This window comes from Eucyclogobius newberryi, unplaced genomic scaffold (genome assembly GCF_026437365.1).
Source record: "Eucyclogobius newberryi isolate DKJ021-1_F unplaced genomic scaffold, fEucNew1.0.hap1 SCAF_4, whole genome shotgun sequence".
Classification (NCBI taxonomy): domain Eukaryota; kingdom Metazoa; phylum Chordata; class Actinopteri; order Gobiiformes; family Gobiidae; genus Eucyclogobius; species Eucyclogobius newberryi.
The window spans coordinates 39047003-39118857 of record NW_027316056.1 but is presented as its reverse complement, the minus strand read 5'-3'; the positions used below and the strand labels follow the sequence as shown (position 1 = coordinate 39118857).

At 44.7% G+C, this 71855-nt stretch overlaps 4 protein-coding genes across 4 annotated transcripts in view; all 4 read left to right on the top strand.

Moving 5' to 3' along the window:
- The first annotated feature begins 15923 nt into the window (after nucleotides 1-15923).
- Nucleotides 15924-29174, top strand: LOC140378041 (butyrophilin subfamily 3 member A3-like). The gene is made up of 8 exons (XM_072463671.1): nucleotides 15924-15938; nucleotides 16780-17103; nucleotides 17163-17402; nucleotides 19061-19400; nucleotides 26745-26856; nucleotides 26978-27006; nucleotides 28115-28140; nucleotides 28215-29174. The coding sequence occupies exons 2-8, from the start codon at nucleotides 16803-16805 to the stop codon at nucleotides 28850-28852; spliced, it is 1686 nt and encodes a 561-aa protein (XP_072319772.1). The 5' UTR covers nucleotides 15924-15938; nucleotides 16780-16802; the 3' UTR covers nucleotides 28853-29174.
- An 18309-nt stretch (nucleotides 29175-47483) lies between these two features.
- LOC140378040 (tapasin-related protein-like) lies at nucleotides 47484-55384 on the top strand. Its single transcript, XM_072463670.1, has 6 exons — nucleotides 47484-47498; nucleotides 47972-48295; nucleotides 48355-48594; nucleotides 50245-50517; nucleotides 55144-55268; nucleotides 55358-55384. Exons 2-6 carry the CDS (start codon nucleotides 47995-47997, stop codon nucleotides 55382-55384), a joined length of 966 nt encoding a protein of 321 aa, XP_072319771.1. The 5' UTR covers nucleotides 47484-47498; nucleotides 47972-47994.
- A 108-nt stretch (nucleotides 55385-55492) lies between these two features.
- Nucleotides 55493-57163, top strand: LOC140377763 (uncharacterized). Its single transcript, XM_072463314.1, has 3 exons — nucleotides 55493-55512; nucleotides 55587-56168; nucleotides 56234-57163. The coding sequence occupies exons 1-3, from the start codon at nucleotides 55509-55511 to the stop codon at nucleotides 56869-56871; spliced, it is 1224 nt and encodes a 407-aa protein (XP_072319415.1). The 5' UTR covers nucleotides 55493-55508; the 3' UTR covers nucleotides 56872-57163.
- Nucleotides 57164-59654: 2491 nt separating this feature from the next.
- LOC140378039 (collagen alpha-1(V) chain-like) overlaps nucleotides 59655-71855 on the top strand; it is a 30901-nt gene continuing 18700 nt past the window's right edge. Inside the window, exon 1 of the mRNA XM_072463669.1 lies at nucleotides 59655-59733. Within this exon, the coding sequence (XP_072319770.1) occupies nucleotides 59655-59733 (79 nt within the window). The remainder of the gene's footprint in view (nucleotides 59734-71855) is intronic.

Below are 71855 nucleotides of genomic sequence, written 5' to 3'. Positions count from 1 at the left end.
TTTAGTTTGATGTGACAGATCAGCACACATGTACAACCAGAACAAAACAAATGTACACACTTATTTTAGACTTTGATGTGTTTGTTATTTGTATATGTAATGTGCTATTTCAGATAGAATATTATGGAGCAATAACTAAACCATGTGATGAGTGGGCGGGGTTGAACAGTGTGATGTCATTCTGTAGGACTCTGGACTGAGCAAGTTTCAGAGAGCACGGAGAGGACGCAGTACCTCCCACCACCAGCAGGGGACAAGTGACAAGTGAACGCTCTTTTGGACGAGACAGTGACTTTAAAAAGAAACATGATCCACAGTAAGTAAGACACAACAATCTGATCTGATTGGTCCTTGTTTACATGCACAAAATACATCTGAAAACTAAAAAACATTACATGTACGTGTCATGTTCGTTGCATTGATTGTTTTAATGTTATAGACACACTGAACACCTGAGTGGATGCGTGTTGACCAAAGCAGCACGAGTGAGGCGTAAGAGTTAGAGTTATCAGTTTGTCTTCGTGCCATATTTGCCTCCTTAAGTCATGCGCAGGTGCAAAAATCAGAAAGAAATCAAATTAGTCACTTCACATTTCAGTAATAGAAGTAACGGAAACTGAAGGATTTTGAAAGTTATTGATTTAACAAACATTCCTTCACATTGTCACTGTCAGGCCTATATCTGGGACAAAGTCTGGACATGTTCAAGAAAAAAAAAATATTTTAATGATCAAAAAGGTGATAACAATATAATACATTTAGACTCAAACTTAAAACATGAAATAAAGTTGTGTTTCATGGCTCAAGTCGTCCTGTGGGGAAAAAAGACCTTTGTCATAATGACCCATGTGTTTTGCTGAAGTGTGTTTTCTTCTGTGTCTCAGGATCAAGCATCATTGGTCTGAGCCTGGTCCCAGCTGTGAGTCCCTCAGGAGTGACTGGTCTATGGGAAAACCAATAAAGTTCAGGAGAAAGCTGTGAGAGATCTGTATATAATGGGATAGTGTCATTACATTGTAGAAGTTGAACCACTGCATGATCTTACAAGGATCTGAAAGTGAGCAGAACTTACCACATATTGACCTCCAAGCAACAAAACCATCTTTAGTAAATGTGAGGTAAATACAATTCTTTAGAACATGAGGAGAATTTCACTTGGTCTCTAGAGTAAATCATCTTTAACAATTTGCAAATTGTCAAGTTTAGAGAGAGAGATTTTTGAAAGTGTCCTTCAGGACCTGTCAATGGGAGATACACTTTATTTTGAAACAGAGCTGTGAGTTTCCATAAGTGTTGAATACAAGTTTAAGTGGAGTGAGTGGAGCAGAGGTCCAGAGGTCTCCAGTGGTCAGCACCATCAGACACAGCTGGACTCCAGAATTAAGGCCTGTCATTCAATAAAGTTTGGAAATGTTCAGATGAATAAGAACTTGTTTCACTCATATCTGACTCTGACTAGATTTGTGTTGTTTATAATGTGTATAATGTACAGAATGCATAGAGCCTCTGAAGGATGAGGATGAAGAGCAGAGGAGCAGCAGTGAGGCTGTTCTGAAGGTCACACTGAACTTGAACTTGAACTGAAGCTGGCTGAGCGTCTGTGGAGCAGCAGGACCATTTTACACATTTAACACGGTGCTCACAGTCATTTTGTATTCTCTGAGACTCAGGGCTGTGTCTGTTGTCCTCATTCAGGGACTTATTTTGGAGTTTATGGGCGTAAACTGAAGTGTAACCTGCAGCAGAAGTGTGAGTGTGTGTTTGAGGGCATCGCTAAAGCAGGAAACCCCACCCTTCTGAAGCAGATCTACACAGAGCTCTACATCACAGAGGGAGGGTCTTCAGAGGTCAACCAGGATCAAGAGGTCAGACACATGGAAACAGCCTCCAGGAAACCAGGCCCAGCAGAAACAGTCATCACATGTGAAGACATCTTTAAAGGCCCAGCTGACACATATAGACCAATCAGAACAGTGCTGACAAAGGGCGTGGCTGGCATCGGGAAAACAGTGCTCAGTCAGAAATTTAGTCTTGACTAGTGTAGGAGACAGTTTATGGGCACTGTGTGAATGTGTGTGTGTGTAGCTGCTCCTCCGGGGAGGGGCGGGGTGTCACGTGGTCATGGGTGTGTGTGAGTGGAAATGTTTAATTGAATTCTCCAGCGGCGCAGGGCAGGGAGAGTTTGGTTCTGGGTAGCCGTAAATTTTGTTGACCGCTTCCGCTTCGCCTTTTGATTTTGGTTTCCTTTTTCATCATCTCACTTCATCAATGCAATATTCATGCCTCTGTATTCACACCCGCTTATGTTCTGCTGTTTCCTTTGCACCATTAAATCACCTCAAACATAATACGGATCCAGCATTTATTCATTACTCTTAAGAGCATCACGCAACATTACAGGACCCGACCAGCTTCGCCCCTCAGCGGCTTTACAGGACCAGGTAGCAGCTACAGCTAGGCTGAAGGCAAAGCCTATCAGGACATAAAGCTGCTGTTCCCATTCACTTTCAGAGCACTCAATGTGCTGAAGGAGAGAAGCTTCAGCTTGGTGACACTTGTTCATCACTTCTTTAGTCAAACACAAGCAGAACACTCCAGCATTGAAGACCTCCAGGTGCTCTTCATCTTTGATTGTATGGATGAGTGCAGTCTTCCTCTGGACTTCACCAAAACCAAGGCCATGACTGACCCCACAGAGTCCATCTCAGTGGACGTGCTGCTGGCAAATCTCCTCAGGGGGAGCCTGCTTCCCTCCGCTCACCTCTGGATAACCACACGACCCGCGTCTGCCAATCAGATCCCTGCTGAGTGCGTTTCCACCAACCCACAAAAGGAGCTGTACTTCAAGAAGAGGTTCAGAGTCCAGAACGACACAATCATCTCCGACATCAAGACGTCCGGAAGTCTCCACATCATGTGCCACATGCCAGTCTTCTGCTGGATCGAGAGACTTGTGCACAACCAGAGCTGCTTTAAAGTATATTCTCTGAGCCTGAAGCCAGTGCAGAGACCTGATAACAGGACTAATGTGATGGTACATTCTGGTTCTAGTCAGGACCCGAGCAGCAGCGTTCTGGATGTACTGCAGCTGTTTTACAGCTCGTTTGGAGAGACCAGTGAACAGGCCGTTACAGTCTAATCTACTGGAGACAAATACATGTCCTTCAAATGAAGGAGGAGGATGTGTTGAAGTTCCTGGCTGCAGGGACCCATTTGGGAGGAACAAACCTTGACATCCAAATGGACCAATACGTCTACAAAAGAAAAAGTGACGGTGTATACATCATTAACCTGGAGAAAACCTGGGAGAAGCTTCTGCTTGCCGCCAGAGCCATTGTTGTCTCTGAAGTCTCTGAAGTCTGATTAATACACTATACTTTGTATGTATATTTGTAGCTTTAAGAGCGAGAGACTGGTAGTGACTGCAAACACTTTCTCTTATTTTCTGTTGGAATATCATTTTAACACTGAAGACTGTATTTGTGATCTTGTGAAACTCTTTAGACACAACAAATCACGATTATAAGTTTATTGCTCATAATGCTGCTGGATTTGATAACTACTTACTGTCGGAATATCTCGCCACACAGACTTTAATCCCCTGCTTACAGTTAAAGGTAGTCGGGTTGTACAAACAAAAAAATTCAAACAAAGTTGGTCAGATTCCTTCAGCTTTCTTCCCATGTATCAGTCAAAGACACCTTGTGCCCTTAGCTAGGACTTTTCCCACAATTATACTTTAGCACTGACTTACGACAGGTGTTATATTAGACACAATAAATGTTTCTTGGATGAGTCAATGAAGTGATTGAGGCAAATATGTAGCATATTCTGAAAACCGTGTCATCCAACATGCACTCTGGGGCAGCAAGCATCAACTTGGAAAATAGCTTTGATTCATCATAAAACACTTGTTATGATTTTATTACGCTCCGTAATGATCCACAAAAAACAATATCCAAGTGTATTTTTCATGAAGTAATCCCATTTGAAGAAATAGTCCAGTAAACAGTGTTTTCTTCTGTGAAAAAAAAAATCACAAATAAAGCTTGTCTGGCGCATTATTCTGTCCATAACCAAACACCTGCTCTGGACGCAAAATGGTGCTGGGTATTTTTTATTTTCCTCACACTTTCAGCTCCAGAATTAGACCATCCACAAGTTTTTTTCCGTTCGTCGGGTTTGTCTGGCACAGCCCTTTGAATATAACTTGCACCTCCATTTCGTCCTTTTCCCTTCTCTTTTTTGTAATTATCATAGAGGAGCTAAAATTGTAATAAAACAATTTGGCACAGTTGCCACTTATTTGGATAACTTGTTCCGAATATACTTTTTGATACTGTTAGGTTCTAATATGCTGAGAATAACAAGACAAGATTTGGTCTTTGAAATCAAATAATTTATTCCCTACGATTACAAAACTAACAGATTAAAAATGCATGTCCTGTCCCTCACAAGTTCCCATCAGACGTCTGCTCCTCATCTGGAGGCTTCTCACACACAGGACAAAGAATACGAATAGTCATAAGAAGGTGGATCTTCTCTGGCACCAGGCGTACCAGGCTGTAGCTTCCAGGACATCCTAATATGGTCGTGAGATGCGACCCTTGACCCAGACAGAGAAGTTGGTAGGAGGAGCAGAGACAGACACAAGCAGGTAGAGCAAGAATGTGCAGTATGCGCGTGTGTCCAGTATGCAATAACAATGAAAGGTATATTAATGCATTAAAATATTAAATGCTTATTAATTACTACAATACAAAAGGTCAACAGCACCAAAAGGCCTATGTCTAGAAATCTGAAACTTTACACAGTTGTTTTCAACAAGATAAACAGCATGTTCAGTATTGCCACCTTAGGGGTTATTTCACCCTGTCCTACCTACAGGTTTATGGTCTCAGAGACAGAGTAACAGACCAAATTAACTCTACGCGGTGGAGGCACGAGGTGTTTCACCATCACCATAACGAGTCATCTGTTTTTCAAATGTTGACCTGTGGTCAGTACAGCTGATAGTAATCATGCACATATTGTTTTCTACTAAAAAGTAGCTGACAAGGTTTAGCTGGGAAGGACTTACCGTTAATGTACTGAGCAATGAATTCTGTGTCAAATTGTTGAAAATAAAAAGGAATCTGTGTAAAGCTTTCTGTGTAACCGTTGATGTCAATGAATCCTTATTACAAATGTAGGAATTTTCCCAATGTAGAGGTTATCCTGATTACAAACTTGTGTTCCTGCTGGAAATGTTTACCTGTTACCATCCACCTGTGCGCCGGCGCGCAGTTTCCAAATAACAAAAGTTCTCTTACATCATCACTTTTATTTCCGTGGTCAATACCAGCAAGTTATACATAATTTTAAAGGTTATTTTCTCAACAAAACAAATATGTCATTGATTTACATTGAATAATATGCCCCAATAAGCAATTGCCAATAGTTTGTGAGAAAGTCTCAACTTTTACAAACGCATGTCCTACCTGAGTGCACCGACCGGGGACTCGGTTGTTCTACTGGGGGACTTCAACGCCCACGTGGGCAATGACAGTGACACCTGGGGAGGGGTGATCGGGAAGAACGGCTTCCCCGATCTGAACCCGAGTGGTGTTCAGTTATTGGACTTCTGTGCTAGCCACGGTTTGTCCATAACGAACACCATGTTCAAGCACAAGGGTGTCCATCAGTGCACGTGGCACCAGGACACCCTAGGCCGGAGGTCAATGATCGACTTTGTTGTCGTGTCATCTGACCTCCGGCCGCGTGTCTTGGACACTCGGGTGAAGAGAGGGGCAGAGTTGTCAACCGATCACCACCTGGTGGTGAGTTGGATCCACTGGCGGAGGAGGAAGCCGGACAGACTTGGCAGACCCAAGCGCATTGTGAGGGTCTGTTGGGAACGTCTTGTGGAGCCCTCTGTCAGTAGGGTATTCAACTCGCACCTCCGGGAGAGCTTCTCCCATGTCCCGGGGGAGGCTGGGGACATTGAGTCCGAGTGGACCATGTTCTCCGCCTCCATTGTTGATGCGGCTGCTCGGAGCTGTGGTCGCAAGATCTCCGGTGCCTGTCGTAGCGGCAACCCCCGAACCCGGTGGTGGACACCGGAAGTAAGGGATGCCGTCAGACTGAAGAAGGAGGCCTATCAGGCCACTCTGGCTTGTGGGTCTCCGGAGGTCATCGACAGGTATCGGCAGGCCAGGCGAGCCGCGGCTCGTCCTGTCGCAGAGGCAAAAACCCGGGCCTGGGAGGAGTTCGGGGAGGCCATGGAGGAGGACTATCGGTCGGCACCAAAGAAATTCTGGCAAACCGCCCGGCGCCTCAGGAAGGGGAAGCAGTGCCTCACCAACACCGTTTACGGTGCGGGTGGAGGCCTGCTGACCTCGACTGGGGATGTCGTCGGACGGTGGAAGGAATACTTTGAGGATCTCCTTAATCCCTCAGTCACGTCTTCCGAAGAGGAAGTAGAGACCGGGGACTCAGAGGCTGGCTCATCCATCACCCAAGCTGAAGTCACTGAGGTTGTTCGCAAACTCCTTGGTGGCAGGGCTCCGGGGGTGGATGAGATCCGCCCTGAGTACCTAAAGTATCTGGATGTTGTAGGACTGCCTTGGTTGACACGTCTCTGCAACATCGCATCGGGGACCGTGCCTCTGGACTGGCAGACCGGGGTGGTTCTTCCTCTGTTGAAGAAGGGGGACCGGAGGGTGTGTTCCAACTACAGAGGGATCACACTCCTCAGCCTCCCGGGTAAGGTCTATTCCAAGGTACTGGAGAGGAGAATCCGACCGATAGTCGAACCTCGGATTCAGGAGGAGCAGAGTGGTTTTCGTCCTGGTCGTGGAACACTGGACCAGCTCTATACCCTCCATCGGGTGCTCGAGGGTTCATGGGAGTTTGCCCAACCAGTCCACATGTGCTTTGTGGATCTGGAGAAGGCTTTCGACCGTGTTCCTCGGGTGTCCTTTGGGCGGTGCTCCGGTAGTACGGGGTCCGGGGCCCTTTGCTCAGGGCTGTCCGCTCCCTGTATGACCGGAGCAGGAGCTGTGTTCATTGCCGGCAGTAAGTCAGACCGTTTCCCAGTGAATGTTGGACTACGCCAGGGCTGCCCTTAGTCACCGGTTCTGTTCATATTATGGACAGAATTTATAGGCGCAGTCAGGGGTCGGAGGGTGTCCGGTTTGGGGACCACAGGATTCCATTTCTGCTGTTTGCAGACGATGTTGTCCTGATGGCTCCATCAAACCCGGACCTGCAACATGCACTTGGACGGTTTGCAGCCGAGTGTGAAGCGGCTAGGATGAGAATCAGCACCTCCAAATCCGAGGCCATGGTTCTCGACCGGAAAAAGGTGGCTTGCCCTCTTCAGGTGGGTGGGGAGTCCTTGCCTTCAAGTATCTCAGGGTCCCCACGAGTGAGGGAAGGATGGAGTGTGAGATCGACAGGCGGATCGGTGCAGCGGCTGCAGTGATGCAGTCGCTGCATCGGACCGTTGTGGTAAAGAAGGAGCTGAGCCGAAAGGCAAAGCTCTCTATTTACCGGTCGGTCTACGTTCCTACCCTCACCTATGGTCATGAGCTTTGGGTAGTGACCGAAAGAACAAGATCGCGGATACAAGCGGTCAAAATGAGTTTCCTCCGCCGTGTGGCTGGGCGCTCCCTTAGAGATAAGGTGAGGAGCTCGGCCACACGGGGGGAGCTCGGAGTAGAGCCGCTGCTCCTTCACGTCAAGAGGAGCCAGCTGAGGTGGCCATCTGTTCCGGATGTTTCCTGGGCGCCTCCCTCGGGAGGTGTTTCAGACATGTCCCACCGGGAAGAGGCCCCAGGGAAGACCCAGGACACGCTAGAGAGACTATGTCTCCCGGCTGGCCTGGGAACGCCTCGGGATCCCCCTGGAGAAGTTGGAGGAAGTGTCTGGGGAGAAGGAAGTCTGGGAGTCCCTGCTCAGACTGCTGCCCCCGCGACCCGGCCCCGGATAAAGCGGCAGAAAATGGATGGATGGATGGATGTCCTACCTGTTTGCTGTTTATGACGGACGAATCTGCGTTTATTCTGTACATTCTTTTACTCAGTCGGTCCATAAGAAACCATAGAAAAACAATATCCACTTCCTGAAGTTGTCCGATTTCGAGATATTGTCAAGTAAACAAAGTTTTCTTCAGTGAAAATATTCACACAAGGCGCATTTCTCCGTCCATAACAAATTACTTGTTTGACTTATAAGATGTGTTTGGCATCAATCTTTTCTTCAGACTGTTAGCTACAGAATGTGACCATCCACGTTTCTGTCCACGGGTTTGTTTTTTACAGCCTCCGCAAAAAAAAATGGCACAGTTGGCACATATTTGGATCACTTCCGAATATACTTTTTGATACAAAAAGGTCAACAGCACAAAAATGCCTATTCCTAGAGATCTGAAACTTTACGTAGTTGTTGTCAACAAGATAAACAGCATGTACAGTGAACAGCATATGCAAACAATGAAGTATGTCTTGCTTAGGACCTTTACAAATTTACAATATTCAGGCGAGACTAAAAAAAATGATGTTTTGTTTATGTTTGGGCTTCTGTAGTGTAAGTTAGGGTTAGGGTTAAGCTGAAGCCCTGACAGTGTTCATATGCACATCTGCAGAAACTAGAAGGCCTAAGCTTTTTAATGATGTATCACACTTGCATGTGGAACATAAGATCATATTTTAATAAGCAATGCCATTTGGGTATGTCCAACCATTGTGCACAGGGCGAAATAGGCGGATGGTGACAGGTTAATGCCATCCTATCAATTGCACATTTGGCATTTGTTTATTATAATGCTTTACAGTAATCAAGCGTCACTGTGGGGGCAACTGTGACTTTGAAAAAAAATCTTTTCATGGAAGGCAGCGTTATTAACAGCCGTCATGAATGCAAATTTATCTTTTAACCATATACATTTTAGCGACAAACCATTAAGCAGAAGCTTCTCTTCGGAAAATCAGACCAGAACAATGCTGCGCTAAATTGAGTATTCAGTGTATCCAGGCTGTGATTGATGATTGAGTAATGAGTTAATCCCCTGAGTCAGGGGATTAACTCATTTCATCATTTATATATGATATTATATTATATATATATATTATGTCAGGGCCCCTGACATAATATGAACTTGGGAAAATAGAGAATATGTGGGAGAATTCATGAACCCCACATCAGTAGCTACAGCAATATTTCTACCATCAGCATTTGTAGTCTTCACACGTAAAAGGAGGATCAAATCATTTAGATCTGAATCATCTTCAGCACTGCCTGTGATGTGACAATACGTCTGGAGGAATCCAGTCCTGTCTTTACATATTATTTTGTTTGATTCTGCAAAAGAGCCATGTTAAAAAATGTCTTGAGGAACAAAACGTGTCCTTTGTCTTGCATCTGCCTGTGAAGCTCTTTCTAATTCACCCTCTTTTAGCTCTTTCTATGCTTTTGCTTTTTAGAATAAAAATCAGAATCAGAATCATTTTTATTGCCATTTTTGGTGAACAATACACAATTTTATTTTTTTTTTTTCGACATCAAGGTGCAACATAGAACATATGAAAATAATAATCCGTGTAAAAAGAATACTGTGCTAAATGTGCTAAAATAAAATGAGAGTATGCAAAATAAAATGTGTAGAATATGAGTAATTTACAAAGAAAATAACAACAGGATCAGAACAATAGTGCCACATTGGCCGTGCAAAACAGATGAGAGGTATTTACATAAGGAACTATGACATTTTCATGAATCCAATGGCAGCGGGAAAGAAACTGTTCTTGTGGTGAGAGGTTCTGGTCCGGATGGACCGTAGCCTGAGGGGAATGGCTCACTAGTCCATGTCCAGGTTGAGAAGGGTCAGGTGAGTCCTGGAGACGTACATGTCCATCAGAGATGGAAGTCTGCAGACCTGTTGGCTCTGTAAGTGAACTAGGTGATAGAGCGAACAGGAAGTGGTCTTTTTACACCCCAGAAGACTGCTAAACTGTTACCCTGGTTTTTAGCTATTTGTAATTTGGTAAATGCAGTTCTTATAACGTTTGTTGTTGTCTCACTTGCTAATCCAACAGTAACACTAGAAAGGTTCACATTGTTGATCAAGCAGAGATAACTTTAGCCATTATGTCCTCTAAAATGTGAGCTTTGGGCTAATTTAGGAGAAGTACAGACTAATTTTGTTCCAAAAATGTGTAATCAACGGCACTTTGTACATTTGTGGAGGAGAAAGAGACTGTGCTTTTCTGAATTTAACACAACACTCTGGATTTAACACAATTCAATTTTTTCTGCTACTGCTGCTTTTTTAACATCGCAGCGGCTTTCAGCAAGAGACTTTTCAGATTGATTCATGTGAAGAACTCAGAGACACAGATCTGGAGTGAGACGGGGTCAATTTCAGGTACAAACTAAATGTTTCTTGAGTTGTTTTGGTCTGTTATCAGACGTTGTCATATTTCAGATTTATTTTGAATAATGGCCCCACTTTCTGAGGCGAAAATGAATTTAACTTTTATTTATTTATGCTGACAGAAGTTGGACGCTGTGCCAGTTTTTGTTTCATGTGGATAGATCCAGTAATTCCACGTATGCACCATAAACCTGGTCAACAAGTTTGACAGTTCAACATTAATCCTGATCCTTCCACAGAACTCTGACTCGTCTCAGCTCGTGACGTCACGTGAACGCAAAGCTCCAGGTTTAACTTTGAATGTGAAGTCAGAAGTTCACATTCTTTGCAGTAAAACTAGGTTTTAAGACACAACGTCGTTCTCACTTTGCCTCAAACATGACACAGAATCTATACATGGAGTTTGTTGTTCTTCCAGAGACAAAACACTTGGATCAGGTCCAACCTGCCACACCTTCTCCTCTGCTCTAACCCACAGGCCAAAGTGAAAGTATTCAGACAGAAAGAGAAGAGGAAGACACAGCCTCAACGGATCCGTGCGAATATTCACCTATAACACCTTTTCTACAAACTACAGCGTCTGGGGACTTTCAGTGGTAAGTGAAGTGTGAATGTGAAGTGTGAATGTGAAGTGTAATGTTAATTATGAAGTGAAGTGTGATGGGCTCGACAAACGACAGCAACAATCATCACAGCAGGTTTAAAATGGGTCACAGCGATGACCTGCAGTGACAGCTTCACATGCTCTGCTGCAGATCGTGAATCAGGGGGAAATGTGAGGTTTTAAGAGTCATATTTCAATGCATTTCAAGTATGAAAAGTGGCGTGGATGAATTGTCACAAGGGGTTTTGTCTTCATAGAAAAAAAAAAGCTGATCAGGGGCAGAAGGCAGTCACTTTCTTTCAGATTCAGATTCCAATATTTTTGTGAAATACAAACTATGAAAATTGGACAAATGTGAGTATTTTTCCGTCTGTTTTTGCCTGGTCCTGTAGCTCATTGCTGTGTCAAAGAAATTCTCTGATTGGCTGCTGTGTGGGCGGCAAGGATCACGTCACATGCACATCAACATGCACGTCAACATGCACTTGAACATGCACATCAACATGCACGTCAACATGCACTTGAACATGCACGTCAACATGCACGCCAACATGCACGAGCGCAAGGTTTTCTCGTGCACAACTTCCACTTGTCGCTGACCTGAGGGAGACTGGCGAGTTTTGCATTGTCTCACAGGTTCTGTCGCGTGTCGAGCCCGTGGACCTATTATATGATCTGGATAAGGCACGCGCACTCTGCCCGCGAGCTGAATTGAGTAGTGGCCACTGCGTGGTACTGCAGCCTCACGGCCGGACCATTAAAGAGTTTGGCCTGTAAATTTAGCAAAAGTGCTTAATTATTTTTCGTCAAAAAATAAAATAGAAGGAATATCACTCTTTAACCGTTTCTAAAACCCTTTTAAAAATCCTTAAAAATAATTTCTTTGACATCACGGTGAAGGGTGTACGCTCACTGACCGCGCACGCAACCCTCGTGAACGAGCCTCAGAAGAGCATGTGTCGGAAAACAGAAATGTAAACATATTTTAAAAAGGCGTTCCTTTGGCACGTTCTTCAACTGTTAGGGAAACATGCCACTGGAAGTACCAGTTTTCCCATCACAGGCTCATCACACCTTCATGAAGCAGTTGTTCCACCTTCATCTTCTGTCTCTCCCACTTTATATGCACCATCTTCAACTTCTAGTGTCAGTCCTTCTTTTTCCCTCGTTCAGCTCTACAAGATGCTTCCACTTGATCTTTCCTGTTGAGGTCTTCAGTGTTCCTCTTTCAGCAAGTATATTTTAGAACAGCTTAATCATGTGGCAGACATCTAACCCTACATGGAAAAAAGAGTTATTGTCAGGATGAGGAGAGGTCTGCTCCAGAGCCGTGAGCCTGGAGAAACGCCATAAAGAGCCATCGCCCTGATACTGTGCAGGCGATGAAGGCGTTCCTCACCTGTTAGTGACTCTATAAAGAAATATGCCACTGGAAGTACCAGTTTTACCATCACAGGCTCGTCACACCTTCATAAAGCAGTTGTTTTATGTACTGTATCATTCTGTTGTAGGATATGCAGATGTCCTACCCCTGTTGCCATGGTGACAGGAATGCAGGCTAGGTGTTATCTACTGCCCGTGTGGAGTTTTACGCCCCTCAGAAGGAAGAGGATGTAATAGTGACAACAGAGACGCTCTGAACTTTGAAAATAACTTTTCATCAAATGACTCCTTTTGGATCACAGAGAGTAACAATCTCTCCAAGACAAACGCTAAAACGCTGAAAGACTATGCGGTTTTAGTGGTTTTAATAGACAATCATCAGATTGCAAAAATGTGTCCACCAGATTACTTTACATGTACATATTGTGATATCGTGTTTATCATGTCATTTTAACTGTTTCATAACTTGTTTTGTGGACAATTTTACCTTTTGTGTAACTCTTGTGGCCTAAAGCCAGATCTCGTCTCCTTATCAGCGCTGACCCCAGCGTGCATGCTGATTGGCTGAAGCCACGGCGCCAAAACCCCCGCGGGGAAAGACAAAAGGAAAGAGCAGAGAGTTACAGACCAGTACCATCCGAGCTCCAGAGCGAGTTCCATCCGAGTTTCTTTCGAAGCTCGACCCTCCATCCAGGGTCCCACCAGCAAGGTCCATGAGGCCTTGGGAGCAGGCCTCGGGCCTAGTTAGCGTGAGCGATGCTACGCTACGGGACAAAGACTTTTCCAAGAGAAGCTAATGTTCCCTCCCGGAACTAAGAAACCTGTGCCCGTTTTTTAAAACGTGATTGATGCTGCATCAAGCAAAATCAAGCAAGGACCTTTTGCAACTTTTTCAAGTCCACAGCCATCTGTGGAGCACCCGACGGCCTTTTCATTCGGGAACGCCTCAGAGCCAAGGAGAACGCCTCAGAGCCAAGGAGAACGCCTCAGAGCCAAGGAGAACGCCTCAGAGCCAAGGAGAACGCAGATCGCAGAACCGATCCAGTCCTTCTTTGGCCAGACAACGTCAGAGCCGAACTCCAGAGCAGGCCCTTGGACCCCACGCAGGCCCTTGGACCCCACGCAGGCCCTTGGACCCCAAGCAGGCCCTTGGACTCCACGCAGGCCCGTCTCCTCAGGATCACAGCTTCTGGTTCCGTTCGTATGAATGCACCTCACAGGCTGGCTGAATTTCATCTTAGACTTAACTCTTGCACACACCTAGATAGATCTAGAACCATCATGTCTAGTGTTTTCCATCTGTTATCGACTCATTTGCATATTCCCGATTCATATTTATCTGTTTAATTCTTTGGTCATTAAATCTTCATAACCCACATTTGGTTAAGTATTCCTTCATTTCCAGAAAAGGGGTCAATGTCACGGTTACGTTCTCAAACCTTTAGATCAACGAGCAAATTAATTTCTAATTAATTAATTAATTTAGATATCTGATTATAGAGTTGTTAAATTGCCGATTATCCGGCTGGTGCCCCATTCTACTCTTAAAAATACGATTCAAACTTACCCACATTTAGGCAGTGTGTCATGTTTGAATTCTTGAACAATTCTTTAATCAATATCAAACCTGAATGCCCCGCCCCCTTTACAAGTGGGTGGACATTCATAACCTTACAGTACTTGTACTAGTATAATACCCTACACTGTTATACTTGATCCCAATCATCGTCTCTGTTTCTCCCTGTTTAGCATAAAATAATAAAGTCATTATTTACAACAGGTGGAGTATAAAATTGCCAGGTAGGTGTGGTCCTCCATGAAGACCAATCAACAATTTTGAAGACAATTATACCCCTCTCTTTGCTATTATAAAAAAGATATTGAAAAATGTACTCTTATTTTATACTTAAGTCTAAGTCAAAGGATTGAAACTATATAAATGAATGTTTTGCCCTAATTTCTCCATCTGTTCCAGGCTCTGCCGATTTCCCTCCCAAACTGACTGTTTGATGAGTGGAATAAAACAATTTCAAGATTTATGGCAAGAAAAAACACCTCAAATCCCATTCAAAACCCCAGAATTATCAAAACAAACTGGAAATGTTCAATGTATTTCGACTGTTTTTGACACTGCCATCACACTCAAATTTAGAACCATGTATTTGGGCCTCAAAACTCCTGCCATGGACGCAATACATTGATACTTTTGGAACATACTATTGGTGGTTGGAATGAAAGAAAGAAAAAAAAAAAAAAACATCATCAAACAAATGACTTTCGGACTTAATTTAGAAATGGACAAAATTGACTCTGGACTATTATTTTAATATAAATATGGCATGATTTTGTTTCTTTGATGTTTACGTAAATGTTTAATTGTATTTTATATTCACTCTTCAGAGACAGATCGGGGGTTGAGTTTGTGGAGGTTCTAAGTCTGTTTTTTCCCCAGAGTAACTTGAGAGCCTTGTTCTAGTTTCATGTTTGAGTGAATCGTCCCAATCACTGTTCATGACGTTTGAATGAAGCTTCTGAAGTGAAACACATGAACAAGTTTGTTCTGTTCCATGTTTCAGATGAAGCTGTGGATGTTTCTGCTGCTGCTGTGGAGCTCTGCAGGAGGTCAAGACCAGACCACAGGTGAGTCTAAGACCAGACCACAGGTGAGTCTAAGACCAGACCACAGGTGAGTCTAAGACCAGACCACAGGTGAGTCTAAGACCAGACCACAGGTGAGGCCAAGACCAGACCACAGGTGAGTCTAAGACCAGACCACAGGTGAGTCTAAGACCAGACCACAGGTGAGTCTAAGACCAGACCACAGGTGAGTCTAAGACCAGACCACAGGTGAGTCTAAGACCAGACCACAGGTGAGTCTAAGACCAGACCACAGGTGAGACTAAGACCAGACCACAGGTGAGGCCACGACCAGACCACAGGTGAGTCTAAAACCAGACCACAGGTGAGTCTAAGACCAGACCACAGGTGAGTCTAAGACCAGACCACAGGTGAGGCCACGACCAGACCACAGGTGAGTCTAAGACCAGACCACAGGTGAGGCCAAGACCAGACCACAGGTGAGTCTAAGACCAGACCACAGGTGAGGCCAAGACCAAACCACAGATGAGTCTAAGACCAGACCACAGGTGAGGCCAAGACCAGACCACAGGTGAGTCTAAGACCAGACCACAGGTGAGGCCAAGACCAGACCACAGGTGAGTCTAAGACCAGACCACAGGTGAGGCCAAGACCAGACCACAGGGGGGTCTAAGACCAGACCACAGGTGAGTCTAAGACCAGACCACAGGTGATTCTAAGACCATACCACAGGTGAGTCTAAGACCAGACCACAGGTGAGGCCAAGACCAGACCACAGGTGAGTCTAAGGCCAGACCACAGGTGAGTCTAAGACCAGACCACAGGTGAGGCCAAGACCAGACTACAGGTGAGTCTAAGGCCAGACCACAGGTGAGGCCAAGACCAGACCACAGGTGAGGCCAAGACCATACCACAGGTGAGGCCAAGACCAGACCACAGGTGAGTCTAAGACCAGACCACAGGTGAGTCTAAGACCAAACCACAGGTGAGTCTAAGACCAGACCACAGGTGAGTCTAAGACCAGACCACAGGTGGGTCTAAGACCAGACCACAGGTGAGTCTAAGACCAAACCACAGGTGAGTCTAAGACCAGACCACAGGTGAGCCTAAGACCAAACCACAGGTGAGTCTAAGACCAGACCACAGGTGAGTCTAAGTCCAGACCACAGGTGAGTCTAAGTCCAGACCACAGGTGAGTCTAAGTCCAGACCAAAGGTGAGTCTAAGACCAGACCACAGGTGAGTCTAAGACCAAACCACAGGTGAGTCTAAGACCAGACCACAGGTGAGTCTAAGACCAGACCACAGGTGAGTCTAAGACCAGACCACAGGTGAGCCTAAGACCAAACCACAGGTGAGTCTATGACCAGACCACAGGTGAGTCTAAGACCAAACCACAGGTGAGTCTAAGACCAGACCACAGGTGAGTCTAAGTCCAGACCACAGGTGAGTCTAAGTCCAGACCACAGGTGAGTCTAAGTCCAGACCACAGGTGAGTCTAAGTCCAGACCAAAGGTGAGTCTAAGTCCAGACCACAGGTGAGTCTAAGACCAGACCACAGGTGAGTCTAAAACCAGACCACAGGTGAGGCTAAGACCAGACCACAGATGTATACTATAAAAATAAAGTGTTCTGATTGGCCGATAGGGCCTAAGTCCCTTCAGTCATAAACACAGCTAAATGTGAACATGTCAGAGAAGAGGTCTCTGTGAATATGAAAGTGTTTCACCTGCAATCTATTATTTATTTCCACTTTGAACTGTATTATTGTCTCTCCTCAGTGGTTCCTGTGACCTGTGTCGTCATGGAGACCTGTGTCCTGCCCTGCAGCTTTACACCTGGTGATGACTTAATAATCCAGTGGCTCAAAACCAGAGAATTAGGGTTAGAAGAAGTAGATTATTTGGTTCATTGTTACCCACCTGGTTTAGTCCAGCAGGACGCAGCCTTTAGGGGGCGCACAGCTCTGTCTCCTGAGGAGATGTCCAGAGGAAATGCCTCTCTGAGTCTGACTGAGGTGAGAGTCCAGGACCAGGGGAAGTATCTGTGTCAAGCCATCACAACGGACCATAGGTCGAGGCAGTGGATTGAGCTGAGAGTGAAAGGTAAGAAAACGTCTGTGAACATAAATGTAGAGGTCACTGAGGTGCTCCTGTGTCTGCAGCTCCTGTGACGGCCCTGACCATGGAGCAGAGAGAAGGCCTTCTGGTCTGTCGCTCTGAGGACATCTACCCTCAGCCCAATGTGAGCTGGACTCCTGATGCCAGGCCCCAAACGCTGGTGCAGGAAACACAGAACCAGCTCTACTCCGTCAGCAGCTCGCTCACCTTTGACCCTCTGCAGCAGTACACCTGTAACATCAGCACACGCCACAGCTGGAAGAGCGCCACCTACAGTCTGCACTGTGAGGGTCCTGTTCTCTCTGCCATTTCTTTTTAGCCCAGTATCACAATAACAGTTTCCTCTGTATTTTTTTGACCAACTGTTTAACCAAACAAACCGATGAAAAACTATCCATGACAAAAGGTCAAGGTCAAGGTTAAGATACACTTTCTCAGCGCACATTGGACCATGAGGCAAGTCTTCGGACCTGCCTCTTGGTCCAGTGTGCAGCTCTTTATGCTTTAGCACAACTCTTGTGTGTTTGACCTTCAGATGACTCAAATGAGACACAGTGTGAGGAGAGGAAAGGCGTTGGTTTGAGCAGGTTATTTATTCGTGAGTTTGTGAGAAACAAGAGTTTCCCTAAAGAAGCAGAAGAGGAGACAGAACGTTCTCTTCCTCTGCGCTCGTTTTCTCCTCAAACTTTACAGCTTGTGTCTGTGAGTAAAGACACACTCTTACACTAAACCTGACGCGTTACGAGCGATTGTGATGACGTCACGTCTGGCTGCAACAGAAAACACAATGCAATGCACCAGTGGAGCTAATAAACAGTCAAATCTCCAGATCTGAGGTCACCATCTTCTGTTTTGTCAATTGTGGTTGTGGGCAAAGACATCGGGGGTAAAAGTTTTAACACTCAGATTCACTTCAGTGTCAGTGGAACAAGAGACACAGCCTCACATCAGCCTCTATCGGACTGGACAGTCAACAAGCCCCTAAAACTGAACTATTAAAGCTCACTAAGCACAAACATAACAGCGTTACACAGTGGAAATCACTCGTGATAAAAGTTTGAAACTCACTGAAGTCTAATGTCGGTGGCAGCAGTCTCTGCTCCACTTCACATTAAACTAACAGGTTATGTCAATATCAGCATCGCTCGTAAGACATATTATTTCTTCTGCTGACAATCCCTTTGCGTTACTGAACACAGTAACAGAATCATCAAAATATCAAATTAACAAGCAAAGTGAATGCAACTGAGCTTTATTTCTCTTTAAGTTGAGAGATTAGCACAATACAATGTCATACAATAAACACGTGAACAACATGAGCAGCGACGCACAACAACAAAAGCACTTGTTTTAGCACAAAATTGTGGTTATAACGAAGGAGAAGGAGTTAAAAAAACGTCCTTCTGAAAGTGTATTTCTCCTGAGGTCAAAACTCCCAGTCACTAGCTGCAGTTCACATGCTCAACACGAGCTCTGGGATTGTGCTGACGAGATGAGACGTGACCAAACCTAACGCTAAAGTCACTTGAGGAGTACTAGTACTAGTACGCTCCTTGTTACTCCTTTAACTCCTTGTTAAAAGTAATTTGAGTTCTCTAATGCGTTAGCCCCAACTCTGCCCTGAAGACAGCTTTTCTGCTGCGTGAAAAAATCCGTCCCATCTTTATAAAATATTATAAGCCAATAAATGCTATGATGTAATCTGAAACTATACAAAGAGAGCTTTACGCTCATGGACGTCAGGCTGATGTGTCCAGGACTGTCATGGTCGTCTGCACATGGTGATCGAGTAGATTCTATTTGACACATCATTGTGTGATGCACAAGACGGATCATTTGATCTGGAATCAAAGACAGAAATCTTTCCACTGACCCTCAAAACTCTGCTGACTGAGGCCATATCTTATTGTGATAAATCCTACAGCTGTATTTGTGTTTTCAGCTCCAATCGAGATGTCTAGACACGTCACAATCCCCTGCACGACCTCCGTGTCTCCAGTGAAGAGGCTGGTGTGGACATTCAACTACATTCAGCCCATTGTGACTCAGAGCGGTGCAGATGTGGTCTATGCTGCCCCCTGGAGGAAGTTTGTGAAAGGTGTCTCAGTGTGGGGTGGTCTGAGTCTGCAGGAGCTGGGCCCAGAGCAGGAGGGTGTGTATCTGTGTGAGCTGCACACTGACTCACACACACACTTCTCCAGGACAGAGCTCAGAGGTGAGTCCAGCACAACTGCAACTAATGATTCTTTTCGTGAGATCCAGGGCCGCACCAGTCCTCTGGGGTTTGTGAAGTCACATTAGAATGAACAAATATTAAAGGATTACACACACTCAAAACGAAAACTCAAACTGTTTTTTCTGAGTAGCCACCAGCAGAAACAGCTTGAACTTTATTTGTGAGGTAATCTGTCAATCCAAGACAATACAATGATCTACAGCGGGGGTGTCAACGTTTTACGTTTGAATCCGGACCACAAAACATTTCTAATTTATCGTTATTAATTTCTGATAGATATAGCTTTTTAATTGCTAGAACTATTGAGTCCCACAGTCCTTTGCGGCAGCAGCCCCTCCCCTGCACTACTGTGCTGCTGGAGCGTGTCCTCAGTGCTCCACACACTGATCTGTTGGATGCAGTGACAGAGTGAATCCACTGGTCCATATTCACCTGCCGACAGTGAAACATAGATCTGACTCGTCTGCATCATTGTGATAGGACACATTTTCACTGCGTATCAGCTGACCTAATGGCAGCATGTAGAGGTTGAACAGAAGGGGTCCCAGTACTGACCCTTGGACTGAAACAGCAGTCTCAGTGTGATGAGGTCTAAAACCTGACTGAAAAACATCAAATGAGTTGTTTATTAAGAGGAAATCCATGAGCTGTTGTAAACAACCTTTTCAAGGACTTTGCCCCAAAATGTCAGATTAGAGATGGGCCGGTCATGACTCAGTACTGCGGCATCAAGACTGCTCTTCTTTAGGAGAGACTTTATGACCGCAGTTTTCAAAGACATTGGGAATGTTCCAGATTGAAGCAACATGTTAACTATGTGAGTGAGTGGTGCTAACAAACTTTTCAGCACAGACTTTAGAAATCTGGTGGGTAACACATGGAGGCAGCATGTAGATGAACTCAGACTGTTGATGATCTCATGGATAGTTTTGTCAGTTACGGGTGCAAAGTGAGTTAGCTCTAAAGGGTCGTACAGACCGCGGCAGCCGAATTGCGCCCGACGCAGAAATTGGGCGCGTGTACATTTGAAAGACAAACGCCCCGGACGCGCATTCTCGACGCCCCGGACTCATGTCCGTAAAATACACTCAGCAGCAGACGTGCGTCCGAGTGACGCACATGCTCAGTGGAGGAGTTGTGCTGTGATGCTTTTCTCGTGGTGTAAATGGAGTTTAAAAAGGACCAGGGCTTTGGTTAATTAACTTTACAAAGTCCAAAAGCGGAGGCGATGGGCTCCGGGGCCCCTCTGGGACCCACATATACTGAGAGCTGAGCAGAGTTTAGTCAATATCATTATTTGCTCAAAGAGCTGCGTTTTAAGGATTTTCTTTTAGGCTGTGGCCGCAGAGCCGCGGCGCGGAACCCGAACCCTAAACCTGACCCGCGCCGCGGCTTTGTAGACACCTTTTTTTTTTATCTTGCGGGGTTTGTTTTGGGTCTTTTTCCGGGTCGTGCTTAGCACGTCATCTCTGATTGGTTGCTGCGACGCATTTGCTGCAGAAAGATAAACAAAGCAGAACATGTCGCGCCAGCCGCTTTGGACGCCTCGGGCGCCTCATACGCGCGCTCAAAGCACCGAGAGCGTACGAAAACGCACCAATCGCGCCGCAAAAACGAGAAAATCGGGCCTTGGAAAACGCAGGATGTGCTCGACGTGCGTTTACATAGACTTTGAATGTAAACTGGACGCTTCGGCCGCCACGGTCTTTACGGGCCTTCAGTGTCTACGTGGTTTTAGGTTTATTTTTTGCACTGTGGGATTTTTAGCATTTTTAATGCCCTGAACTTTGTCATTAAAGAATAATGCAAACTCATTACACTTGGATGTGGAAATGAGTTCTAACGGCAGCTGAGCTGGAGGGTTTGTTCATCTGTTACTGTGGCAACAGGACACGCCAGTTGTTACTGCAGCTTCCAATTATTTCAGAGAAATACCTTTTCCTAGTTCTACATAAACTGGCGCTATTCCCTCCATAAAAGAAGACGATGGAGAACCGAGAGCTGTAAGTACACTAAAGCTACATGTGCGACTCACGCAAATTTCCAGAACATGTATAATGATTTTATTTACATGACGAGTGACGTATCATGACCTAATGTGTTACACATCGAGTACACAATGTATACTTTATGTTATGTGCGTTATTTCTACACTGTGGAGAGGGGTCGTATAGTCAGGGGTGGGCGGGGGACACACGCTCTCGCTGAGACTACGTCACGGGTTGGGCGGGGGAGCCAGATCGTTCTTCGCAAGGGTGGGGGCGAATATCAAACCAAGCCGTCTGCATTTCCGGGTTGGTGAGGGGGTCCAAGGTATGGGTGATATTTCTTAACTATTATGTTAAGGGTGTTGCACAACCCTTATTATTATCAATTATACACTTAGGATAGACTACGAAACGTGAAAAAAAGCATGTTATGGCACCTTTAAGCCATTTCCGTTCGGCCCTGCGGCACTCCCTTTTCTGTGCCCTGACCCAATCATCATTTCTCCACGGTGCCTTCTGCTTATTTTTAACCATTTTAGCCTTCTTAGGGACAATGGTGTCCAGAACATTCAAAACACTAGATGTAACAGAGACAAATCATTTACATTAGAACAAGAGACATTTTCAAAGTTTATCATTTCCATAAGGGAGTGTCTACAGAGCCGCGGCGCACGGCCGAAACTGCCATGTTATTTTTGTGCCGGCTGCGCTATTTGACCGCGTTTTAGCGCCGTTTTAGACCGCGCCGGGTTAAGGTTAGGGTTAGCGTTAGGGTTAGGGTTAGCCATGAGGCTATAACGGGCTATAAGGGAAATGCAGCGGTCCCTGAAATTGCGCGGCCATTTGACCGCGCCGCGGCTCTCCAGCCACGGCCTTTCCATAAACAGTGCATCTCTGCCACTGAAGGTTTCAAGGACAGCATCAAGCTCTTTAGCGTTTCTGTCACAAATATTATCGACATGCACATTGAAATCACCTGTAATGACTAAACCATCAAAGTCTGTGCATACGACTGAAACATCTCAGTAAAATCATCAATAAAACTTTGGCAGTGCTGGAGAGGCTTGTATAAAACAATGAAGAGAATGGATGGAGACTGTTTTAGCTCCATTTTAAAGGATACATACTCAAATGATGAAAACACCCCAAAAGACAACCTGCGGGTAATAATTTCATCTCTAAAGATGGCACAGACTCCACCCCCTTTTTTGTTTTCACTTCTTTCAGATTCAAAACTTAAAATTGGGTGGAGCAGATTCTATTAGAACTACATTTCCTGTGTTTTTGTTGGCATTCTGCATGGTGTTTTGAGCTGTAACTCTGAAATCATTTTGCTGCATTAGCTCCGTGTGCTGTTCACTTTAGCCTCCGTGTTTTCGCCCCGTCATAGCTGACTTTCTGTTTCATACTATCGATCCTCTGTGCTCATTCACACAACAAACTCTGCTTCCCAGTCACACTCGCAAGTTTAAACTATGCCGCTCTCTCTGTTGTGCTTTGAACTAGCCAATACATCCATGGAAACAGCACGGAATGCTGTACGGAATGCTGCAAAATGACAAAATGCAGCGTTACCCCTCAAAACAGCAGGATCACTGGTCTCAACATAAAGTTTTACAAACAAGTTTCTTATTTTAAGTTATGTGGCATAAACACAAATTAATTCATTCTGACAAGTTAATTAGTCCTTTATATATATTCTTTATATACAAACAGAACAGTTTGGACTGAAGTGAAATGTTGCCATTTTGGGGACAAATTTACGTGAAATTAATAATAAAATGTGTAATTTGTTATTTGTTTATTACTATGAACTATAGCATGTATTTTTAAAAAATAATGCAAAAAATTAACTGATTACTTGTTTAATAGAAGAAAGAATCTATAGATTACTCAATTACTAAAATAATCGATAGCTGCAGCCCAACTTGATTAGTCTAAAGTGCCACTTTGACACTGATGATTTGATCTTCGATCAACTTTAATTTGTACTCCTTATTTATGCTCTTTCGCAGAGAGAATAAATATGCCCCAGTTTCACCTTTATCATTGTTTGTTAGTGTTCTGTTATGCTGCTACCACAGCATGGAAGACTTTTCAAACTGAACTGAAACTTTGAGCTGATTTCTTTGTGGGGATTTTTACTCTAATAAAAAAACAAGAAAAGATCCTGTAGTCCTACGATGCTTTAACTGTAGTCCTGCTTAAGTCCTACAGTGTATTTGACATGTAACGGCCGCTCACTGGCCTCTCCAAACAAGCTGTAAAACAGCTGCAGTGCACCCAGAACGGTGCTGCTAGGGTCCTGACTAGAACCAGGAAGTACCATCACATTAGTCCTGTTCTCAGGTCTCTGCACTGGCCCCTGTGGCTCAGAGAAGAGACTTTAAAGCAGCTCTGCTTGTGCACAAGTCTCTCCATGGCCAAGCACCAAAGTACATCTCGAACAGGTTAGTGCCGGTCAGGGACCGGCCTCCTGCTGGTGCCAGAGTCAGGACTAAACATGGACCGGCCTCCTGCTGGTGCCAGAGTCAGGACTAAACATGGACCGGCCTCCTGCTGGTGCCAGAGTCAGGACTAAACATGGACCAGCCTCCTGCTGGTGCCAGAGTTAGTACTAAACATGGACCAGCCTCCTGCTGGTGCCAGAGTTAGTACTAAACATGGACCAGCCTCCTGCTGGTGCCAGAGTTAGGACTAAACATGGACCAGCCTCCTGCTGGTGCCAGAGTTAGGACTAAACATGGACCGGCCTCCTGCTGGTGCCAGAGTCAGGACTAAACATGGACCGGCCTCCTGCTGGTGCCAGAGTCAGGACTAAACATGGACCGGCCTCCTGCTGGTGCCAGAGTCAGGACTAAACATGGACCGGCCTCCTGCTGGTGCCAGAGTCAGGACTAAACATGGACCTGCCTCCTGCTGGTGCCAGAGTTAGTACTAAACATGGACCAGCCTCCTGCTGGTGCCAGAGTCAGGACTAAACATGGACCGGCCTCCTGCTGGTGCCAGAGTTAGGACTAAACATGGACCGGCCTCCTGCTGGTGCCAGAGTCAGGACTAAACATGGACCGGCCTCCTGCTGGTGCCAGAGTCAGGACTAAACATGGACCGGCCTCCTGCTGGTGCCAGAGTCAGGACTAAACATGGACCGGCCTCCTGCTGGTGCCAGAGTCAGGACTAAACATGGACCGGCCTCCTGCTGGTGCCAGAGTCAGGACTAAACATGGACCGGTCTCCTGCTGGTGCCAGAGTCAGGACTAAACATGGACCGGCCTCCTGCTGGTGCCAGAGTCAGGACTAAACATGGACCGGTCTCCTGCTGGTGCCAGAGTCAGGACTAAACATGGACCGGCCTCCTGCTGGTGCCAGAGTCAGGACTAAACATGGACCGGCCTCCTGCTGGTGCCAGAGTCAGGACTAAACATGGACCGGCCTCCTGCTGGTGCCAGAGTCAGGACTAAACATGGACCGGCCTCCTGCTGGTGCCAGAGTCAGGACTAAACATGGACCGGCCTCCTGCTGGTGCCAGAGTCAGGACTAAACATGGACCGGCCTCCTGCTGGTGCCAGAGTCAGGACTAAACATGGACCGGCCTCCTGCTGGTGCCAGAGTCAGGACTAAACATGGACCGGCCTCCTGCTGATGCCAGAGTCAGGACTAAACATGGACCGTCCTCCTGCTGGTGCCAGAGTCAGGACTAAACATGGACCGACCTCCTGCTGGTGCCAGAGTCAAGACTAAACATGGACCGGCCTCCTGCTGGTGCCAGAGTCAGGACTAAACATGGACCGGCCTCCTGCTGGTGCCAGAGTCAGGACTAAACATGGACCGGCCTCCTGCTGGTGCCAGAGTCAGGACTAAACATGGACCGGCCTCCTGCTGGTGCCAGAGTCAGGACTAAACATGGACCGGCCTCCTGCTGGTGCCAGAGTCAGGACTAAACATGGACCGGCCTCCTGCTGGTGCCAGAGTCAGGACTAAACATGGACCGGCCTCCTGCTGGTGCCAGAGTCAGGACTAAACATGGACCGGCCTCCTGCTGGTGCCAGAGTCAGGACTAAACATGGACCGGCCTCCTGCTGATGCCAGAGTCAGGACTAAACATGGACCGGCCTCCTGCTGGTGCCAGAGTCAGGACTAAACATGGACCGACCTCCTGCTGGTGCCAGAGTCAAGACTAAACATGGACCGGCCTCCTGCTGGTGCCAGAGTCAGGACTAAACATGGACCGGCCTCCTGCTGGTGCCAGAGTCAGGACTAAACATGGACCGGCCTCCTGCTGATGCCAGAGTCAGGACTAAACATGGACCGGCCTCCTGCTGGTGCCCAGAGTCAGGACAAAACATGGACCGGCCTCCTGCTGGTGCCAGAGTCAGGACTAAACATGGACCGGCCTCCTGCTGGTGCCAGAGTCAGGACTAAACATGGACCGACCTCCTGCTGGTGCCAGAGTCAAGACTAAACATGGACCGGCCTCCTGCTGGTGCCAGAGTCAGGACTAAACATGGACCGGCCTCCTGCTGGTGCCAGAGTCAGGACTAAACATGGACCGACCTCCTGCTGGTGCCAGAGTCAAGACTAAACATGGACCGGCCTCCTGCTGGTGCCAGAGTCAGGACTAAACATGGACCGGCCTCCTGCTGGTGCCAGAGTCAGGACTAAACATGGACCGGCCTCCTGCTGATGCCAGAGTCAGGACTAAACATGGACCGGCCTCCTGCTGGTGCCCAGAGTCAGGACAAAACATGGACCGGCCTCCTGCTGGTGCCCAGAGTCAGGACAAAACACTGACCGGCCTCCTGCTGGTGCCAGAGTCAGGACTAAACATGGACCGGCCTCCTGCTGGTGCCAGAGTCAGGACTAAACATGGACCGGCCTCCTGCTGGTGCCAGAGTCAGGACTAAACATGGACCGGCCTCCTGCTGGTGCCAGAGTCAGGACTAAACATGGACCGGCCTCCTGCTGGTGCCAGAGTCAGGACTAAACATGGACCGGCCTCCTGCTGGTGCCAGAGTCAGGACTAAACATGGGGAATTTGCGTTTCAGTTTTATGCAGATCTTGCTTGACGAAGGCCCAGTTGCCGAAACGTTGCCTCTTTACTAATACATTTTCATTTGCAACTAAGACAGTGCGCGGGATTTTTTTCCCTATTACAGTTTTATGCAGCTAAAATCTTCCTGAAGATGTGAGACAGCTTTTACTCTGACAAAACCTACAACCTAAAGGTGTATTCACGCGTCAGGTCTGTGCAGCGTCTGCAGTGTGAAGAGAAAGCGTTGGATTGAAGTGAACGACACAGAATCAGCTTCACGTTTCCACATGTGAAGACTGTGACCAGTCGCTGTCGTCTGCCACGGAAACTAGAACAACCAGTCTGACTTATTTTCTCATTTGTCTTTTCAAATGCAGGTCCAAATATACCTGTGATTGTTGGCTCTGTGGTGGGGGTCGTCCTCCTCTGTCTCATCTCCATCACTATTTTTATGGTGTGGAAAAACATAAAGGGTAAAAAGGTAAAAAAAACTCTTCATGTCAATACAAGGAAAACGTCAATGATTATTTAAATTTGACTGAGTGACCTGGATGTTCTAGAGTCCATTAAAAACATTTACAGATGAAATCTTTGTTTTTCAGTCTGATTCACTTGAAGCTGAAGCTGAACCGTAAGTGACCAAAGTTTTACATCAAACTTCTTAGTCTAACTTCACTATGGAAAACTGAGGTGTCACAAAATGGCAGGCCAGAACCCAATAGCACGACACAGGAAACAGTTCAGGTGTAGAAATAGGCTTTAATTACCAGCAGAAGTCAAACAAAGTAGTAACTCGCGTAGCAAACAAAGCCAGTAGGAACAGGCAAAAGAGAAGGTTCAGAAGGGCAGAAGGGCAGAAGGGCACACAAACAGGCGGCCGAAGCATCCAGTTTACATTCAAAGTCTACATAAACGCACATCGAGCACGTCGTGCGTTTCCCGCGGCGCAATTTCTTCATTTTTGTGGCGCGTTTTCATACGCTCGACGTTTTGGGCGCACGTTAGAGGCGCCCGAGGCGTCCAAAGCAGCCGGCGCGATATGTTCAGCTTTCTGCAGCAGATGTGCCACAGCAGACAATCAGAGATGACGTGCTGCACGACCCGGAAAAAGACCCAACTCTGCTCAGCTCTGAAGTACATGCGGGTCCCAGAGGGGCCCCGGGGCCCATCGCCTCCGTTTGGACTTTGTAAAGTTAATAAACCAAAGCCATGGTCCAACATTAAACTCCATTTACACCACGAGAAAAGCCACACAGCACAACTCCTCCACTGAGCATGTGCAGGACGACTCGGACGCACGTCTGCTGCTGAGTGTATTCTACGGACATGAGTCCAGGGCGTCGAGAATGCGCGTCCGTGGCGTTTGTCTTTCAAATGTAAACACGCTCAAATTCTGCGTCGGGCGCGATTCGGCCGCCGCGGTCTGTACGAGGCTTTACAGGTGCTGGAAGTTAGAAAAACACACTAGACAGTCGGGCAAAGAACTGAGGGAAATGGACCGGTACATATACTGAGATGGGGCAGGCCGGGTGAATGAAATCAGCAATTAGTGCAGAGCAGGAGAGAGTGGCAGAGTCTGCCCTCTGATTGGCTGGCTGATGCTGAACACTCCAAGCTTTCTGATTGGTTGTAGTGGCACTGAAGGGGATTGACCAATGAAAAAATAACAAAAGCCTGGCTGAAGTTGTGACAGAAAACTCATATATGTTTGCATTTGTTTTACGTCTTGTGTGTTTCAGGCTGGTTCCTTTTCATCCCAGAATGTGTGAGTTTTACTTGATAGATTCACATTGTAGATTAATGTACTTCTCACATCAAGATGTTTTGTCTGTGTTTCAGATTCTCGTGAGTTTTCTCTAGATCCAAACACGACTCACAGAAAACTCAAACTGTCTGAGGACAATCGGACAGTGACCCACGTGAAGGAGAAGCAGGAGTATGAAGATCATGAGGACAGATTCACAGACTGGACTCAGGTCCTGAGCTCCACTGGCCTGAGGGGGCGCTGTTACTGGGAGGTGCAGTGGAAAGGGAAGTGGGTTTGTATAACAGTGAGTTACAAAGGAATCAGACGAAAAGGAGAAGGAGAGGAGAGTGTGTTTGGACAGAACGATCAGTCCTGGAGTCTGTGGACCGATGGAGAACTGTACTTTGCTCTTCACAACAACTTTAAAAAAAAAGTGGATGAGGTCCCTGGGGATGTGGGCGTGTCCTCCGGCAGAGTGGGCGTGTACCTGGACACAGTAGCCAGGACTTTGACCTTCTATAAGATCGGCTCTAAAGGAAAACCATTACGCCTCTACACCTTCGACTCCTCCGTCTTCACTGAGCCTCTGTTTCCAGGGTTTAGACTTCCACCTGGTTCTTCTGTGACTGTGGTGGACAGTCAAACTGAGCCAAGCCCTGTTGTGATGGACGACATAGAGGAGGAGGAGGACGTAGATGAGAGGGAGGAAGAGGAGATGATGTTATATTAGTTTGGAAAAATAAGTTTCTATCTAGAAATCCTGCTTAAACTTGCCCGTTTGTTCTGGTGCTGTTAAACTTCCCTGAATCAAACTGCTCTTTTAGAGGTTGGTCTGAAACAAGAAGAAAACGTGTCTTTTGTAACAGAACAAAGATGGAACAAAGCAGTTAACTGAATGCTGCGTTCTGATTGGCTCAGGCAGAATAACACCAAGACAATCTTTAAAACCGAAAATGTTTTTGCTCATGAAATCTCATATGAAGCTGGATATAGTGTGACCAGGAAAAACAACATATGAATAACTCACTTCTTACCAAAACAGTAAAGTACTGTACTGTATATAATGTTTGTACTGTGTATAATGTTTGTACTGTGTATAATGTTTGTACTGTATGTAATGTTTGTACTGTGTATAATGTTTGTACTGTGTATAATCTTTGTACTGTATATAATGTAAATGTAAGTTTTGTTTATTACTGGCATTTTACACTTTTCTTGCGACGACAGTTGGAAACGAGCTAAACTACAGCTAATACTAATACGTTTACAGAAATGTTGATTAATGTGCACTGCCCCTGTTCACATAAAGTCATAATGATAATAATAGTAATTAATAATAATAATAATAAAATGCAGAAGACTTTATGGTTTGCATAAGGCCATAAGTATTTTTCACATAATGTATTGTAAAGCTGCGTTGATGAGAAGTGATTTTATGAATGATTTACACTGTAGCATCTATCTTATCCTTCTATATGTTTATTACTATCTTTTTGTGTGAAGTGAAGGATCTTATTGTCAAAAGTACATTCAGCAAACAGAAGTGATCAGCCAAGAAAGTAATACATGTCATTCTGATTCTTCCCACATTTATCCATCCATTTTCAGGTTTCATTCACATATTTACAGTGGTGTAAGAAGTACTCAACTGTGTTACTGAAGTAAAAGTACAAGTACAGCAGCAAAACATGCTTAAAGGGCCGATGACAGGTTCACGTGTTTCTAACTAGGACTTAGTTTGGTGAAATTGAACCTTTTTGAAATGACAGGAAGTGGAGCTGAGAATCCGTTTGTGATGTCATCAATAAGCGACCTTCCAATCCAAATGCAGACGATTCACAAGCATTTGACACAATCTTCTGACCGTTTAAACAATCATTTATCAGGCGTTATCATTGGTGAAGTCATAACTGTTGTGTAGTTTATATGGATTTTGGCTCTTGTTTACACTTTGGTTGCTAGGTAACAGTTGTGTCACATCTTGTGCTCGTGTCCAACCAGGAAGTGACATTATAAACACCACAATTTTCAAACTGGAGGGAAATAGGCAACATTTTGAGTAAAATCTTAAATATAATCATGTTTACTACGCTTTAGTGAAATGTGTGGTTTAACCTGTCGTATCAACTTTAAGTATAAGTAAAGTAAAAGTAGTGGGTTTTAACTGAAAATGTATATTTTCACCATTTTGGAGGTTTAGTGCTGCCAGACGTGCAGCACTAAACCTCCGCATTGCACAAATGAAGTTCAATAATACAAAAAAAAATCCCTTGACAGCATTGTGACTTGTGCAGTGACTATAGTGTGACAAGATCCACTTACAATTCAAGGAAAAACATAAACTCATAAAGATAAGGATGAGTTGTATTTGTTGTAACGTCTACTTTAAAAATATTGTAGATTGCAGTGGGATTTGAACCCAAGCCGGCCAAAGGAGATTCCAGTGTTCTACCAAAGGTTTAAGCACACAAGGGTTTTTGCTGCATAAAACCCAAATGAACTTTGATGGCATTTTTTTAAATAAGGCTTTGTTTTTGTTGTTTTTCTTTTTCTTCCCTGATTTTTTTTTACCTATGAATTCTAAAATAATTTAGACAACGAAGTTTTTTTCGCTTGCCTCTCAGGGCTTCTGTACTTGTGTCTGTAGGGGGCAGTGTAGGACTTTGCTGCTGTCACTTCCTTTAAACCCAAATAAATGCAGCTCAAATAAATGTTCCTGTTTTGGCCCTTTTGGTTCCCACTGAATTTGTGACTGGTTTTAGTTCAGTTTGAATCTCATATATTACAGTTTGATGTGAATGTGTTTTCTTGAGGCTCCATGAGATGAAACACTTGACTAAAGTGCAGACTGCACAGAACAGGCTCATGGCTCATGTAGTCTGTGTTTATTTCAATATGAGGACAAGTAAACAACCTGTTCATTTGTTTGTCCTTTAGTTTGATGTGACAGATCAGCACACATGTACAACCAGAACAAAACAAATGTACACACTTATTTTAGACTTTGATGTGTTTGTTATTTGTATATGTAATGTGCTATTTCAGATAGAATATTATGGAGCAATAACTAAACCATGTGATGAGTGGGCGGGGTTGAACAGTGTGATGTCATTCTGTAGGACTCTGGACTGAGCAAGTTTCAGAGAGCACGGAGAGGACGCAGTACCTCCCACCACCAGCAGGGGACAAGTGACAAGTGAACGCTCTTTTGGACGAGACAGTGACTTTAAAAAGAAACATGATCGACAGTAAGTAAGACACAACAATCTGATCTGATTGGTCCTTGTTTACATGCACAAAATACATCTGAAAACTAAAAAACATTACATGTACGTGTCATGTTCGTTGCATTGATTGTTTTAATGTTATAGACACACTGAACACCTGAGTGGATGCGTGTTGACCAAAGCAGCACGAGTGAGGCGTAAGAGTTAGAGTTATCAGTTTGTCTTCGTGCCATATTTGCCTCCTTAAGTCATGCGCAGGTGCAAAAATCAGAAAGAAATCAAATTAGTCACTTCACATTTCAGTAATAGAAGTAACGGAAACTGAAGGATTTTGAAAGTTATTGATTTAACAAACATTCCTTCACATTGTCACTGTCAGGCCTATATCTGGGACAAAGTCTGGACATGTTCAAGAAAAAAAAAATATTTTAATGATCAAAAAGGTGATAACAATATAATACATTTAGACTCAAACTTAAAACATGAAATAAAGTTGTGTTTCATGGCTCAAGTCGTCCTGTGGGGAAAAAAGACCTTTGTCATAATGACCCATGTGTTTTGCTGAAGTGTGTTTTCTTCTGTGTCTCAGGATCAAGCATCATTGGTCTGAGCCTGGTCCCAGCTGTGAGTCCCTCAGGAGTGACTGGTCTATGGGAAAACCAATAAAGTTCAGGAGAAAGCTGTGAGAGATCTGTATATAATGGGATAGTGTCATTACATTGTAGAAGTTGAACCACTGCATGATCTTACAAGGATCTGAAAGTGAGCAGAACTTACCACATATTGACCTCCAAGCAACAAAACCATCTTTAGTAAATGTGAGGTAAATACAATTCTTTAGAACATGAGGAGAATTTCACTTGGTCTCTAGAGTAAATCATCTTTAACAATTTGCATATTGTCAAGTTTAGAGAAAGAGATTTTTGAAAGTGTCCTTCAGGACCTGTCAATGGGAGATACACTTTATTTTGAAACAGAGCTGTGACTTTCCATAAGTGTTGAATAAAAGTTTAAGTGGAGTGAGTGGAGCAGAGGTCCAGAGGTCTCCAGTGGTCAGCACCATCAGACACAGCTGGACTCCATAATTAAGGCCTGTCATTCACTAAAGTTTGGAAATGTTCAGATGAATGAGAACTTGATTCACACAGATCTGACTCTGACTAGATTTGTGTTGTTTATAATGTGTATAATGTACAGAATGCATAGAGCCTCTGAAGTATGAGGATGAAGAGCAGAGGAGCAGCAGTGAGGCTGTTCTGAAGGTCACACTGAACTTGAACTTGAACTGAAGCTGGCTGAGCGTCTGTGGAGCAGCAGGACCATTTTACACATTTAACACGGTGCTCACAGTCATTTTGTATTCTCTGAGACTCAGGGCTGTGTCTGTTGTCCTCATTCAGGGACTTATTCTGGAGTTTATGGGCGTAAACTGAAGTGTAACCTGCAGCAGAAGTGTGAGTGTGTGTTTGAGGGCATCGCTAAAGCAGGAAACCCCACCCTTCTGAAGCAGATCTACACAGAGCTCTACATCACAGAGGGAGGGTCTTCAGAGGTCAACCAGGATCAAGAGGTCAGACACATGGAAACAGCCTCCAGGAAACCAGGCCCAGCAGAAACAGTCATCACATGTGAAGACATCTTTAAAGGCCCAGCTGACACATATAGACCAATCAGAACAGTGCTGACAAAGGGCGTGGCTGGCATCGGGAAAACAGTGCTCAGTCAGAAATTTAGTCTTGACTAGTGTAGGAGACAGTTTATGGGCACTGTGTGAATGTGTGTGTGTGTAGCTGCTCCTCCGGGGAGGGGCGGGGTGTCACGTGGTCATGGGTGTGTGTGAGTGGAAATGTTTAATTGAATTCTCCAGCGGCGCAGGGCTGGGAGAGTTTGGTTCTGGGTAGCCGTAAATTTTGTTGACCGCTTCTGTTTCGCCTTTTGATTTTGGTTTCCTTTTTCATCATCTCACTTCATCAATGCAATATTCATGCCTCTGTATTCACACCCGCTTATGTTCTGCTGTTACCTTCGCACCATTAAATCACCTTAAACGTAATACGGATCCAGCATTTATTCATTACTCTTAAGCGCGTCACGCAACATTACAGGACCCGACCAGCTTCGCCCCTCAGCGGCTTTACAGGACCAGGTAGCAGCTACAGCTAGGCTGAAGGCAAAGCCTATCAGGACATAAAGCTGCTGTTCCCATTCACTTTCAGAGCACTCAATGTGCTGAAGGAGAGAAGCTTCAGCTTGGTGACACTTCATCACTTCTTTAGTCAAACACAAGCAGAACACTCCAGCTTTGAAGACCTCCAGGTGCTCTTCATCTTTGATTGTATGGATGAGTGCAGTCTTCCTCTGGACTTCACCAAAACCAAGGCCATGACTGACCCCACAGAGTCCATCTCAGTGGACGTGCTGCTGGTAAATCTCCTCAGGGGAGCCTGCTTCCCTCCGCTCACCTCTGGATAACCACACGACCCGCGTCTGCCAATCAGATCCCTGCTGAGTGCGTTTCCACCAACCCACAAAAGGAGCTGTACTTCAAGAAGAGGTTCAGAGACCAGAACGACACAATCATCTCCCACATCAAGACGTCCAGAAGTCTCCACATCATGTGCCACATGCCAGTCTTCTGCTGGATCGAGAGACTTGTACACAACCAGAGCTGCTTTAAAGTCTATTCTCTGAGCCTGAAGCCAGTGCAGAGACCTGAGAACAGGACTAATGTGATGGTACATCCTGGTTCTAGTCAGGACCCGAGCAGCAGCGTTCTGGATGTACTGCAGCTGTTTTACTGCTCGTTTGGAGAAACCAGTGAACAGGCCGTTACAGTCTAATCAACTGGAGACAAATACATGTCCTTCAAATGAAGGAGGAGGATGTGTTGAAGTTCCTGGCTGCAGGGACCCATTTGGGAGGAACAAACCTTGACTTCCAAATGGACCAGTACGTCTACAAAAGAAAAAGTGACGGTGTTTACATCATTAACCTGAAGAAGACCTGGGAGAAGCTTCTGCTTGCCGCCAGAGCATTGTCTCTGAAGTCTCTGAAGTCTGATTAATACACTATACTTTGTATGTATATTTGTAGCTTTAAGAGCGAGAGACTGGTAGTGACTGCAAACACTTTCTCTTATTTTCTGTTGGAATATCATTTTAACACTGAAGACTGTATTTGTGATCTTGTGAAACTCTTTAGACACAACAAATCGCGATTATAAGTTTATTGCTCATAACGTTGCTGGATTTGATAACTACTTACTGTCGGAATATCTCGCCACACCGACTTTAATCCCCTGCTTACAGTTAAAGGTAGTCGGGTTGTACAAACAAAAAAATTCAAACAAAGTTGGTCAGATTCCTTCAGCTTTCTTCCCATGTATCAGTCAAAGACACCTTGTGCCCTTAGCTAGGACTTTTCCCACAATTATACTTTAGCACTGACTTACGACAGGTGTTATATTAGACACAATAAATGTTTCTTGGATGAGTCAATGAAGTGATTGAGGCAAATATGTAGCATATTCTGAAAACTGTGTCATCCAACATGCACTCTGGGGCAGCAAGCATCAACTTGGAAAATAGCTTTGATTCATCATAAAACACTTGTTATGATTTTATTACGCTCCGTAATGATCCATGTAGCATATGTGAGAATATGCCACTGGGCTAGATCAGAAGGTTCGACTCAGGGAGGTGCATGTAAGTAATAATACAAAAACCAGCGAATCAAAGTGCGGCTGTGCCTTATATATTTACAGTGACCAACATACCAATATATACAATCTGCAGATTTCCAATGGTATACTGAAGCGTATTACAATTTCTGGTGGTATCAATAACAATCCAAGTTTCAATAATGTTCAGTGCAAGACATCCACGGTAGAAAGCACACACACATAGTTACACTTGCACATCTCAATGAAAATAGTACAAATGTCCATAAAAGAAGCAACCGAGTTCTTGTATTGTCCAAAAATATAGCGCTGTGACTGAGGGGAGAGTTCGCAAGGTGTGTGGTGTCTTTCGTGTGGGAGTGGACGGCTGAATCAGCCCCTACCATACCGCAGGTGGCTCATGTTGGAAAGTTTGTAGTTTTGTAATGATCAGTGTTCAGTTCTGGTTCTGGGTCCAGGCTGGTCTCAGCTCGCCATCAAGTTAATCCTTCGTTCTGGTACCCCACTGGGCACACCTGGCCTGCGATCAATAAACAGGTCCATCAGTGTAATACCCAACATTTAGCTAGCTTCTAGGTTCTTTGGTTCATCTCTTTAAATTACAAGTAATGCAGTGAATACTTATTACATTCAGTTGTACAAATACATTTAAATAAACACTTATAATATAAATACCTGTTTAGATAAATAATCTGTTGGCACGGCAATGAATATATATATATATATATATATATATATATATATATATCAATAATCAAAGCAATATGCATCACAACAAGAAGACACAGACAGACAACTCAGACAGACTCACCAAATTCCACGTTTTCCTGCGCGCTACGAGTCCAGCATCAGCGGCGGTTGATAAAGCGTCTATTAACATACACGAGTTTAAAACCGGCGACATTTAAGATGATTAAAAAGCGGGTGTTTGTTGCAAAGCGTACCTGGTTCAGCCGTCCTGTCGCCTCTCCCAACCCCGTGCCCGGAGAGGCACACAGGAAGCTGATATTGAACCGGCAAGCGCGTGATTGGCTAAAGTGACGCAGTGCGTGCGTGACGCGCAACATACATAAACCACGTGACAAGAAGGGGTATTGGGAGTTGTAGTTTTTCCTATTTGCAATAAAAGTACGTGGGTTACATCCACAAAAAACAATATCCAAGTGTATTTTTCATGAAGTAATCCCATTTGAAAAAATAGTCCAATAAACAGCGCTTTCTTCTGTGAAAAAAAATCACAAATAAAGCTTGTCTGGTGCATTTTTCTGTCCATAACCAAACACCTGCTCTGGACACAAAATGGTGCTGGGTATTTTTTATTTTCCTCACACTTTCAGCTCCAGAATTAGACCATCCACAAGTTTTTTCCGTTCGTCGGGTTTGTCTGGCACAGCCCTTTGAATATAACTTGCACCTCCATTTCGTCCTTTTCCCTTCTCTTTTTTTTTTATTATCATAGAGGAGCTAAAATTGTAATAAAACAATTTGGCACAGTTGCCACTTATTTGGATAACTTGTTCCAAATATACTTTTTGATACTGTTAGGTTCTAATATGCTGAGAATAACAAGACAAGATTCGGTCTTTGAAATCAAATAATTTATTCCCTACGATTACAAAACTAACAGATTAAAAATGCATGTCCTGTCCCTCACAAGTTCCCATCAGACGTCTGCTCCTCATCTGAGGGCTTCTCACACACAGGACAAAGAATATGAATAGTCATAAGAAGGTAGATCTTCTCTAGCACCAGGCGTACCAGGCTGTACCTTCCAGGACATCCTAATATGATCGTGAGATGCGACCCTTGACCCAGACAGAGAAGTTGGTAGGAGGAGCAGAGACAGACGTTGATGTCAATGAATCCTTATTACAAATGTAGGAATTTTCCCAATGTAGAGGTTATCCTGATTACAAACTTGTGTTCCTGCTGGAAATGTTTTAACCTGTTACCATCCACCTGTGCGCCGGCGCGCAGTTTCCAAATAACAAAAGTTCTCTTACATCATCACTTTTATTTCCGTGGTCAATACCAGCAAGTTATACATAATTTTAAAGGTTATTTTCTCAACAAAACGAATATGTCATTGATTTACATTGAATAATATGCCCCAATAAGCAATTGCCAATAGTTTGTGTGAAAGTCTCAACTTTTACAAACGCATGTCCTACCTGAGTGCACCGACCGGGGACTCGGTTGTTCTACTGGGGGACTTCAACGCCCATGTGGGCAATGACAGTGACACCTGGGGAGGGGTGATCGGGAAGAACGGCTTCCCCGATCTGAACCCGAGTGGTGTTCAGTTATTGGACTTCTGTGCTAGCCACGGTTTGTCCATAACGAACACCATGTTCAAGGTCAAAGGTGTCCATCAGTGCACGTGGCACCAGGACACCCTAGGCCGGAGGTCAATGATCGACTTTGTTGTCGTGTCATCTGACCTCCGGCCGCGTGTCTTGGACACTCGGGTGAAGAGAGGGGCAGAGTTGTCAACCGATCACCACCTGGTGGTGAGTTGGATCCGCTGGCGGAGGAGGAAGCCGGACAGACTTGGCAGACCCAAGCGCATTGTGAGGGTCTGTTGGGAACGCCTTGTGGAGCCCTCTGTCAGTAGGGTATTCAACTCGCACCTCCGGCAGAGCTTCTCCCATGTCCCGGGGGAGGTTGGGGACATTGAGTCCGAGTGGACCATGTTCTCCGCCTCCATTGTTGATGCGGCTGCTCGGAGCTGTGGTCGCAAGATCTCCGGTGCCTGTCGCGGCGGCAACCCCCGAACCCGGTGGTGGACACCGGAAGTAAGGGATGCCGTCAGACTGAAGAAGGAGGCCTATCAGGCCACTCTGGCTTGTGGGTCTCCGGAGGTCATCGACAGGTATCGGCAGGCCAGGCGAGCCGCGGCTCGTGCTGTCGCAGAGGCAAAAACCCGGGCCTGGGAGGAGTTCGGGGAGGCCATGGAGGAGGACTATCGGTCGGCACCAAAGAAATTCTGGCAAACCGCCCGGCGCCTCAGGAAGGGGAAGCAGTGCCTCACCAACACCGTTTACGGTGCGGGTGGAGGCCTGCTGACCTCTACTGGGGATGTCGTCGAACGGTGGAAGGAATACTTTGAGGATCTCCTTAATCCCTCAGTCACGTCTTCCGAAGAGGAAGTAGAGACCGGGGACTCAGAGGCTGGCTCATCCATCACCCAAGCTGAAGTCACTGAGGTTGTTCGCAAACTCCTTGGTGGCAGGGCTCCGGGGGTGGATGAGATCCGCCCTGAGTACCTAAAGTATCTGGATGTTGTAGGACTGTCTTGGTTGACACGTCTCTGCAACATCGCGTCGGGGACCGTCTCTCTGGACTGGCAGACCGGGGTGGTTCTTACTCTGTTCAAGAAGGGGGACCGGAGGGTGTGTTCCAACTACAGAGGGATCACACTCCTCAGCCTCCCGGGTAAGGTCTATTCCAAGGTACTGGAGGAGAATCCGACCGATAGTCGAACCTCGGATTCAGGAGGAGCAGAGTGGTTTTCGTTCTGGTCGTGGAACACTGGACCAGCTCTATACCCTCCATCGGGTGCTCGAGGGTTCATGGGAGTTTGCCCAACCAGTCCACATGTGCTTTGTGGATCTGGAGAAGGCTTTCGACCGTGTCCCTCGGGGTGTCCTTTGGGCGGTGCTCCGGGAGTACGGGGTCCGGGGCCCTTTGCTCAGGGCTGTCCGGTCCCTGTATGACTGGAGCAGGAGCTGTGTTCGCATTGCCGGCAGTAAGTCAGACCTGTTCCCAGTGCATGTTGGACTCCGCCAGGGCTGCCCTTAGTCACCGGTTCTGTTCATAATTTTTATGGATAGAATTTCTAGGCGCAGTCAGGGGTCGGAGGGTGTACAGTTTGGGGACCACAGGATTCCATTTCTGCTGTTTGCAGACGATGTTGTCCTGATGGCTCCATCAAACCCGGACCTGCAACATGCACTTGGACGGTTTGCAGCCGAGTGTGAAGCGGCTGGGATGAGAATCAGCACCTCCAAATCCGAGGCCATGGTTCTCAACCGGAAAAAGGTGGCCTGCCCTCTTCAGGTGGGTGGGGAGTCCTTGCCTTCAAGTATCTCAGTGTCCTCACGAGTGAGGGAAGGATGGAGCGTGAGATCGACAGGCGGATCGGTGCAGCGGCTTCAGTGATGTAGTCGCTGCATCGGACCGTTGTGGTAAAGAAGGAGCTGAGCCGAAAGGCAAAGCTCTCTATTTACCGGTCAGTCTACGTTCCTACCCTCACCTATGGTCATGAGCTTTGGGTAGTGACCGAAAGGACAAGATCGCGGATACAAGCGGTCGAAATGAGTTTCCTCCGCCGTGTGGCTGGGCGCTCCCTTAGAGATAAGGTGAGGAGCTCGGCCACACGGGGGGAGCTCGGAGTAGAGCCGCTGCTCCTTCACGTCAAGAGGAGCCAGCTGAGGTGGCCATCTGTTCCGGATGTTTCCTGGGCGCCTCCCTCGGGAGGTGTTTCAGACATGTCCCACCAGGAAGAGGCCCCAGGGAAGACCCAGGACACGCTGGAGAGACTATGTCTCTCGGGCTGGCCTGGGAACGCCTCGGGATCCCCCTGGAGAAGTTGGAGGAAGTGTCTGGGGAGAAGGAAGTCTGGGAGTCCCTGCTCAGACTGCTGCCCCCGCGACCTGTTTGCTGTTTATGACGGACGAATCTGCGTTTATTCTGTACATTCTTTTACTCAGTCGGTCCATAAGAAACCATAGAAAAACAATATCCACTTCCTGAAGTTGTCCGATTTCGAGATATTGTCAAGTAAACAAAGTTTTCTTCAGTGAAAATATTCACACAAGGCGCATTTCTCCGTCCATAACAAATTACTTGTTTGACTTATAAGATGTGTTTGGCATCAATCTTTTCTTCAGACTGTTAGCTACAGAATGTGACCATCCACGTTTCTGTCCACGGGTTTGTTTTTTACAGCCTCCGCAAAAAAAAATGGCACAGTTGGCACATATTTGGATCACTTCCGAATATACTTTTTGATACAAAAAGGTCAACAGCACAAAAATGCCTATTCCTAGAGATCTGAAACTTTACGTAGTTGTTGTCAACAAGATAAACAGCATGTACAGTGAACAGCATATGCAAACAATGAAGTATGTCTTGCTTAGGACCTTTACAAATTTACAATATTCAGGCGAGACTAAAAAAAATGATGTTTTGTTTATGTTTGGGCTTCTGTAGTGTAAGTTAGGGTTAGGGTTAAGCTGAAGCCCTGACAGTGTTCATATGCACATCTGCAGAAACTAGAAGGCCTAAGCTTTTTAATGATGTATCACACTTGCATGTGGAACATAAGATCATATTTTAATAAGCAATGCCATTTGGGTATGTCCAACCATTGTGCACAGGGCGAAATAGGCGGATGGTGACAGGTTAATGCCATCCTATCAATTGCACATTTGGCATTTGTTTATTATAATGCTTTACAGTAATCAAGCGTCACTGTGGGGGCAACTGTGACTGTGACTTTGAAAAAAAATCTTTTCATGGAAGGCAGCGTTATTAACAGCCGTCATGAATGCAAATTTATCTTTTAACCATATACATTTTAGCGACAAACCATTAAGCAGAAGCTTCTCTTCGGAAAATCAGACCAGAACAATGCTGCGCTAAATTGAGTATTCAGTGTATCCAGGCTGTGATTGATGATTGAGTAATGAGTTAATCCCCTGAGTCAGGGGATTAACTCATTTCATCATTTATATATGATATTATATTATATATATATATTATGTCAGGGCCCCTGACATAATATGAACTTGGGAAAATAGAGAATATGTGGGAGAATTCATGAACCCCACATCAGTAGCTACAGCAATATTTCTACCATCAGCATTTGTAGTCTTCACACGTAAAAGGAGGATCAAATCATTTAGATCTGAATCATCTTCAGCACTGCCTGTGATGTGACAATACGTCTGGAGGAATCCAGTCCTGTCTTTACATATTATTTTGTTTGATTCTGCAAAAGAGCCATGTTAAAAAATGTCTTGAGGAACAAAACGTGTCCTTTGTCTTGCATCTGCCTGTGAAGCCCTTTCTAATTCACCCTCTTTTAGCTCTTTCTATGCTTTTGCTTTTTAGAATAAAAATCAGAATCAGAATCATTTTTATTGCCATTTTTGGTGAACAATACACAATTTTTTTTTTTTTTTTTCGACATCAAGGTGCAACATAGAACATATGAAAATAATAATCCGTGTAAAAAGAATACTGTGCTAAATGTGCTAAAATAAAATGAGAGTATGCAAAATAAAATGTGTAGAATATGAGTAATTTACAAAGAAAATAACAACAGGATCAGAACAATAGTGCCACATTGGCCGTGCAAAACAGATGAGAGGTATTTACATAAGGAACTATGACATTTTCATGAATCCAATGGCAGCGGGAAAGAAACTGTTCTTGTGGTGAGAGGTTCTGGTCCGGATGGACCGTAGCCTGAGGGGAATGGCTCACTAGTCCATGTCCAGGTTGAGAAGGGTCAGGTGAGTCCTGGAGACGTACATGTCCATCAGAGATGGAAGTCTGCAGACCTGTTGGCTCTGTAAGTGAACTAGGTGATAGAGCGAACAGGAAGTGGTCTTTTTACACCCCAGAAGACTGCTAAACTGTTACCCTGGTTTTTAGCTATTTGTAATTTGGTAAATGCAGTTCTTATAATGTTTGTTGTTGTCTCACTTGCTAATCCAACAGTAACACTAGAAAGGTTCACATTGTTGATCAAGCAGAGATAACTTTAGCCATTATGTCCTCTAAAATGTGAGCTTTGGGCTAATTTAGGAGAAGTACAGACTAATTTTGTTCCAAAAATGTGTAATCAACGGCACTTTGTACATTTGTGGAGGAGAAAGAGACTGTGCTTTTCTGAATTTAACACAACACTCTGGATTTAACACAATTCAATTTTTTCTGCTACTGCTGCTTTTTTAACATCGCAGCGGCTTTCAGCAAGAGACTTTTCAGATTGATTCATGTGAAGAACTCAGAGACACAGATCTGGAGTGAGACGGGGTCAATTTCAGGTACAAACTAAATGTTTCTTGAGTTGTTTTGGTCTGTTATCAGACGTTGTCATATTTCAGATTTATTTTGAATAATGGCCCCACTTTCTGAGGCGAAAATGAATTTAACTTTTATTTATTTATGCTGACAGAAGTTGGACGCTGTGCCAGTTTTTGTTTCATGTGGATAGATCCAGTAATTCCACGTATGCACCATAAACCTGGTCAACAAGTTTGACAGTTCAACATTAATCCTGATCCTTCCACAGAACTCTGACTCGTCTCAGCTCGTGACGTCACGTGAACGCAAAGCTCCAGGTTTAACTTTGAATGTGAAGTCAGAAGTTCACATTCTTTGCAGTAAAACTAGGTTTTAAGACACAACGTCGTTCTCACTTTGCCTCAAACATGACACAGAATCTATACATGGAGTTTGTTGTTCTTCCAGAGACAAAACACTTGGATCAGGTCCAACCTGCCACACCTTCTCCTCTGCTCTAACCCACAGGCCAAAGTGAAAGTATTCAGACAGAAAGAGAAGAGGAAGACACAGCCTCAACGGATCCGTGCGAATATTCACCTATAACACCTTTTCTACAAACCACAGCGTCTGGGGACTTTCAGTGGTAAGTGAAGTGTGAATGTGAAGTGTGAATGTGAAGTGTAATGTTAATTATGAAGTGAAGTGTGATGGGCTCGACAAACGACAGCAACAATCATCACAGCAGGTTTAAAATGGGTCACAGCGATGACCTGCAGTGACAGCTTCACATGCTCTGCTGCAGATCGTGAATCAGGGGGAAATGTGAGGTTTTAAGAGTCATATTTCAATGCATTTCAAGTATGAAAAGTGGCGTGGATGAATTGTCACAAGGGGTTTTGTCTTCATAGAAAAAAAAAAGCTGATCAGGGGCAGAAGGCAGTCACTTTCTTTCAGATTCAGATTCCAATATTTTTGTGAAATACAAACTATGAAAATTGGACAAATGTGAGTATTTTTCCGTCTGTTTTTGCCTGGTCCTGTAGCTCATTGCTGTGTCAAAGAAATTCTCTGATTGGCTGCTGTGTGGGCGGCAAGGATCACGTCACATGCACATCAACATGCACGTCAACATGCACTTGAACATGCACATCAACATGCACGTCAACATGCACTTGAACATGCACGTCAACATGCACGCCAACATGCACGAGCGCAAGGTTTTCTCGTGCACAACTTCCACTTGTCGCTGACCTGAGGGAGACTGGCGAGTTTTGCATTGTCTCACAGGTTCTGTCGCGTGTCGAGCCCGTGGACCTATTATATGATCTGGATAAGGCACGCGCACTCTGCCCGCGAGCTGAATTGAGTAGTGGCTGCTGCGTGGTACTGCAGCCTCACGGCCGGACCATTAAAGAGTTTGGCCTGTAAATTTAGCAAAAGTGCTTAATTATTTTTCGTCAAAAAATAAAATAGAAGGAATATCACTCTTTAACCGTTTCTAAAACCCTTTTAAAAATCCTTAAAAATAATTTCTTTGACATCACGGTGAAGGGTGTACGCTCACTGACCGCGCACGCAACCCTCGTGAACGAGCCTCAGAAGAGCATGTGTCGGAAAACAGAAATGTAAACATATTTTAAAAAGGCGTTCCTTTGGCACGTTCTTCAACTGTTAGGGAAACATGCCACTGGAAGTACCAGTTTTCCCATCACAGGCTCATCACACCTTCATGAAGCAGTTGTTCCACCTTCATCTTCTGTCTCTCCCACTTTATATGCACCATCTTCAACTTCTAGTGTCAGTCCTTCTTTTTCCCTCGTTCAGCTCTACAAGATGCTTCCACTTGATCTTTCCTGTTGAGGTCTTCAGTGTTCCTCTTTCAGCAAGTATATTTTAGAACAGCTTAATCATGTGGCAGACATCTAACCCTACATGGAAAAAAGAGTTATTGTCAGGATGAGGAGAGGTCTGCTCCAGAGCCGTGAGCCTGGAGAAACGCCATAAAGAGCCATCGCCCTGATACTGTGCAGGCGATGAAGGCGTTCCTCACCTGTTAGTGACTCTATAAAGAAATATGCCACTGGAAGTACCAGTTTTACCATCACAGGCTCGTCACACCTTCATAAAGCAGTTGTTTTATGTACTGTATCATTCTGTTGTAGGATATGCAGATGTCCTACCCCTGTTGCCATGGTGACAGGAATGCAGGCTAGGTGTTATCTACTGCCCGTGTGGAGTTTTACGCCCCTCAGAAGGAAGAGGATGTAATAGTGACAACAGAGACGCTCTGAACTTTGAAAATAACTTTTCATCAAATGACTCCTTTTGGATCACAGAGAGTAACAATCTCTCCAAGACAAACGCTAAAACGCTGAAAGACTATGCGGTTTTAGTGGTTTTAATAGACAATCATCAGATTGCAAAAATGTGTCCACCAGATTACTTTACATGTACATATTGTGATATCGTGTTTATCATGTCATTTTAACTGTTTCATAACTTGTTTTGTGGACAATTTTACCTTTTGTGTAACTCTTGTGGCCTAAAGCCAGATCTCGTCTCCTTATCAGCGCTGACCCCAGCGTGCATGCTGATTGGCTGAAGCCACGGCGCCAAAACCCCCGCGGGGAAAGACAAAAGGAAAGAGCAGGGAGTTACAGACCAGTACCATCCGAGCTCCAGAGCGAGTTCCATCCGAGTTTCTTTCGAAGCTCGACCCTCCATCCAGGGTCCCACCAGCAAGGTCCATGAGGCCTTGGGAGCAGGCCTCGGGCCTAGTTAGCGTGAGCGATGCTACGCTACGGGACAAAGACTTTTCCAAGAGAAGCTAATGTTCCCTCCCGGAACTAAGAAACCTGTGCCCGTTTTTTAAAACGTGATTGATGCTGCATCAAGCAAAATCAAGCAAGGACCTTTTGCAACTTTTTCAAGTCCACAGCCTTTTTGACCAGCCACATCTGTGGAGCACCCGACGGCCTTTTCATTCGGGAACGCCTCAGAGCCAAGGAGAACGCCTCAGAGCCAAGGAGAACGCCTCAGAGCCAAGGAGAACGCCTCAGAGCCAAGGAGAACGCCTCAGAGCCAAGGAGAACGCAGATCGCAGAACCGATCCAGTCCTTCTTTGGCCAGACAACGTCAGAGCTGAACTCCAGAGCAGGCCCTTGGACCCCACGCAGGCCCTTGGACCCCACGCAGGCCCTTGGACCCCAAGCAGGCCCTTAGACTCCACGCAGGCCCGTCTCCTCAGGATCACAGCTTCTGGTTCCGTTCGTATGAATGCACCTCACAGGCTGGCTGAATTTCATCTTAGAGTTAACTCTTGCACACACCTAGATAGATCTAGAACCATCATGTCTAGTGTTTTCCATCTGTTATCGACTCATTTGCATATTCCCGATTCATATTTATCTGTTTAATTCTTTGGTCATTAAATCTTCATAACCCACATTTGGTTAAGTATTCCTTCATTTCCAGAAAAGGGGTCAATGTCACGGTTACGTTCTCAAACCTTTAGATCAACGAGCAAATTAATTTCTAATTAATTAATTAATTTAGATATCTGATTATAGAGTTGTTAAATTGCCGATTATCCGGCTGGTGCCCCATTCTACTCTTAAAAATACGATTCAAACTTACCCACATTTAGGCAGTGTGTCATGTTTGAATTCTTGAGCAATTCTTTAATCAATATCAAACCTGAATGCCCCGCCCCCTTCACAAGTGGGAGGACATTCATAACCTTACAGTACTTGTACTAGTATGTTACCCTACACTGTTATACTTGATCCCAATCATCGTCTCTGTTTCTCCCTGTTTAGCATAAAATAATAAAGTCATTATTTACAACAGGTGGAGTATAAAATTGCCAGGTAGGTGTGGTCCTCCATGAAGACCAATCAACAATTTTGAAGACAATTATACCCCTCTCTTTGCTATTATAAAAAAGATGTATGTATGTAAATGTACTCTTATTTTATACTTAAGTCTAAGTAAAAGGATTGAAACTATATAAATGAATGTTTTGCCCTAATTTCTCCATCTGTTCCAGGCTCTGCCGATTTCCCTCCCAAACTGACTGTTTGATGAGTGGAATAAAACAATTTCAAGATTTATGGCAAGAAAAAACACCTCAAATCCCATTCAAAACCCCAGAATTATCAAAACAAACTGGAAATGTTCAATGTACTTCGACTGTTTTTGACACTGCCATCACACTCAAATTTAGAACCATGTATTTGGGCCTCAAAACTCCTGCCATGGACGCAATACATTGATACTTTTGGAACATACTATTGGTGGTTGGAATGAAAGAAAAGAAAAAAAAAAAAAAACATCATCAAACAAATGACTTTCGGACTTAATTTAGAAATGGACAAAATTGACTCTGGACTATTATTTTAATATAAATATGGCATGATTTTGTTTCTTTGATGTTTACGTAAATGTTTAATTGTATTTTATATTCACTCTTCAGAGACAGATCGGGGGTTGAGTTTGTGGAGGTTCTAAGTCTGTTTTTTCCCCAGAGTAACTTGAGAGCCTTGTTCTAGTTTCATGTTTGAGTGAATCGTCCCAATCACTGTTCATGACGTTTGAATGAAGCTTCTGAAGTGAAACACATGAACAAGTTTGTTCTGTTCCATGTTTCAGATGAAGCTGTGGATGTTTCTGCTGCTGCTGTGGAGCTCTGCAGGAGGTCAAGACCAGACCACAGGTGAGTCTAAGACCAGACCACAGGTGAGTCTAAGACCAGACCACAGGTGAGTCTAAGACCAGACCACAGGTGAGGCCACGACCAGACCACAGGTGAGTCTAAGACCAGACCACAGGTGAGTCTAAGACCAGACCACAGGTGAGTCTAAGACCAGACCACAGGTGAGTCTAAGACCAGACCACAGGTGAGTCTAAGACCAGACCACAGGTGAGTCTAAGACCAGACCACAGGTGAGTCTAAGACCAGACCACAGGTGAGGCCAAGACCAGACCACAGGTGAGGCCAAGACCAGACCACAGGTGAGTCTAAGTCCAGACCACAGGTGAGTCTAAGACCAGACCACAGGTGAGTCTAAGACCAGACCACAGGTGAGTCTAAGACCAGACCACAGGTGAGGCCAAGACCAGACCACAGGTGAGGCCAAGACCAGACCACAGGTGAGTCTAAGACCAGACCACAGGTGAGGCCAAGACCAAACCACAGATGAGTCTAAGACCAGACCACAGGTGAGGCCAAGACCAGACCACAGGTGAGTCTAAGACCAGACCACAGGTGAGGCCAAGACCAGACCACAGGTGAGTCTAAGACCAGACCACAGGTGAGGCCAAGACCAGACCACAGGGGGGTCTAAGACCAGACCACAGGTGAGTCTAAGACCAGACCACAGGTGATTCTAAGACCATACCACAGGTGAGTCTAAGACCAGACCACAGGTGAGGCCAAGACCAGACCACAGGTGAGTCTAAGGCCAGACCACAGGTGAGTCTAAGACCAAACCACAGGTGAGTCTAAGACCAGACCACAGGTGAGTCTAAGACCAGACCACAGGTGAGGCTAAGTCCAGACCACAGGTGAGTCTAAGTCCAGACCACAGGTGAGTCTAAGTCCAGACCAAAGGTGAGTCTAAGTCCAGACCACAGGTGAGTCTAAGACCAGACCACAGGTGAGTCTAAGACCAGACCACAGGTGAGTCTAAGACCAGACCACAGGTGAGACTAAAACCAGACCACAGGTGAGGCTAAGACCAGACCACAGATGTATACTATAAAAATAAAGTGTTCTGATTGGCCGATAGGGCCTAAGTCCCTTCAGTCATAAACACAGCTAAATGTGAACATGTCAGAGAAGAGGTCTCTGTGAATATGAAAGTGTTTCACCTGCAATCTATTATTTATTTCCACTTTGAACTGTATTATTGTCTCTCCTCAGTGGTTCCTGTGACCTGTGTCGTCATGGAGACCTGTGTCCTGCCCTGCAGCTTTACACCTGGTGATGACTTAATAATCCAGTGGCTCAAAACCAGAGAATTAGGGTTAGAAGAAGTAGATTATTTGGTTCATTGTTACCCACCTGGTTTAGTCCAGCAGGACGCAGCCTTTAGGGGGCGCACAGCTCTGTCTCCTGAGGAGATGTCCAGAGGAAATGCCTCTCTGAGTCTGACTGAGGTGAGAGTCCAGGACCAGGGGAAGTATCTGTGTCAAGCCATCACAACGGACCAAGGGGCGATGCAGTGGATTGAGCTGAGAGTGAAAGGTAAGAAAACGTCTGTGAACATAAATGTAGAGGTCACTGAGGTGCTCCTGTGTCTGCAGCTCCTGTGACGGCCCTGACCATGGAGCAGAGAGAAGGCCTTCTGGTCTGTCGCTCTGAGGACATCTACCCTCAGCCCAATGTGAGCTGGACTCCTGATGCCAGGCCCCAAACGCTGGTGCAGGAAACACAGAACCAGCTCTACTCCGTCAGCAGCTCGCTCACCTTTGACCCTCTGCAGCAGTACACCTGTAACATCAGCACACGCCACAGCTGGAAGAGCGCCACCTACAGTCTGCACTGTGAGGGTCCTGTTCTCTCTGCCATTTGTTTTTAGCCCAGTATCACAACAGCAGTTTCCTCTGTATTTTATTATACCAAATATTTAACCAAACAAACAGATCCAAAAACTATCCATGACAAAAGGTCAAGGTCAAGGTCAAGGTTAAGGTACACTTTCTCAGCGCACATTGGACCATGAGGCAAGTCCTCTGACCTGCCTCATGGTCCAGTGTGCAGCTCTTTATGCTTCAGCACAACTCTTGTGTGTTTGACCTTCAGATGACTCAAATGAGACACAGTGTGAGGAGAGGAAAGGCGTTGGTTTGAGCAGGTTATTTATTCGTGAGTTTGTGAGAAACAAGAGTTTCCCTAAAGAAGCAGAAGAGGAGACAGAACGTTCTCTTCCTCTGCGCTCGTTTTCTCCTCAAACTTTACAGCTTGTGTCTGTGAGTAAAGACACACTCTTACACTAAACCTGACGCGTTACGAGCGATTGTGATGACGTCACGTCTGGCTGCAACAGAAAACACAATGCAATGCACCAGTGGAGCTAATAAACAGTCAAATCTCCAGATCTGAGGTCACCATCTTCTGTTTTGTCAATTGTGGTTGTGGGCAAAGACATCGGGGGTAAAAGTTTTAACACTCAGATTCACTTCAGTGTCAGTGGAACAAGAGACACAGCCTCACATCAGCCTCTATCGGACTGGACAGTCAACAAGCCCCTAAAACTGAACTATTAAAGCTCACTAAGCACAAACATAACAGCGTTACACAGTGGAAATCACTCGTGATAAAAGTTTGAAACTCACTGAAGTCTAATGTCGGTGGCAGCAGTCTCTGCTCCACTTCACATTAAACTAACAGGTTATGTCAATATCAGCATCGCTCGTAAGACATATTATTTCTTCTGCTGACAATCCCTTTGCGTTACTGAACACAGTAACAGAATCATCAAAATATCAAATTAACAAGCAAAGTGAATGCAACTGAGCTTTATTTCTCTTTAAGTTGAGAGATTAGCACAATACAATGTCATACAATAAACACGTGAACAACATGAGCAGCGACGCACAACAACAAAAGCACTTGTTTTAGCACAAAATTGTGGTTATAACGAAGGAGAAGGAGTTAAAAAAACGTCCTTCTGAAAGTGTATTTCTCTTGAGGTCAAAACTCCCAGTCACTAGCTGCAAAGTTCACATGCTCAACACGAGCTCTGGGATTGTGCTGACGAGATGAGACGTGACCAAACCTAACGCTAAAGTCACTTGAGGAGTACTAGTACGCTCCTTGTTACTCTAAAAAAGTAATTTGAGTTCTCTAATGCGTTAGCCCCAACTCTGCCCTGAAGACAGCTTTTCTGCTGCGTGAAAAAATCCGTCCCATCTTTATAAAATATTATAAGCCAATAAATGCTATGATGTAATCTGAAACTATACAAAGAGAGCTTTACGCTCATGGACGTCAGGCTGATGTCTCCAGGACTGTCATGGTCGTCTGCACATGGTGATCGAGTAGATTCTATTTGACACATCATTGTGTGATGCACAAGACGGATCATTTGATCTGGAATCAAAGACAGAAATCTTTCCACTGACCCTCAAAACTCTGCTGACTGAGGCCATATCTTATTGTGATAAATCCTACAGCTGTATTTGTGTTTTCAGCTCCAATCGAGATGTCTAGACACGTCACAATCCCCTGCACGACCTCCGTGTCTCCAGTGAAGAGGCTGGTGTGGACATTCAACTACATTCAGCCCATTGTGACTCAGAGCGGTGCAGATGTGGTCTATGCTGCCCCCTGGAGGAAGTTTGTGAAAGGTGTCTCAGTGTGGGGTGGTCTGAGTCTGCAGGAGCTGGGCCCAGAGCAGGAGGGTGTGTATCTGTGTGAGCTGCACACTGACTCACACACACACTTCTCCAGGACAGAGCTCAGAGGTGAGTCCAGCACAACTGCAACTAATGATTCTTTTGGTAAGATCCAGGGCCCCACCAGCCCTCTGGGGATTGTGAAGTCACATTACAATGAACAAATATTAAGGCAAGGCAAGGCAAGTTTATTTGTAGAGCACATTTCATACACAAGGCAATTCAAAGTGCTTCACAGCAGGAAAAATGCATTCAAATCACAAAGAAATTACAGAAACAGAAATACAATAAAATATCAATCCAACTGATTGTCTAAACTAATAAAATCACAAACAAAAGAGAAGAGTGCAAAGAAAAAATCCTTTCAGTCATATGCGCAGCTAAACAAAACTGTTTTTAGCTTAGATTTGAACATTGTCAGAGTAGAAGCCTGTCTCACATCTTCAGGAAGACTGTTCCAGATTTTAGCTGCATAAAACTGAAACGCAGATTCCCCATGTTTTGTCCTGACTCTGGGCACCAGCAGGAGGCCGGTCCCTGAGGTCCTCAGAGTCCGAGATGGTTCATATGGCACTAACATATCCAAGATGTACTTGGTGCTAGGCCATGAAGAGACTTGTACACAAGCAGAGCTGCTTTAAAGTCTATTCTCTGAGCCACAGGGGGCAGTGCAGAGACCTGAGAACAGGACTAATGTGATCATACTTCCTGGTTCTAGTCAGGACCCGAGCAGCAGCGTTCTGGATGTACTGCAGCTGTTTTACAGCTCGTTTGGAGAGGCCAGTGAGCAGGCCGTTACAGTAGTCTAATCTACTGGAGACAAACGCGTGGATAAGTCTCTCTAAATCTGGTTTTGACACTATATTTTTGATTTTGGCAATGTTTTTTAGATGGTAAAAAGCTGCTGATGTTATTGATTTGATGTGGCTATTAAAGTTCAAGTCTGAGTCCATTATTACCACCAGATTTCTAATTTGGTTTGTAGGTTTTTGAGCGAGACTCTGGAGGTGACCGCTAACACTTTCTCTTTGTTTCTGTGGGCCAAAAACGATTATTTCAGTCTTGTCTGAGTTCAGCTAGAGAAAGTTGTTTTGCATCCACAAACTGATCTGTTGGATGCAGTGACAGAGTGAATCTACTGGTCCATAGTCACCTGCCGATAGTGAAACATAGATCTGAGTGTCGTCTGCATAATTGTGATAGGACACATTTTCACTGCGTATCAACTGACCTAACGGCAGCATGTAGAGGTTGAACAGAAGGGGACCCAGGACTGACCCTTGGGGCACTCCACAGGTCAGGGTCATGTGGTCTGAGACACAGCTACCAATTTCAACAAAGTACTTCCTGTCTTCCAGATAGGACCTTAACCAGTTTAGGGCAGTGCCAGTGATGCCCACCCAGTCCTCTAGTCTCTGTAAGAGGATCCCATGATCCACAGTGTCAAAAGCAGCACTCAGATCTAACAGAATTAAGACTGAGCCTTTGCCCGTGTCAGTGTTCAGGCGGATGTCATTTGTCACCATGACAACAGCAGTCTCAGTGCTGTGATGAGGTCTAAAACCTGACTGAAAAACATCAAATGAGTTGTTTATTAAGAGGAAATCTGTGAGCTGTTGGTAAACAACCTTTTCAAGGACTTTGCCCCAAAATGGCAGATTAGAGATGGGCCGGTAATGACTCAGTACTGCGGCATCAAGACTGCTCTTCTTTAGGAGAGGCTTTATGACCGCAGTTTTCAAAGACATTGGGAATGTTCCAGATTGAAGCGACATGTTAACTATGTGAGTGAATGGTGCTAACAAACTGTTCAGCACAGACTTTAGAAATCTGGTGGGTAACACATCGAGGCAGCATGTAGATGAACTCAGACTGGTGATGATCTCATGGACAGTTTTGTCAGTTACTGGTGCAAAGTGAGTTAGCTCTAAGTGTCTTGGTGGTTTTAGGGTAATTTTTTGCATTGTGGGATTTATAGCATTTTTAATGCCCTGAACTTTGTCATTAAAGAATAATGCAAACTCATTGCACTTGGATGTGGAAATGAGTTCTAACGGCAGCTGAGCTGGAGGGTTTGTTAATCTGTTTACTGTGGCAAACAGGACACGCGAGTTGTTACTGCAGCTTCCAATTATTTCAGAAAAATATCTTTCCCTAGTTCTACACAAGATTATAAGAAGAAATAAAATTATTAATTAAGAGAGATTTGTTACATAAGGATCTGACATTTTGCACAGCAAGTTTCAGACTAGTTTCAGTGGGACTGGGCTTTATCTTTTCACAGGGAATATGAATCACATTTCTCAGATTGGGCAGCCTGACTCGCATTTTATTTTCCCATCTGTGTGATGATGTGACTACAGAAATAGCACTAGGGGGGGCTCTTTTTACATAGGGCCCCGGGTTGGTTTGATTTTTAATGTGACAATAAGTCCCGGCAACGCTGAGACCCAGTGCATCCTAGCTATGGGAGATACCAGGTGAAAGGCGAGGTTGGATGGGTGGTGGGGCTTTTGTTGGTGTAAAGGATATTTTTTATGAGTAACCAACAGCAGAAACAGCTTGAGCTCTATTTGTGAATTAATCTGACAATCCACAATAATACAATGATCTACAGTGGGGTGTCAACATTTTACGTTTTATTCCAGTCTGCCAAACATCTCTAATTCATCTTTATTAATTTATTATAGATATAGTAGAAAAAGATTCAGTTGTAGTCATCTGGACTCTGCTTTTTTGCAAAACAGTCCATCACTTTCAACTATCAGTTTACAAAAGCTTGAAAAAGAGGAGGTGATAGCTTCTGTATTACAATCTGTATCCTGGGGAAGCTATTCCATGCATTTATGGCCTCCCTAAATCCACAAAAGAGATGTTCCACTCAGACCCATAGTGTGCAGCACAGATTCCATCACATACAATGTGGCCAAGCATTTAACAACCATCTTGGCTCCACTAGTGGGGAACTAAGAACATCATGTAGAAAACACACATCATTTTGTGGTCAAAGTGACGCATCTCCAGTTTGACCCAGATGACCTCATGGTTTCATATGATGTTGTGTCCCATTTCACCTGCATCCTGACCTCTGAGGCAGTAGCAGTGGTGTGACCAGACTGCAGGAAGACACCACCTACAGGAAAGGACCAAACTGACACCTGAACACATCTGAAAACTGCTGTCTTAACACCTCTTACTTTCAATTCCGGGGACAGTATTACAGACAGATTCATGGCTGTGCCATGGGCTCTCCCGTCTCTCCCATAGTGGCCAACCTGTACATGGAGCACTTTGAGAAGAAGGCACTGGCCTCCTTTTCAGACATTGCCCCAAAATTTGGTATCGCTACTTTGATGATACAATTGATTACAGTTTAAAATATCCCGCTCTCTCTCTGTTGTGCTTTGAAACAGCCAATACATCCATGGAAACAGCACAGGGGGCTAAAGTGAACGGCACACGGAGCTAATGCTGCAAAATGACAAAATGCAGAGCTACAGCTCAAAACAGCAGGAACAAGTTAATTATTTTAAGTTAGGCCTTAGTTATTTTATTACTTGATTTACGGATCCGCCGCACTTAGATTATTGATTTCTACAACATAAATAAAATAAATTATTACAGATTTTTTTAAATTAAATTTAAAAAGCGGTATTAAATCAAAAGATAAGAGCGCGTGAAGCAATTTCTCGCCAAACTCCTGTGGAAGTAATTTATTTTGGAAAGCGTTGTTGTGACGGAGGGTGAGAGCGCGTGCGCACCCTTCTCTCTGTCTGCTGCGCGCCTTCAGCGCGTTTTGCTGTGACTGGGTGGGTGGGGGAGGCTGCACACTTAAGTGTCAGTTCTGTCTGTCTAAAACATGCTAAATCTACTGTTACACGCTCCTGCGCACCGCGTTCATTCTGACAAGTTAATTAGTCCTTTATATATATTCCTTATTTACAAACAGCACAGTTTGGACTGAAGTGAAATGTTGCTGTTTTGGGGACAAATGAATGTGAAATTAAGAATAAAATGTGTTATTTTATTTGTTATTTGTTTTTTTTATAATTATTCTTATTAATTAATTAATTAATTAATTATAATATTTATTTTGAAAATGATTTAATATGCTTTTTAATGGTTTACGGAATGTACAAAAAATATAGTGATTACTCGATCAATCGAAGAAAGAATCAATAGATTACTCAATTACTAAAATAATCGATAGCTGCAGCCCAACTTGATTAGTCTAAAGTGCCACTTTGACGCTGATGATTTGATTCTTTATTGTTGTTCAACTTTAATTTATAAGACAATAAGCAGTTTTACTCCTTATTTATGCTCTGGTTTAACATTTACCGTTGTTTGTTGGCGTTCAGTTATGCTCCTCCCACAGCATGGAAGACTTTTCAAACTGAACTGAAACTTTTTGAGCTGGTTTCTTTGGGGATTTTTCTTGTGGGGATTTTTACTCTAATAAAAAGAGAAAACATCCTGTGAACACTGAAGACTTACGATGCTTTAACTGTAGTAGTGTATTTGACATGTTATAAAGGTGTATTCACGTGTCAGGTCTGTGCAGCGTCTGCAGTGTGAAGAGAAAGCGTTGGATTGAAGTGAACGACACAGAATCAGCTTCACGTTTCCACATGTGAAGACTGTGACCAGTCGCTGTCGTCACGGAAACAGTCACATCTCATTTGTCAATTGTAGGTTCTGGTCCAAAAGCAACAGATCTAAATATACCTGTGATTGTTGGCTCTGTGCTGGGGGTCGTTCTCCCCTGTCTCATCATAATAACTTCCTTGATGGTGTGGATGAACAAAAAGGTTAAAAAGGTGAGAAGACGCACCTTTTGACTGAATGAACTGGATGTTCTAGAGTCCATTAGAAACATGTTCAAATGAAATCTTTGTTTGTTTTTCAGTTTGATTCACTTGAAGCTGAACCGTAAGTGAACTTTGTTTTACATCAAACTTCTTCTTGTCTAACTTCACTGTACACTGTCTATAGAAAACTCAAATATGTTGCATTTGTTTTACATCTTGTGTTTCAGGCTGTTTACTTTTCATCCCAGAATGTGTGAGTTTTACTTGATTTATTCTCATTGTAGATTAATGTAATTCTCACATCAAGATGTTTTGTCTGTGTTTCAGATTCTCGTGAGTTTTCTCTGGATCCAAACACGATTCACAGAAAACTCAGACTGTCTGAGGACAATCGGACAGTGACCCACGTGAAGGAGAAGCAGGAGTATGAAGATCATGAGGACAGGTTCACAGACTGGCCTCAGGTCCTGAGCTCCACTGGCCTGAGGGGGCGCTGTTACTGGGAGGTGCAGTGGAGCGGGACGTGGGTTTCTATAGCAGTGAGTTACGAAGGAATCAGACGAAAAGGAGAGGAGAGTGAGTTTGGACAGAACGATCAGTCCTGGAGTCTAAATTTCGATGGAAAAAGGTGCTATGCTCTTCACAAAAAAGATCAAATAAAAGTGGATAAGGTCCACTGGGAAGTGGGCGTGTCCTCTGGCAGAGTGGGCGTGTACCTGGACACAGTAGCTGGGACTTTGACCTTCTATAAGATCGGCTCTAAAGGAAAATCATTACGCCTCTACACCTTCTACTCCTCCTTCACTGAGCCTCTGTTTCCAGGGTTTAGACTTCCACCTGGTTCTTCTGTGACTGTGGTGGACAGTCAAACTGAGGTAAAGCCCCCGATAATCCAAGACATAAAGAAATGTGAGTATTCAAAAATCATGTCATTATTAAGATTCAGGAAGTGATGTCATCTGTCTGTGTTTCAGATTCTCGTGAGTTTTCTCTAGATCCAAACACGGCTCACAGAAAACTCAGACTGTCTGAGGACAATCGGACAGTGACCCACGTGAAGGAGGAGCAGGAGTATGAAGATCATGAGGACAGATTCACAGACTGGACTCAGGTCCTGAGCTCCACTGGCCTGAGGGGGCGCTGTTACTGGGAGGTGCAGTGGAGCGGGACGTGGGTTTCTATAGCAGTGAGTTACAAAGGAATCAGACGAAAAGGAGAAGGAGAGGAGAGTGTGTTTGGACAGAACGATCAGTCCTGGAGTCTGTGGACCGATGGAGAACTGTACTTTGCTCTTCACAACAACTTTAAAAAAAAAGTGGATGAGGTCCCCGGGGATGTGGGCGTGTCCTCCGGCAGAGTGGGCGTGTACCTGGACACAGTAGCCAGGACTTTGACCTTCTATAAGATCGGCTCTAAAGGAAAACCATTACGCCTCTACACCTTCGACTCCTCCGTCTTCACTGAGCCTCTGTTTCCAGGGTTTAGACTTCCACCTGGTTCTTCTGTGACTGTGGTGGACAGTCAAACTGAGCCAAGCCCTGTTGTGATGGACGACATAGAGGAGGAGGAGGACGTAGATGAGAGGGAGGAAGAGGAGATGATGTTATATTAGTTTGGAAAAATAAGTTTCTATCTAGAAATCCTGCTTAAACTTGCCCGTTTGTTCTGGTGCTGTTAAACTTCCCTGAATCAAACTGCTCTTTTAGAGGTTGGTCTGAAACAAGAAGAAAATGTGTCTTTTGTAACAGAACAAAGATGGAACAAAGCAGTTAACTGAATGCTGCGTTCTGATTGGCTCAGGCAGAATAACAAGACAATCTTTGAAACCGAAAATGTTTTTGCTCATGAAATCTCATATGAAGCTGGATATAGTGTGACCAGGAAAAACAACATATGAATAACTCACTTCTTACCAAAACAGTAAAGTACTGTACTGTATATAATGTTTGTACTGTATATAATGTTTGTACTGTGTATAATGTTTGTACTGTGTATAATGTTTGTACTGTATATAATGTTTGTACTGTGTATAATCTTTGTACTGTGTATAATGTTTGTACTGTATATAATGTTTGTACTGTGTATAATGTTTGTACTGTGTATAATGTACATTTTGTTTATTACTGGCATTTTACACTTTTCTTGCGACGACAGTTGGAAACGAGCTAAACTACAACTATTTCACCCTGGAGAGACGCAGAGACCATGGGAATGGACTGTTTAGCAGCTTTATTCGTGAGTTATTTGGCGCTCAGACCCCGGCGGAAGACGTTGCAATCATGGGCACTCCATGATCTATTTGTATTAGATGTCTCCCCCCGGAGCCTGGAGACTGGTGGTGGTAGATGTGAAGACAAGGTAGAGGATGAGGGGGATGCAGAGGAGGAGCTGGGGAGGTGGTGGGTTGCAGTACGGTTTGAGCGGCCGAGCCATCTGCCTGAGGCTTAAATGCGACCGCCTGGTGCTGATTGGGAGCAGGGAGGAGTCACATGAGAGCGATGATTGGGGATGAGGAGCAGGTGCAAGGGCCATGGTGCAGACGCCCCCTGTCCCTACACCCTCCTTCTGTCCTTACACCCTCCTTCTGTCCTTTCACCCTCCTTCTGTCCTTTCACCCTCCTTCTGTCCTTTCACCCTCCTTCTGTCCTTACACCCTCCTTCTGTCCTTTCACCCTCCTTCTGTCCTTTCACCCTCCTTCTGTCCTTTCACCCTCCTTCTGTCCTTACACCCTCCTTCTGTCCTTTCACCCTCCTTCTGTCCTTTCACCCTCCTTCTGTCCTTTCACCATCCTTCTGTCCTTTCACCCTCCTTCTGTCCTTACACCCTCCTTCTGTCCTTTCACCCTCCTTCTGACCTGGGAGAGTCCATGGTGAAGTGAGGGATCTGACTCTCACAGACGGACAGGCCACGCCCGCTTGAGTGCGATGATGGCGCTGGGGAGAGGGGTCCTTCCATGGTGGCCTTGACGTAGATGGGTGGAGTTAGGTCTTCCAGGCTGAATTTACGCAGGCTTCATTACTAATACGTTTACAGAAATGTTGATTAATGTGCACTGCCCCGTTCAAATAAAGTCATAATGATAATAATAAATATAGTCCTCACCCTCTCTGGCCTCACCCCTCTGTCCTCACCCCTCTGGCCTCACCCCTCTGTCCTCACCCCTCTGGCCTCACCCTCTCTGGCCTCACCCCTCTGGCCTCACCCCTCTTTCCTCACCCTCTCTGGCCTCACTTCTCTGGCCTCACCCCTCTGGCCTCACCCCTCTGGCCTCACCCTCTCTGGCCTCACCCCTCTGGCCTCACCCCTCTTTCCTCACCCTCTCTGGCCTCACTTCTCTGGCCTCACCCCTCTGGCCTCACCCCTCTGGCCTCACCCTCTCTGGCCTCACTTCTCTGGCCTCACTTCTCTGGCCTCACCCCTCTGGCCTCACCCCTCTGGCCTCACCCCTCTGTCCTCACCCCTCTGGCCTCACCCTCTCTGGCCTCATCCCTCGTGTGTGTGGAGCGTGGGCAAACACAGACAGGTTCTGGTATTTGGAATCTGCAGGAGCATATTTTTATTAGTCGGGCCGCGCGCCGTCCTGTCCCAGCATGCTTTGTGTGCCTCGTGAATCAGGACACGCGCTCCTCTCTGCAGGCCCGCCCCCCTCACACTAGGGGGCGGGGTCACCACGAGCCCCCGCAGTGTGAATCTACAAATGACGATGTGAAATGATGAGAACATTTGTGTTTCATGATTCTGTGCATTATTTATTCAAGTTGAATCCTCTTCAGAGGTTAAGTACTCGAGTACTTTCCCGCTCTTCTGTCATTCTCACTCCATCAGGTTCTGCAGGTTTAAAGACTTTCAGTATAAATATTCTTACTCAAGGCATTTCTTGTACTTTGACTTGAGTACTGTACTGTTGAAGTAACGTTACTTGTACTTGAGTACATATGACAGCACTAATAACCACATGACTGACGCCATAATGAAGGGCCCCAGCCCGGAGCCCGGAGCCCGGAGTGTGGCGGGCCGGGGGAGGGAGGGGGAGGGGTCCGGGGGAGGAGAGGGCAGAGAAAGTGAGGAGAGATGTGAGGGGGAAGAAGAGAGTCAAACACCTCCTGAGATAAAGAGATCCTCCACCGCGCGTCCATCCGTCCACTCACGCGCTGCCCCGGGACTCACGGACCGTTAACGCGACCGATGCGCACGCGCTGTGGGAGCACGCAGAGTCCGGTGTGAGTGCAGCAGGTGTCCCGCCGCTCCGGAGGGTGTCCCGTGGGTTACGTGTGTCCCGCAGCTCCGGAGTGTGTCCCGTGGGTTACGTGTGTCCCGCCGCTCCGGAGTGTGTCCCGTGGGTTACGTGTGTCCCGCAGCTCCGGAGTGTGTCCCGCGTGTCCCGCGTGTTCGTGATGGAGCACAGACTCTTATGGACGCTGATGCATCAGACGTGGCTCCTGCTGCTGGTCACGCGCCCCGCATCCACGGCAGGTGAGGCGCGCGCCGAGTGCAGAATATTCATGCTCTGCAGATGTTTCTTATTAGACGACTGATTGATTGATTGATTGATTGATTCTACATTGGCGCGTGTTCATCATGTCAGCTGAAATGATTGAATGGATTAAAATAGTTATTTATGAGGTTTGTTTAAATGACCTGGTCCGAGTTGTAGAACATTATGTGGCTGTATTTTTGGAGAAAAGGTCTGAGTTGTAACATTTAGATGAATCCTGCACGAGGGAAGACGTTCTGGCGGTTTAAACTATCATTTCATAAATGAGGCTTGTCATTTCCTTTTATTTGTCTAATAATAATGTAAATAAGACATGATTGGTCCTTGTTGTGGAATAACCTCTGCACAGTAACATCAGAGCAGCTGCACTGGGGCCCCAGGTCCTGAGGGGCCCTTGATCATTGAGGTTATAGTGCAGTGTGTGTTGTTGTGTTTTTATTATGACTGAAGGAACTTTGCGGTGCATAATTCAGCGGCGAACTCACCTCATTATTTAAGCTTTGTCCGTTTGCTCCAGCGTCTGTGTTTTAATAAACGGAGTTATCTACGTCCAGGCTCCAGAACCCACACATTTTAGACACAACTGGCTTTAAAATGTCATTATTTAACTAAATTGTAAATAGTTTGACTTTTCTCAAAAACACAATGTCAGTTTTTGACTTTGACGGACGTGACCCGGTCGTTAGGTCTGAGCTCGTTGCCGGGTGCAGAGTCTGTGCACACGACACTCAGGTTCAGGCCTCTTTGTCCGGACTTGTCGCTCCATTCCTGCCTGAGCGCTGACAGGAGCAGCAGGGGAACAGACAGGACCACTGTCTCTGGAGAAGACTCTGGACTTTCTCTGGAATCATCTGGAGCTCGTGTCTCACAGCTGTGCGTCCGCTCTGAACGTCTGCTCTCATTCAAACACAAATGTACAGAAAGACTTTGAAGTCGCTGAAACTGAAGTAAAGAAACAACAGCGTGATTCTTAAGGCTGATTATTGAAGGGACACGACACGAGATAGGGTCGAGACAAGACCAGAGTTTGACATTATGTGAAGTTCATGTCACAAGATCTTGTTCGATCTCTAATTACTGTAATTGTCATTAAGTCTTCTCACCAGCTGGATTTGAAAAATAACTTCATTAAAAGTTGTATTTAAGGTGACCATCGTCCGCATGTGAGATGGACCAAGCAGAAGATATGGTCCATATCTTCTGCGTGGTCCATATCTTTTACGTGGTCCATATCTTCTGCGTGGTCCATATCTTTTACGTGGTCCATATCTTCTGCGTGGTCCATATCTTCTGCGTGGTCCATATCTTCTGCATGGTCCATATCTTCTGCGTGGTCCATATCTTCTGCGTGGTCCATATCTTCTGCGCGGTCCATATCTTCTGCGTGGTCCATATCTTCTGCGTGGTCCATATCTTCTGCGTGGTCCATATCTTCTGCGTGGTCCATATCTTCTGCGTGGTCCATATCTTTTACGTGGTCCATATTTTCTGCATGGTCCATATCTTCTGCATGGTCCATTTCTTCTGCATGGTCCATATCTTCTGCGTGGTCCATATCTTCTGCGTGGTCCATACCTTCTGCGTGGTCCATCTCACTAACCTGATGATGATCTCCGATCAGAAAAACGGACAAGACATTTTCTTTTTCTCTTCATGCGTTTGCTCCACTTTGACCAGCCGCCTGTCAAGGGCATTAGCAGAGTGACACATGGGGTCACATGGGGTCACATGGGGTCACATGGGGTCACATGGGGTCACATGGGGTCAGGGCGTGAAGCCTCGAGTGTCATCCACACCTGGCAGGCAGAATAAAACTTCTCTTTCGTTTAAAAGTCCCACAACCTGGGCCGATGACCTAGAAACAGACCCTCACTCAGATCATCAGTGTGTCATTGTTCCTCACTCAGATCATCAGCGTGTCATTGTTCCTCACACAGATCTTCAGCGTGTCATTGATCCTCACACAGATCTTCAGCGTGTCATTGTTCCTCACACAGATCTTCAGCGTGTCATTGTTCCTCACACAGATCTTCAGTGTGTCATTGTTCCTCACACAGATCTTCAGCGTGTCATTGTTCCTCACACAGATCTTCAGCGTGTCATTGTTCCTCACACAGTTCTTCAGTGTGTCATTGTTCCTCACACAGATCTTCAGTGTGTCATTGTTCCTCACACAGATCTTCAGTGTGTCATTGTTCCTCACACAGATCTTCAGCGTGTCATTGTTCCTCACACAGATCTTCAGTGTGTCATTGTTCCTCACACAGATCTTCAGCGTGTCATTGTTCCTCACACAGATCTTCAGTGTGTCATTGTTCCTCACACAGTTCTTCAGTGTGTCATTGTTCCTCACACAGATCTTCAGTGTGTCATTGTTCCTCACACAGATCTTCAGTGTGTCATTGTTCCTCACACAGTTCTTCAGTGTGTCATTGTTCCTCACACAGATCTTCAGCGTGTCATTGTTCCTCACACAGTTCTTCAGTGTGTCATTGTTCCTCACACAGATCTTCAGTGTGTCATTGTTCCTCACACAGATCTTCAGTGTGTCATTGTTCCTCACACAGTTCTTCAGTGTGTCATTGTTCCTCACACAGATCTTCAGCGTGTCATTGTTCCTCACACAGTTCTTCAGTGTGTCATTGTTCCTCACACAGATCTTCAGTGTGTCATTGTTCCTCACACAGATCTTCATGTGTCATTGTTCCTCACACAGATCATCAGTGTGTCATTGCTCCTCACACAGATCTTCAGTGTGTCATTGTTCCTCACACAGATCTTCAGTGTGTCATTGTTCCTCACACAGTTCTTCAGTGTGTCATTGTTCCTCACACAGATCTTCAGTGTGTCATTGTTCCTCACACAGATCTTCATGTGTCATTGTTCCTCACACAGATCATCAGTGTGTCATTGCTCCTCACACAGATCTTCTGCGTGTCATTGTTCCTCACACAGATCTTCAGTGTGTCATTGTTCCTCACACAGATCTTCAGTGTGTCATTGTTCCTCACACAGATCTTCATGTGTCATTGTTCCTCACACAGATCATCAGTGTGTCATTGCTCCTCACACAGATCTTCAGTGTGTCATTGTTCCTCACACAGATCTTCAGTGTGTCATTGTTCCTCACACAGTTCTTCAGTGTGTCATTGTTCCTCACACAGATCTTCAGTGTGTCATTGTTCCTCACACAGATCTTCAGTGTGTCATTGTTCCTCACACAGATCTTCAGTGTGTCATTGTTGTTCTACAGAAGAATGAATAAATGTCAGTGTCCAGTGTGAGTTATGACGTCAGTGGTGTCCAGAGTGTAGTCGGTCAGAGCTCTGACCGCTCGGCCTCAGGTGTTTTAGAGCCTCGCCCAAACAATTACTTAGCACGCTGCAGACGTTTAGCTCGCTGCTGCAGACATTTAGCTCGCTACAGACGTTTAGCTCGCTGCAGACGTTTAGCTCGCTGCTGCAGATGTTTAGCTCGCTGCTGCAGACGTTTAGCTCGCTGCTGCAGACGTTTAGCTCGCTGCAGACGTTAAGCTCACTGCTGCAGACGTTTAGCACGCTGCAGACGTTTAGCTCGCTGCTCCAGACATTTAGCACGCTGCAGACGTTAAGCTCGCTGCTGCAGACGTTAAGCTCGCTGCTGCAGACGTTTAGCCCGCTGCTGCAGACGTTTAGCTTGCTGCTGCAGACGTTTAGCTCGCTACAGACGTTTAGCTCACTACAGACGTTTAGCTCGCTGCAGACGTTTAGCTCACTACAGACGTTTAGCTCGCTGCAGACGTGTAGCTCGCTGCAGACGTGTAGCTCGCTGCAGACGTGTAGCTCGCTGCTGCAGACGTTTAGCTCGCTGCAGACGTTTAGCTCGCTGCAGACGTTTAGCTCGCTGCAGACGTGTAGCTCGCTGCAGACGTGTAGCTCGCTGCAGACGTTTAGCACGCTGCAGACGTTTAGCTCGCTGCAGACGTGTAGCTCGCTGCAGACGTGTAGCTCGCTGCAGACGTTTAGCTCGCTGCTGCAGACGTGTAGCTCGCTGCAGATGTTTGCAAAAGAAAATCTTAAAGATCCATGGACAGATTTCCTTGAAGCTGCAACATTCTAAACAAACTAGACAATAAGATCACATAATTACAGGCATCTATAGTATACATATATTACACACATATATATAGTATACATAGTATACATATATACATATATTACACACATATAGTATACATATATTACACACATATAGTATACATATATTACACACATATAGTATTCATATATTACACATATATATATATATAGTATACATATATTATACACATATATAGTATACATATATTACACATATATGTATAGTATACATATATTACACACATATATAGTATACATATATTACACACATATAGTATACATATATTACACACATATAGTATTCATATATTACACATATATATATATAGTATACATATATTATACACATATATAGTATACATATATTACACATATATGTATAGTATACATATATTACACACATATATAGTATACATATATTACACACATATAGTATACATGTATTACACACATATATAGTATACATAGTATACATATATACATATATTACACACATATAGTATACATATATTACACATATATATATATATAGTATACATATATTATACACATATATATATAGTATACATATATTACACACATATATAGTATACATATATTACACACATATATATATATATATATAGTATACATATATTATACACATATATATATAGTATACATATATTACACACATATATAGTATACATATATTACACATATATATATAGTATACATATATTACACACATATATAGTATACATATATTACACACATATATAGTATACATATATTACACATATATATATAGTATACATATATTACACACATATATAGTATACATATATTACACACATATATAGTATACATATATTACACATATATATATAGTATACATATATTACACACATATATAGTATACATATATTACACATATATATATAGTATACATATATTACACACATATATAGTATACATATATTACACATATATATATAGTATACATATATTACACACATATATAGTATACATATATTACACATATATATATAGTATACATATATTACACACATATATAGTATACATATATTACACATATATATATAGTATACATATATTACACACATATATAGTATACATAGTATACATATATACATATATTACACACATATAGTATACATATATTACACATATATATATAGTATACATATATTACACAATGGTACAGTAATCACCATTCAATCATTAATAATTCCTACTGTAGTAATGTTGTCTTGTACTAGAGGAAACTGGATGAACAAAAGCCTTCAGAGAACTTTATTTAAAACAGTCCCGTGTGTGGAACATGTGACTCTGCACATTGACCTGCTCTTAACAACGCTCTGCCTTTAGTTCTAATGCAGTAACTCAGTTTCATGTCTTACTTGCTATATTCAATTAGGATTTTGTGTCATTTAGTAAAACAAAATCTACTTTTTAATGACGTTACACTTCTGTTACTTTCTTCGCTCTCCGGGTTTTTCACGTCATGTTTGTCTTTAACGTTGAGACTTAATCATTTAAATCGCAGTAAATCGCAGTAGAAAATGTTTTAAGGTTGTTATAAACACTCTCTTTGCCTTGAGCTGTCATTATTGACTGAATATGAAGGTATGGTCTCTACACAATGTTCAATGTTTTATTCAAATAAATATCAAACGCATGAGTTATAAATAGTATAAAAAGCCCCCAAGATTGACTAAAGCTCTTTGAGGCCTTATAAACCATGATGCTGTATATTAAACACCATTGTATTTGAATTGTGCTTTAAATGTAGCCAACACTGTATAATGTTTGACTTTCGAAACTAGCTTGGACTTAGTCTGGTCTGGTGTGGTCAGTAGTGGTCAGTAGTGGTCAGTAATGGTCAGTAGTGGTCAGTAATGGTCAGTAGTGGTCAGTAGTGGTCAGTAGTGGTCAGTAGTGGTCAGTAATGGTCAGTAATGGTCAGTAGTGGTCAGTAGTGGTCAGTAGTGGTCAGTAGTGGTCAGTAATGGTCAGTAGTGGTCAGTAGTGGTCAGTAGTGGTCAGTAGTGGTCAGTAGTGACCAGTGATTAGTGGTTTGTCTTGGCCCCGCCCATGAAAGGGAGCTCTATAATCTCATAAAAAACAATAACATTGACGAATGAAAGTGTTGGCTCTGGAACATCCTTCTGAAGCCTGAACAACATTAGGGCCGCTGTGTGCGTTGTAAACGGATGGTGAGCACATGGCGTGACATCATCTGGAAGGGAACCAGAGACGCTCCGCCCACATTGGACTTCATTAATATCTTCTTAACGAGGCCAGCTGAGTGTTCACTGGAACTGGAACTGGATCTGAAACTGGAACTGGATCTGGAACTGGATCTGAAACTGGAACTGGATCTGGAACTGGATCTGGAACTTGATCTGGATCTGGAACTGGAACTGGAACTGAAACTGGAACTGGATCTGGAACTGGATCTGGAACTGGATCTGGAACTGGATCTGGAACTGGATCTGGATCTGGAACTGGATCTCCTGCTTAAACAGTTTAAACTCCTGTTTCCAGTTTAGGAACAAAAGCTGAAGTTTGTGACTTTGACTCTTTCATTGAGTCAAATGTGAGAGTGACATGTTTGAGGCTCGCATTAGTCACAGTTAGTGTTGTTACTAAAGATGAAGACGTGAGGTATTTACACTGGGAATGATTATCTCTTAACATTTAGCTAATGTCGGTGAATGTTTGTGTGGCTCCAAACACTTGTATTAAAACTCCCCTTTGTCCTCATCTGCCTTTGACCTTAACGTTAACACATGTATAATCTGTTTGTACGAGTTTTTTTTATGAGTGTTCAGAGAAACAGACAAGGATTGTAGGATGATTCAGTTCATCGATAATGTGATTATTCCGGTCACGGTAAAATAATTGGGACAATTTTAGATGTAAAATTAATTCATTAATTTAATCAATTCAATAAACAAAACACATCTAATAATCCAAAATAAATACATCTACATAAAGTACTTTTTTATCTGGTAGTTTTTGTCACATTCACTTGATTTTGTCTTGCAGAAAGTTTGATTTAAAGCCGGTCGCACTCGTGAGGAACAGTAACGTCAGAAAATGAGAATCAATGAAAATAAATGTTTCTCTTGTCATTTAAAGGCGCAATGGACGATTTTTCGGCGATTTGAGAACGCAGGCGGAAGTGCGCATGCGCACTCCCCCGTGCGGACTGATACAACACACACGTGCGTTTGTTTATTAGCGCAACGGAGCGCATCGCATCGCTCGTCTCCCGTAGATTTCTGTCCACTTCTGCGTCAGCTCGAACTGTCTTTCTCCGTCTTCATTTTGCCCCGTACACTGAGGGAACTATATTATGATAGATCAATGCGCTTAGACACGCGGAAACGTGGGGACGAACCGCACGCGGCTGCAGGTGAGCGATAGGTGCGTTTTATGATTGATACGTGGCAGGACAAATGGACAGTTCACGCCACGAGGAAATATGATAAAAAATTTGCTGAGAAAAATCGTCCATAACACCTTTAACTGAAGTTCACTTTTTCAGTGTTACTGTGGGCGGAGACTTTTCTACCAGTTAAATATATATCTGCATATATGTTGTTTAGTGCATCTCCTAAAAGACTGAACTGTGCTGTGATTCACTGTAAAATGCTATTTTCCATACTTTGACCAACTAGATAAAGCGGCTGATGGAAACGCTCTAAACTAGGGCCAAGTAGGGCGGAGCCAGGTAGGGCGGGGCCAGGTAGGGCTGTAGAAATTGCCAAATGTATGTGTTTATTTTATGATAATTGAGCTCATATTTGCTCAGATATTGCAACTCTTTGAAATGGGACAATGGCACGTGTCGTAGGCGTCTCAATTGGGACTAAACCTGGACTAAACCCAAAACTAAACCTGGACGGCCTAAACAAGGGCGCGAACACGACCAGACCAAGTTCACAAAAAATACAAACTTTCCCTTTACGTGTCTTTATGGAATAAACCTAGAATCAGAATAAATAGGTCTGTTTCTCCCCGTGTCTGGGGGGGGGGGCTTCATCCAGGCTCTCCGGTTTCCCCCATCATCCCAAAACATGCTCCAGGTAAAATCCTCCAGTGAAGGTCCTGACCAAGACAAGATCTGGAGTGACCACTGCTCCTGAGGTTGTGGTGACGGATGGGTCAAATGTAGAGGACACATTTTCCTACAGGGAAAATAAAGTGTAACCTTAAGAGATGGATTAATAAACGGTTATTAATCATCTGATTATTATGATTTCATGTGCAATTTATTTATGCTGCGTAACACTTTTTGTTACAAGTATTTTTTGGCCGTAAGCCTCACTAGACAGTCGAGCATGACATGGGGACGAGACTGGGGACGGACATCGCAGCAAACTGTCGAGAGCCAGATTCAAACCAACAACACTGCAGGTTTCCCAAATGCAGCGCACGTGTGCTGTCCACTCAGCCACCGAGCGACACTTTTATGAATATTATATTCTTTTCATTGAGTTCTGTGGGAAAAGAGTAAAGAAAGAGTTGAGCTTAAGCTAACGCATGTTTAGTCTAAAATAATGTTCAACACGTTTCTTACTCAAAGGCGCGGATGGACAAAGGTTGTAGATTTGTAGATGTGGCTCTGTTAAACGCTGACCTTAAAGGTGCTTTAGCCGACCTGATGTTTACGGCCTTAAACACATGAAAAGACCTCGTTCATTTTAAACTGTTTTTAACGGTCTGAAGTTACTGCTCACTCACCCACGTCATTACGAGCGTCCTAATGAACCACAATGAGTTTAGAAGCACTTTCCACAACATTCAGAGCAGAGTTTACGCCGGCAGTGAAGCTAACAGCCACTAGCATGCTAACCATGCATGCTTAAGAATCGCGAGGAATAAGAGTCTCTTTAATTACATGCACACAGCACAAAGCGGTCTCACTTTTACGATACGTCTGTAATGGGACGAAACAGATTCACTCCTGCAGGAAAAGAGTCTTTACAATCTGCTGAGCCACTAACTAACTAAAGTGAAAGAAAGAAACGTTTAACACATTTAACACTCATCAACTTCTCACAACAAATTTTTTCGCGCTATTTATTTTAATCCCGACTCAAAACAATTGTCCATCCTGTTGTTGATTTGTGTTCTGTATCCATGGCAACAGTCCTCTCTCTTCTCCAGACTTCAGAAATCAGACCTGTTTTGTAGTTCGTGTGGTCTGTGCTGAAGTTTAGGAGCTTAGTTCAGAGCATTTAAATCATCGTGGGGCATTAATCTCTCTCTAAATTGGGTAAAACAAGGTAAAACATTACAGGGCAGAATATGGCAAGGTTTCCATGGATTAGAAGATTAGCACAAACGATCTGTATCTGTTCAATTTGACACGTGCTTTATGGAACTGGCCTTTGGTCTTTCTATTGAGGAGGACGGGCCAAGCCTGGCTCCCATGTGTCCTACTCGCAGAACCCAGGTTACACCTGCTGGGAGAAACGTGCCATGTCTGTGTGAACTTGCTGAGAGTCAGAAGAACTGCACTGGTCACATGGTCCAGGTGTAAATTTGACCCCTCGTAACTTACAAACAATCCATCCTGTTTGCTCCTAAATATCTGAATGAAAGAAAACATCATTGATATTTACTGTACGTTATCTGAAGTGTAATGCTCGTCGGGCAGGGGCACTAATCCTTAAAATAATGAAATGATCTTAAAAGCCCAGTAAAACGTCAGCTTCAAAGTGACTGTACTCTGCGGAGTCCAAGAATAACACAGCGCCACCAACAGCACCGCGCCGCCGTCCAACAACCGTTCGAGGCCCGTCATTGACAAATATTGATACAGTCTTTGATCTGAGCGCCAGATGCTCGTCCGGACCGAGAAAACAGGATTCTGAAGTGAAACGTGGCGGTTCAATGGCGTGCCGCGGATTCCTAGCGCGAGTGTGTGTTTGCGTTCGTCTTTCTTTACCGCCTCTGTCGCTCTGACGGTCGGCATGCTCTTTGTGTAAGATCGGAGCTTTGATGAGAGCCAGCTGAAGGAGCCAGAACAGAAACATATGGTCCATTTACCCACTTGTCTTCGTCTCCCTCCAGGTCCAGACCGGCTCATGGAATTGTGTCAGAACGCTGCGAGGAGGTATTCAGATGGGATTCGTTTTAACTACAGACGGTTGTTAGCAATTCTCTCATTTTAGGTTTGTTTTTAGCGTTGTTTACCTGCACTGTAGTTGTTCATTACCACGTTGTTGTGATCAGAACCCAAATGACATCCATGTGATGGTATTTGAGAACAGTCGTAGCCTCTTGTTTAATCTGTTCACGATGGCACAGCAACTCGATCTAAACTTTGAAGCAAAAACACATAAACTTTCTCAAAAGAACTTCCATGTGCACATCCAAAACACCGACTACAAACAGCCTAAAATCACAGACATGAGCACTCAGTCTAGGGGATGCAGCAGGACGATTTGGGAGTCCTTTTCAGAGACAAGGACGATTCACACTGGACGAGAAACACAATTTACCCGAGTTTCCTATAGGTCAAACTAATGTGGTCCTAATGTGGTCCGAACAGGGCTTTAGCCCAAAAACAGTGTCATGACAGAGTCCCGAGGGTTTCCCATGAGCGCCCCGAGAGCATCCCGAGAGCCTCCCGAGAGCATCCCGAGAGCGTCCCGAGAGCGTCCCGAGAGCGTCCCGAGAGCATCCCGAGAGCGTCCCGAGAGCATCCCGAGAGCGTCCCGAGAGCATCCCGAGAGCGTCCCGAGAACGTCCCGAGAGCGTCCCGAGAGCGTCCCGAGAGCGTCCCGAGAGCGTCCCGAGAGCGTTCCGAGAGCGTCCCGAGAGCGTCCCGAGAGCGTTCCAAGAGAGTCCCGAGAGCGTCCTGACAGAGTCCCAAGGGTATCTCCAGAGCGTCCCGAGAGCGTCCCATGAGCGCCCCGAGAGCGTCCCATCAGGTGGTGACATCCATGCAGGTGGCAGTGTTTTTGAGAGGGGGAAACGCAAACTTTGAACAGGACCCCGGGCAAAATTCTGACCCAGATGAGGCTCAAGTACGAGTGGTGGACGAAAAAAAAAGACGGTGGGTTCGAGGCAATACAGCGAAAGCTTCCTTTCATTCTGATTTACTTTCACCGGGGATGCGACGACACCGTTATGCTTGGTGTGTGGTGAGAAGCTCTCCAACAGCGCCATGGAAACAAGCAAGCTTCAACGCCATCTCCAAACGAAACACCCGTCCATTCAAAACAAGCCAATTGACCATTTTGTGCAATTACAGAAAAACACTGAGAAACAGGCAACTCTTTTGAGAAAAAACATAAAGGTAAATGAGAGAGCCCTCAAACAAGCTATCTTGTTGCGGAACTCATTGCTAAATCAAAAAAGCCCCAAACTGTGGCAGAAACATGAATACTGCCTGTAAAGCCATTGTACATGAGACGCTCTTCTTGCTTCATCCAGAGGTCCGATGGTTGCTGGTGCTGGCCTCTGTGTTTGAACTGTGACAGGAACTTAAAGTATTTCTGACAAATGAGAGGGCGGATCACTCAAAGCTGCTTGTGTGCAAAGCTGGCATATCTGGCTGATATTTTTCATCATTTGAATGAACTGAACACACAGATGCAAAGCCGAAATGAAAACCTGTTTACAAGCACTGATAAAATGAATGGATTTCATTTTAAAGTGCAGCTCTGGCAACAACGTGTGCAGCATGGCAACCTCGAGATGTTCCCACTCACCAAGACACGGCATGATGACAGCACTGCAGCACTGTGCGAGGCACACGTTTGAAAACTCTTTATTTCCCTTCAGACTTCACAGAAAAGGTTAGGGACTCATACAGCTCAGCATCAGTTGTTGGAAACTTTACAGGAGCAAGAGGAACTAATTGACCTGAAACAAGATCGTGGTTTAAAGCTGAACTTTGCTGATCTTCCTTTGGACAGTTTGTGGTTTACTTCTGCCAAGGAGTTTCCTATTCTGGC

What these genes read in the sequence shown, in the direction of transcription:
- LOC140378041 (XM_072463671.1), top strand. Translation starts at nt 16,803, where the DNA reads ATGGAGACCTGTGTCCTGCCCTGCAGCTTTACACCTGGTGATGACTTA. An exon ending in CTTGAAGCTGAAGCTGAACC is followed by an intron (nt 27,007 to 28,114) that starts GTAAGTGACCAA and finishes TGTGTGTTTCAG; the next exon opens with GCTGGTTCCTTTTCATCCCA. An exon ending in TCCTTTTCATCCCAGAATGT is followed by an intron (nt 28,141 to 28,214) that starts GTGAGTTTTACT and finishes TCTGTGTTTCAG; the next exon opens with ATTCTCGTGAGTTTTCTCTA.
- LOC140378040 (XM_072463670.1), top strand. Translation starts at nt 47,995, where the DNA reads ATGGAGACCTGTGTCCTGCCCTGCAGCTTTACACCTGGTGATGACTTA. An exon ending in CGCCACCTACAGTCTGCACT is followed by an intron (nt 48,595 to 50,244) that starts GTGAGGGTCCTG and finishes TTGTGTTTTCAG; the next exon opens with CTCCAATCGAGATGTCTAGA. An exon ending in TGAACAAAAAGGTTAAAAAG is followed by an intron (nt 55,269 to 55,357) that starts GTGAGAAGACGC and finishes TTTGTTTTTCAG; the next exon opens with TTTGATTCACTTGAAGCTGA.
- LOC140377763 (XM_072463314.1), top strand. An exon ending in AATCCAAGACATAAAGAAAT is followed by an intron (nt 56,169 to 56,233) that starts GTGAGTATTCAA and finishes TCTGTGTTTCAG; the next exon opens with ATTCTCGTGAGTTTTCTCTA.